Here is a 72,089-nt window from a genome sequence, read left to right on the forward strand (position 1 = left end):
AAATGCAAGAGATTGTATTCCCCTGTCTTACCCACATACTATAGACTGAGACCCACAGACACCATTTGCATAGGAAGGGTTAACACATGCAGGTCTATGCTAAAACAATTCATCTATTAAAAGGTGATTTGGTGGATGTGACAGGTCTCTACTGGCAGATTTATAAAGTGGTTCTCGGGGTAATTATTCAGCCGTCAATACAACCAGCACAGTGAGGTGGGATTCTTATAAATGGTGTTAGAATTACCTAGAACTTCAACTCCAGGGAGTTTGTCGGATGAGGGGTTTGTGTGCTGAGTGCTGGGGGGTTGTGTCCTTGCGGAGGGGGGGGGGGGGGGGTTGTGTCCTTGCGGAGGGGGGGGGGGGGTTACATTTGGTCTAGATTCATGATGGTGCTATATGGAAATCTGCTGGGATGGCAGGGGGGACAATAGGTAGGGGGGCTGGCTGAGGGGGTCTACTTGCAAATGTTGAGGTCTAAATGTGAGCATGGTAGTTGGGAATCTGGATGATGCTATGAAGTTTCTATGGCTCAGGGGCTGTTTCTAAACCGTATTTTACCGTTCAGAACTGAGAGAGATGGACAGCTCCTAAAAAAAACAATGATAATATTAATTTTAGATATTGAAGGAAAGATGACTGGAAGATTGGGGACGTGGGTGATTCTTGTGTTAGGCTTTCCGTACATTTATTTTGTTTTCACTCTTTGTTCAAATCTGTTTATTCATTTTTACTAAAATGTTTATTTATCTCAGTTTCTGCTCTCTCATTGTTCTGTGTCCCAGATATCTTCCTTTAGCCAATCTCATTCCTATCTCTTATCCTCTCTAATTCCATATCCTTAATTATCAACACAATAAATCTTTAATAATGGTTTGTAATTTGCTTGTATTGGTCTATAACCAAATGGCTTAAACTTGTCCCTCTCTCCAATCTGTCTCTCGTTTTCTTTTCTTTTTTTTTTTGGCTCTGCTGTTCCTGTTTTTATTAATTCTACGTTTTCTTCTCTTTTTATTCCTCACTTGGTCTATAATTATTTATTTATATAGAAGCTAATTTAATTTAAATCCCCTCTCTAACAATATCTGACCGCTATAAATATCCCTCATTGTGCTCCATCCATACATTTTCTTCCTTCCTTCTTTTCTTTCTTTCTTTTTCTTTCTTTCTTTCTTTCTTTCTTTCTTTCTTTCTTTCTTTCTTTCTTTTCTTTCTTTCTTTTTCTTTCTTTCTTTCTTTCTTTCTTCCTTCCTTTGTCTCTCTTTTTCCTTATCTCTTTCTTTCCTTCTCTCTCTCTTTCTTTCTTTGTCTCTTTCTTTCAATTCCTTCCTTTCTTTCATTTCTTTCTCGTCTTTCTTTGATTTTCTCTCTCACACACACACACACTCACACACACACACACACTCACACACACACACACACTCACACACACACACACACTCACACACAAATACTCACACACACACTCTTACACACACTCACACACACACACACACTCACACACACACTCTCTAACAAACACTTACTCACACACACACACTCACTCACACACACTTACTCACACACACACACACTCTCTCACACTTACACACACACTCTTACACGCACACACTCACACACTTACTAACACACACACTCTCTCACACTTACACACACACTCTTACACACACACACTCACACACTTACTCACACACACACTCTCTCACACTTACACACACACTCTTACACACACACACTCTCACACACACACTCTTACACACACACACTCTCACACACACACACACACACACTCTCACACACACACTCACACACACACTCTCACACACACACACTTACTCACACACACTCTCACAAACACTTACTCACACACACATACTCTCTCACACACACACACTCACATACTCACTCACACACTCTTACACACACACACTCACTCACACACACTCCCTCCCACACACTCTCTCTCTCTCTCTCTCTCACACACACACACACTCTCTCTCACACACAAACACTCTCTCACACTTACACACACACTCTTACACACACTCACACACTTACTCACACACACACTCTCTCACACTTACACACACACTCTTACACACACACACTCTCACACACACACTCTTACACACACACACTCTCACACACACACACTCTCACACACACACACACACTCACACACACACTCTCACACACACACACTTACTCACACACACTCTCACAAACACTTACTCACACACACAAACTCTCTCTCACACACACACACACTCACACACTCACTCACACACTCTTACACACACACACACACTCACTCACACACACTCCCTCCCACACACACTCTCTCTCTCACACACACACACTTACTCACACACACTCTCACAAACACTTACTCACACACACACACATACTCTCTCTCACACACTCACACACACACTCACACACTCACTCACACAGTCTTACACACACACACTCACTCACACACATACTCTCTCACACACACACTCTCTCACACACACACACACACACACTCTCACACACACACACTTACTCACACACACTCTCACAAACACTTACTCACACACACATACTCTCTCACACACACACACACACACACTCCCTCTCACACATACTCTCTCACACACACACTCTCTCTCTCTCTCTCTCTCTCTCTCTCTCACACACACACACTATTACACACACATATACACCCCTTTGTTGTGGATATTATTTTAGCCCCCCCAGCTACTACATCATTTCAATTTCCTCCTCTATTCTTGTTTCTTCCTTCCCCTTTTCTTTTCCGTCGCCTCTTTTCTTATTTTGTTTTATATATATTTAATTTTCTTTCTGTACAAATGGCACAAAGTAAAAAAGACAGCCTAGCTGATTTAAAGAGACAGAGCCCAGTGCCCTAGTGTATAAGTCGGTTTATTCTGATAAAGTTACAGATGGAGAAGCAGTCACACAAACTGAGAAATAATTTTCTTATGTAAAAAATGAATTTTCTCTGCATGTTCCAAACATTTTCATCGCCTCTGAAAATCAACAGTTCTTCAGAATATCAAGCGAAGAGATTTATTGATCCCTTATTAGATTTTTGTGAGGTGGAACCGTTTTATGTCGGTCTTCAAAGACTTTTGGCAAAATATTGAGTTTTTAGACACTTTGCTCCTCACTGCATTTTAATCAACATGAAATAAATCGCTTCGTGGGAAGGATTTTATGCTAACCATTTCATTGCCAGGTACTGTAATGAATATCTATTGAGTTAACCCTTTAGTGACTGTTGATCAATCGGTCGATCGATCAGGTGAATGGATGAATAGGACAACAATTCTTCAAATAAACTATTTTTTCTTAGTATTTGAGAAGTTAAAATACCACACACAATACTAATATATATAATCAATGTGAGCAAATGCGGCTGGTACGCAGAAATATTAAATAAATGCTGGATCTAAATGTGAAACACTTCTTAATGCATTTGTATCCCTAACATATGTACAAACATTTCATTGGATAAACAGCACACATGTATAAGTGTGTGTGTATGTGTTGTGTATGTGTAGGGTGTGTGTGTATGTATGTCTGACTGTGTGTGTTGTGTATGTGTAGGGTTTGTATGTATTAGTGTGTGTGTTGTGTATGTGTAGGGTGTGTGTGTATGTATGTCTGACTGTGTGTGTTGTGTATATGTAGGGTTTGTATGTATTAGTGTGTGTGTTGTGTATGTGTAGGGTGTGTGTGTATGTATGTCTGTGACTGTGTGTGTTGTGTATGTGTAGGGTTTGTATGTATAAGTGTGTGTGTTGTGTATGTGTAGGGTGTGTATGTATGTGAGTGTGTTGTGAATGTGTATGGTGTGTATGTATGTATGTGTGTGTGTGTTGTGTATTTGTAGGGTGTGAATGTATGTGTGTGTTGTGTATGTGTAGGTTATTTATGTATAAGTGTGTGTGTGTGTTGAGTATGTGTGTGTGTATGTATGTGTGTGTGTGTTGTGTATGTGTAGGGTGTTTATGTGTGTGTTGTGTATGTATAGGATGTGTATGTGTGTGTGTTGTGTATGTGTATGTGTGTGGTGTGTATGTGTAGGGTGTGTATGTATAAGTGTGTGTTGTGTATGTGTAGGGTGTGTATGTATAAGTGTGTGTGTTGTGTATGTGTAGGGTGTGTATGTGTGTGGTGTGTATGTGTAGGGTGTGTATGTATAAGTGTGTGTTGTGTAAGTGTAGGGTGTGTATGTATAAGTGTGTGTTGTGTATGTGTAGGGTGTGTATGTATACGTGTGTGTGTGTGTGTATGTATACGTGTGTGTGTATGTATATGTGTGTGTGTGTGTTGTGTATGTGTAGGGTGTGTATGTATGTGTGTGTGTGTTGTGTATGTGTAGGGTCAGGTGTTTATGTGTGTGTGTTGTGTATGTGTGGGGTGTGTATGTGTGTGTATGTATGTATGTATGTATGTATATGTGTGTGTGTGCGTGTGTGCTATGTATGTGTGGGGTGTGTATGTGTGTGTATGTATGTATATATGTGTGTGTGTGTGTGTGTGTGCGTGTGTGCTATGTATGTGTAGGGTGTGTATATGGGTATGTGTCTTAGTTTCATATATTTATCAATCATATCTATCATCTACCTATCTATTTATCTATCACTCTATCATTTCTCTTTTATTGAAAAAAGGGACACATTCCTGAGCATGAGAAACAAAAGCAACTATTTGTAGATGCCACTTTCACAAGCAAAGTGTTGTTAATGAGCATTTAGTAGATCTCACACCGGCCTTCTCATCATCCTCTCCCTCTTTATCTGACATTCTGTAGGAGATTTGATCTCGGATTTGGGATGAAAGGACTCTCAGTGACTGTTAGCTGAGATCTGTCATTGATCCCCATTGATTAAGCTGGCTTTACCCTAACATACTGGGGGGAAAGTGAAGCTGGGGGCTGTTGAACAGAGTGAGTATCTGTGGATTTGTAACTCTTGCCTTGGGTTATAAAACAATGAGGTTACTTGTTAGAAAAAAACACTTCCCTTCTTTCAACTCTCCCAAATGCTGCCCTCGGATATATAAATCGATAATTAATGACAATGAATAATTTAAAATATCGATTTCCCCAGTAACATATCTTTTCACGTTAAATATAAACATATATGTACAAAGTGAATAATGAAAGTTTGGACACAATAAAGCTAGAAGAGATCTTTCAAGAGCAAAATGCCTGTTAGTTTCTTGTGTTGGTTTTGTGTGTGTTTGTTCTTAGTGTGTACTCTGTTTAAATAAATGCAAAGAAGGGGAGGGGGAGGTGTTGGATTGGAGGGGTGTGGAGGGAATTCCCTGAGCTGCTTGTTATAACATTTCTCCAGGAGATTTAAGCAAGTTGAAAGCTCTTGTAACTAAAATCAAAACTAACAAGGAAATGATTGGTGTCTCTCATCTGGGCAGAGCGTCCTGGGGGCCCGAGAGGGGATCTCAAGCATCTTCTTTGATTTCTAAAAAATGCATTACCTCCGATATCAAACGGAAAATTACTTAGAAGAGAAAGAGAAGTGTAAGAAAAAAAGAAGGGGGTGCTTTCTTAGTAGATAGTGAGAGAGAAGAACGAGAAACTCTATGGAAAGAACAAAATGAGTTAGTAAAGTTTAGGGGAACTGGTGCAAGGTAAAGTTTGTGATCTGGGCTGCTTTTTTGGGGAACACTTATTTAAAGCCTTATACAAATAAAAGTTGTGGTTTTTCCCCTTCTTCTTGTGTTCTGAAAGGAGGTGCCAGATATTCTGTATCCTAGACTGATCTGGACCCTTCTTGGAATTGATTCTACTGAGAATTACTGTCTGAAGCAGTGTGGTTCTGCAGAAAAGAGAGGATTAGCACTAAATTAAACTACTCTTATTTTAGTAAATGTCCATGATGCAGCCAGAATCGAATTCTCTGAATACATTTGGCGAATCTTCCTAAGCCTATACACCTGTTAATGAGTCTTCCTATCATAGAAATGACTGGCACTGTACACATTGTCATCCTTTCGGAAACGTTTCCATTGCAGATATTGGGATCTGAAGTTTGGTATTAATATCTTTGATATTTACTTATGCAGAAATAGATGCAATATTGGTATTAAAGGGATACTAAAGCATTTTTTTTCTTTCGTAATCCGGATAGAGAATGCAATTTTAAGCATCTTATTAATATTAAATTGTCTTTGTTCTCTTGTTCTCTTTATTAAAATAGCAATAATATAAACTTAGGAGCCGGTCCAATTTAGGTTCATCGTCTGGGTAGGCTTGCTGATTGGTAGCCGCCAATCAGCAAGCGATGTCCAGTGTTCTGAAACAAAAATGCACCGGCTCCTAAGCTGTACGACCTCAAAGAGGGTGGCAGCAACAAACAGCGACGTTTTATAAAAAAAACTATATTGTATTGCTGCCATTCTCATTGATGTCGTACTCCTTGCTATAGAGGCTCATGAGTGGTAACCCCTGAGTGGCTTGCAAATTCTTGTGTGCTGGACTAAATCGCCTTTTCAAATAAAGATACCTTGAGAACGAAGAAAAAATCATAATAGGAATTAATTAAAAAGTTTCCTAAGAATTGCATGTTCTATCTGAATTATAAAAGAAAACAAATTGGGTTCAGTGTCCCTTTAAATGTATAAAGTCCACAATTTATAGCACATCATATTTGAGCAGCAGTTTACTCCCAATTCTAGACTTATTTCCTTTCAGCTGAGTCCTCTGTACAACGACTCTATAATTGTTTATTCTTATGTAGAACTAGACTACAAAAAATACGTCTTTTTTATATGGTCTGTTTTGTGTTCGAGGCTGATTTAATCCATTCCCTCTCTACTCTTAATATAAATAAATGGTCTATGTTTTCTTTCAATAGTTATTCAGTATAAGGGTGTAAACAATTAGCTTCAACATCCTGCATTCTTTAAGGCTGTGAAATCATTTAAGAAAATGGTAAACCTGTTCACTAAAACATGATATATATATATATATATATATATATATATATATATATATATATATATATATATATATATATATATATATATATATATATATATATATATATATGTGTGTGTGTGTGTGTGTGTGTGTATGTATATATATATATATATATATATATATATTCTCAATTGTAATTGCCTGTCTTCTCAAATATATCCATACCGTTCAGTCTTCACCTGCTATGTGATCTGTCCAAGGTGCTGAAATGAAACTTGTCAACTGAATTCATAGGAAGGCGATAGTGATCTCTGCCTGGGTCCAGCAGTCTGTCACAGGGGTATCACCTGTTGCTGTGTATTGTGTACCTGCTGTTAGTATAAATGCTAGGAAGTTTGTCATTGTATGTTGCAGTGTGTTTGAGGTACAATGTATGTGACTTGTAGAATATCTGTGTGATATTAATATGAACCTGCGATTGCTCTTAAAAACTTGAGTTGCTTGCTTCTCATACAAGTTATAGGATGTCAGGGTAATATTGTGTTCGCTGGATGTCTGACCTCTATTTAAATAAAATATAGATAGAGAAACAGGTGAGAATATCCAGTATCTCCAATTTCCTTTATTGTATACAAGTTTTATTCATTTGTATGACAACCTTATGCATATCATAAGTATTCTTATCAACGCTACTGTATTTGTCAAGACCTCCTCTACTGAAAAGCTTATGTCATGAAGTAGTCATCCCTTCTGTAAAGAATTGCTTGCGACAGAATTACTCCTGAACACTCCAGAGACCATTGCCTTTGTTTGTGTTAATGCTATAGAAACACTACCTGTAGACTCATCTATAGAGTTGATTTAATGTGTCTGAAAGTGTGTGTATTATTTTAGTCTTGGGATGTCTGTATAGTGTCTGTAGTTTACAGTTTGTCTGTGTATGGTTCCATACGAAACTCCCTTCCTATAAAATACTGAAAATGAGCACAACAAAGCAAACCATAAGTACCACATTACAGCACAATGACAACTGGAGTGAGAAATGTCTCCTCTTCTGGATTATGAGTTTACTTTCTTGCACTCTCTCCAGGAATTCTGTCTCACTTCTCTCTCCCACCTGTTTCTGTAGCACTCAGATACCATTTCCTATCTCCAGCCTTCCCTCTGTATCCTTATGTTTCTCCTTTTCCTTGTAATATGCCCCTATCTCTCTTTATCTCTCTTTATCTCTCTTCCTGCACCGGGCTATCTATTTTCTTTGTGCTTTTCCCATTTATCTGCCTTTGCTTACCCTGTCCCTGCAGTTTCCCTTCTTCTTGTGTCGCTACTAGAAAATTGGAACTGGGAGGGGAGAATAAAGAAAGAAACAAACAGCCCACTTAATGAAGATAAACCGACTGCCTGAGCACATTGGGACTGTGGTACAGAGTCCGCTGAATTAACTCCAAATCCAGCGCACCTCTAACAGCTCAGAGAAATTAGAGAGCAAGAGACAGAATAACATATAGGTTAGGGAGATATAGGTGGAGGGAAGCATAGGAGGGAGATAAAGAGAGATAGTGTGTGTGTGAGAGAATGATAGAGAAAGAGAGAGTGAGAGAGAGGAAAGAGTGAGACAGGAAAGAGAGTGTGAGAGAGAGTGTGTTTTATATATATATATATATATATATATATATATATATATATATATATATACACATATATATACATATATATATATATATATATATATATATATATATATATATATATATATATACAGAGAGAGAGAGAGAGAGAGAGAGAAATAGTGAGTGATAGTGAAAGTGAGAGTGTGTGTGTGAGAGGAAGAGAGAGTGTGAGAAAGAGAGAGTGTGAGAGTGAGAGAAATAGTAAGTGAAAGTGAGAGTGACAGAGTGTGTGTGAGAGGAAGAGAGAGAGAGTGTGAGAGAGTATGAGAGAGAGTCTGTGAGAGTATTAGAGGATTGATAAGTTAAGTGACCAAGAGGTATTGAGAGACCAGCTGAGTAGGGGATGATTGAAGAGAGTGAAATATAGGGATCGTGAGGTGGAATGAGTGAGTTGAGTAGAGTTATAGAGGCAAAGTCAGACGTAGAGACTTTACTAAGAGAAGGAGACCGAGATTCAGAAAGGGAGAAGAGAGAATTTTTTTTAAATGTGGTGGAATGTCAAAAAGTGGTAGAGGGATTCAGACTAATAGAGAGAAGATATATAGCGATTAGTGACAGATACAAAACCTAGTGTGACAATTGTATTAGTGTTCTTCCAATAACATTGTACATTCATTCTCTGTATTCTTGTTACTGATAAAAAATAAGGAGCTTATACAGGCTCCCGTAACCCCCCTCCCCAACACACACACAATACACCCCCAACCATCATGTCACACAGGAGGCGTGAAAACAACAAAAACTCTGCCTAGGGCCCCACTTTTCCGCTACACCCCATCTGCTGTTCGGTTGATCATTATCTGGCTTTGGCTTGTCTTAGACAGCCAGGGGCTGGCGGGGAGGGGGAGAGGAGCACATAAGACTTGGTGAATAAAGATCAAGCGCAGGAGGAGTGGGGGCTTATTCTTGCTGGCTGCTCGGAGAGCAGGATACTTTACTTCCCCATCATATTATTAGGTTATTTGCACAATGAATTGTTGGATATTCACATGATGCATATCCCAAGGTCACTCATCCCCTGCGGTGCTGTGATCCTGAGAGGTCTCTGTGCTACAGCATTTTACTAAAGGGAATATCAAATAATAAAACTCTTTTTGTATTCAAGTTATGGTTCATAACAATTTATTGTCAGATAAGAAGCGTAAACAAAGCCCAAATGCTATTAGATAATAAATGAGCTTATTTACCTTTTCTAAAGACGTCTGTGTTTATCTAGATTGTGTTTATTAAAAACATTTCGTTTGTAATTCATACACATAGAAAAAAGCTAAACTGTAAGGCTAAACCTGCTACACATGTACCTGATACACAGGTTCGCTAGACAGGCGAGTTGTGTCTGAACCTTGGTCTAAGCTCTAAATTAAAACCTGTAACTTATTAGTACCTATAGTTTTGGCGTTTGTCTGCTTATTTGCCTGTTTGGTTTCTCAAGTCCTCTCCAGATAATCTCTTTTCTTTATATTTATCAATGTATCTGTTTTATGACTGCGGTGTCCATCTCTTCTTCCTCACCCAATCCCCATTTCTAATTTAATGTGGTCGTCTGCCCTCACCTTCTTCTACTCTTCACCTGCTGAGCTCACTCCTCTTCTCCTTGCACTCCATACTCGAATCTTTTCTCTCGCCTTCTCTATTTAATCCTTTAGTAGACCCTCTTTTTAGCACCTCACCTACTCATCTCCTCTCTGGATTTTAGTTTGTACTCTCCTCCATTACACGTACTGCTCTGCTAACTATGTCTGTATTTCCCCTTCCTCCTTCAGGCTCAGACATGGACTGTAGCTGTGTGTCTGATATTTTGCTCACTCCCTCGGTTCCAGCTCTCTGGACTCCAGGTAATTTCCACCAAAATATAAATTTCACTTTCAGGTGCTCATGTCTAGAAGTTTAAAACGATTTGGTACAGAATAAATAAATAAATATCAAAAAGGAGAAAGCAGAGAACATTCGTTTAAAGGGACACTGAACACAATTTTTTTCTTTCGTGATTCAGATACAGCATGACATTTTAAGCAACTTTCTAATTTACTCTTATTATCAAATTTTCTTCATTCTCTTGGTATCTTTATTTGAAATGCAAGAATATAAGTTTAGATGCTGGCCCATTTTTGGTGAACAACCTGGGTTGTTCTTGCTGATTGGTGGATAAATTCATCCACCAATAAAAAAGTGCTGTCCAGAGTCCTGAAACAAAAAAAAAGCTTAGATGCCTTTTTTTCAAATAAAGATAGCAAGTGAACGAAGAAAATTTGATAATATGAGTAAATTAGAAAGTTGCTTAAAATTGCCTGCTCTATCTGAATCATGAAAGAAAAAATTTGGGTTCAGTGTCCCTTTAACTATCAAAACTAATTGTTTCATTTTCACATTTTTTTCACCTAAAACAAACGGTTTAAACTAAGGAGTGTGAACGAAGAAGGACATTTTTTGGTCTGAAAGGCTTCGTCACATTTGTGTTGTAATCCTCCCAGGCAACCAAAGGTATAATCAGAGGTTATCCTAAACAGTGAACTTTTACTTATTAGCTCACTCTATTATAGTGATCACAAATTAGGTTTCATACTCAGCAGTGACAAATTGATCCTACATCATCCTACAGTTCATCCCAACCCAGGTCATTGCTTCTCCTACCTAACAGTTTGCAGTTTTTAGCCATCTCTAAAATTAGAGCGTAACCTTGGAACAGGTGTAATGCGCTAATTGTGAAAAAGAAAATCTCCGGGTGTGATTCCCAAAGTATATTTAATATCTTTCCAAGTGACAAAATATCCTTAGAAACAATAGAACTTAAATTTGCTTTTTTTTTGTCTTTGTTGGTGATAATAGGTGCAAACTTCGGAGTTCCCAATAATGTCAGTTCCAGGGATACCTTACTGTAGCTAAAAGCAGTATGGGTTGCTGCTCCCCAAATAAGCCCAATTTTAAAATGATAGCCTCATAAATAAACGGTGAGAATAGCAAAGACCCCATACATCACCAAAAAGAACATCACAGCTACAAATTACACATAGTGAGGAAATCTAATTCCCTAATTTGTTCTCTGTGATAACCTCACCTCAGTGCGTCCTGTAATGTGCAATAAGAACTCCATACTCAGGAATATCCTCATCCAGCCTTGTGCCCCTATTAAACCGCTTAGGTGAACTATTGTCAATGACAATTTGAGAGTTTCCCCCCAGTCTCCAGTGATCTGCATTGAGAACACCTGAGTACCCAGTGATGCCACATACAACAGCCCCAAAGATAACCCGGAACCCTAAGAGTTTCAGTTATCAACAATGAGAACGCCATAACATTCAGTGACCCTACTAGAGAATAAAGATGATATATAACGAAATATCACCCAAATATTCTTAACGAGAACACAATGGACCCAAGCGATTCCCAACGATGCCATTAAACAAAAATTAACATCATCACCGGAATAATTTATTAGATTAATCATTAACATATGTCACCCAATATTAACATCTGACTCCCCAGTTATTAACTATAAGAGCATTTTGACTCCCAGCCCCACGTTACAAACGAACATATATAATGTGTCCCACACATTTACTAGGTACAGTCTGCTCTCTGACAAAATATATTCTAATAAATGTTAGACTAAGACACACTTTATTGATATTTCTAATAATATGAATTAATGTATTGGATTATTACGCAGATTTGCAGGAGTTAAATAATGAGGCTAATTCCAAGCAATAATGACAGATATCTAATCTCAGCTGAGTTGTATGTTAAACAAAACCTGAAAACTTCAAGTAAAAAAAACTGTGTACCCTAAATGGATTACAATATTCATGTTAGAAATTATACATAACTATTTTTTAATGTGCATCAAATGATATATGATTTGTGTGTGAGTGAAAGAGAGAATAATAAAAAAAGAAGATAACTAGGGAATATTTCATCTGCAGAATAAAAAAAAATTGACACATAATAATTGAATTTTTAAAAGATATGACAATTATAGAAGTTGAATTATCTGGATGAAAGGGTAAAAGAAAATATATTAAAATAAAATCGGAGTATAAAGGAAAAACAGTTTCCTTAAAACTGACAAACATGATAAAATATTTGAGTGACAGTAAGGGACGAATATAAAGGGACAAAACCACAAACATCCTGTAGGGAAAGAGAATAAATAAAATGAAGAATATATCAGAAGGGATTACCATCCAACCCTTTCAAGCATTAGTTTAACCTCACACGAACAGCGGATACAATGTATTTTTTATTTGTATTAATAATAATAATTATATCATTTTTTTATATTTTACCCTTTACCTGGAAAGAAATGTACAAAACTATTGCATTTTGCACACCTATATTTTGAGATTTCTTCAGTTAATTTAGCAATTACACGTTTGCTTTATTTTGATTTATAGTTTCTGATTCGGACACAACATATTTTATGTAAAAAAATTAATTAGAAAGAAAAGTAAGACGCTTTGTATTATTTATATTGAAACAATATGAATTTTGGATACAATCTGGTGCAGGGGATATAAATCACTCATGCACACACACACATCTATTATAACTCTCAATACAGGATAAGATAATTAAATATTAAAATAATCTATTAATGTTGATATTAATAGTTTTGTAAAAATGAAGAGATCTAGAGGACTTGGTCAATCCTAAAATCTTATGCTATTGGGAAGGTGATCTTAGTATTTCTCTATGAAGCCATTATATTAATATTGTGCACACAAAATGTTCTAACAAAATATCCTTTGTTTTTAAACGATAACTCTCTCCAAATTTCCTATTTTACTTAACTCACCCTAAATTCACAAACTGTTTAGACAATTTCACACCTGCTTTTGATTAGGGATGGAACGATTTGTAATTATCTGCCAGTTATTTTACTACAAATTACTTTAATTTACATGACAAGCATTTCACAAAATTACAGTCGAGAAGGAGATTCGGATCTGTTCTTAAAAGTCACAATCACTTTCTCTTTCACTGGAGGAGGCAAAAACATTTTCAAAATTCAATTAATCTAAAAATATACTTTTGCTTGAAAACTCTTCAGATAAGAAGACAAAGTTACTTTGGAATCTCCCATCATGAATGAGCTAATCATAGACATAAGTCAAATGAGTTTCATGTAAATCATATGACTGGGCACTTTGTGATAAAGATGGAACAGACCACCATGTGGTTCACATTATCAGGTCCACAAATAAATATTATTGTGTGTGTTGTCAAAGGTCTTTCTTTCCAACCTACAGTTATTTTTATATATATAAGATCTGTTTCATAAAGGCTGTCACCTTGTCACCCTATCCACAAACAGTAAGGACAATTACACGGTGATTTAGAATTAACTATGGAACTTGACTCTGCTTTGCTGAGTCAACCAACATGAAATTGACTTTATTCGAAAATATTTTTACTGCTTCAATCCAATTCCAACTTTTTAAACTGGCTTACTAGCCATTTGAGTTTGATCACTGTAATTGCCCCCTCTATCCAAACTGCCCTGATATCAAGCAGCCTGCATTGGTTTGCTGTTAAAGGGGTAGAAAAGTCATAATTAAACTTGCAAGAATCAGACAGAGCACGTCATTTTAAGACACTTTTAAAATCACTTCTATTTTGAAATGTGCTTTGTTCTCTTGGTAGCCATGGTTGAAAATGAATAGCACATATCTTACGCCAATGGTAGCTAGCTGGTGATTGGTGCCTGCACACATTTGTCTCTTGTGATTGGCTAACTAGATGTGTTCAGCTAGCTGCCATTAGTGTGATGCTGTTCCTTCAGTAAACAATAACAAGATAATTAAAGGGACACTGAACCCAAATTTTTTCTTTTGTAATTCAGAAAGAGCATGCAATTTTAAGCAACTTTCTATTTTACCCCTATTATCAATTTTTCTTCGTTCTCTTGCTATCATTATTTGAAAAAAAAGGCATCTAAGCTTTTTTTTTTGGTTTCAGTACTCTGGACATCACTTTTTTATTGGTGGATGAATTTATCCACCTATCAGCAAGGACAACCCAGGTTGTTCACCAAAAATGGGCCGGCATCTAAACTTACATTCTTGCATTTCAAATAAAGATACAGTACCAAGAGAATGAAGAAAATTTGATAATAGGAGTAAATTAGAAAGTTGCTTAAAATTTCATGCTCAATCTGAATCACGAAAGAAATTTTTTGGGTACAGTGTCCCTTTAAGCATATTTGATAATAAAAGTAAATTTGAAAGTTGTTTGTAATTGTATGTTCTACCCGAATAGTGAATTACATATTGGGGGTTTCCTGTCCTTTTAACTTAAGTCAACCTTGTTGTAGTTATGAACTTGATGCCTTAATTGCAAGTTGATACACTAAGTGGAGGTGGCTTAAAATTGCCAACTTGAGATATAAAGTTGGATGGAATTCCCAAATTGTCTATCCACAAAGCTCCTACTTCAGAACAGTTTGCCTTACTTTTCCTAGTAATTTGTCTGCTGTTTTTATATTTATTGAGCAGCTTACTTGAAGATTTTTCTCTAAGTTGCTATTTCACTCAACTATATAGAATCCAATACAAATCTGTCTTGTGTCACCACACCCAAGATGTAGGCTGCATAATTCTATTAGTTGCTTGGCTAAAGTTACTCCTTACATTTTATGTGATGCCCATATATTAGATCATTTTAATTTGTGATGCATTGTGCTTAAATGGCCATAATACCCAAATGTTTAAACACTTGAAAGTGATGCAGCATAGCTGTAAAAAGCTGACTAGAAAATATCACCTGCACATCCTAATGTAAAAAAGAAAGATATTTTACCTCAAAAGTTCCTAAGTAGCCACATCCCATTGTAAAGGATTTCTAAATAGCATATTAGTATGTCTGTCCCGGGACAGCTGAAAGGATGAGCCTCGTGCACTCTCATGTTATTTCCCTATTCAGTGTAACAATGAAATCTCATGAGATCACAGTAAAAGCGCCCATGACCTCAGCACTGCTGATGCTGATTGGCTGCTGTTCATTTCTTAATTTTTTTTTATTTTTTTTTAACCGAGTATAACTTTTTACACAGAATTTACTCTGCTGAGCTGAGGAGATTGTGAGGTAAAATATCCTCCTTTTTTACATAGAGATGCTCAGGTGATATTTTCCTGTCAGCTTTTAACAGTTATACTGCATCAGTTTCAAGTGATTTAGCATATGAGTAGTATGTCCCTTTAAAGTACTACTAAATACAGTAGAATCACATAATCAACAAATGCATAATACAAATACAGTGCAATATCACAGTTTGAATTTCATATGAGCAGTAGAGAATTTTCAAAGTTAGTTTAAAGGGATAGTCTAGTCAAAATTAAACTTTCCTGATTCAGATAGAGCATGACATGTTAATAAACTATCTAATTTTCTCCTATTATCAATTTTTCTTCATTGTCTTAGTATCTTTATTTGAAAAAGCAAGAATGTAACTTTAAGAGCCGGCCCATTTTTGGTTCAGCACCTGCGTAGAGCTTGCTGATTGGTGGCTACATTTAAACACCAATCAGCAAGCGCTACGCAGTTGGATTTTTTTTCCAAATTTTTTACTTCTATGGGGGAATACATGACATGCACGGAATATTCTGTTTGGCTTTTTGCACTTGTTGGGTTAGCGTGCGAGGGAACAGTTTACTTTCAACTCATAATACGAGAGCACAGTTAACGATCGAGCAGAAGCGTTAAATAATGCTCCACTCGTAATCGAGCCTTATATGTTCTACAATTAACAAAATAATTTCAGGCCACCAAATAATTAAAACCTACTATACAGTTCCACAGAGACTAAAAGCTATATATACAGTATATAAAATCTACATTGCTTTTAAATGGGAATATAATTTTGAGTTTAGAGTCCGGTATGATTATATATATTTTGTGAATGTTTGAGATTAATCATATCAGCCTTTCCCCTTCTATAACTTTTTCTATGGCACATAAGGTATATTCTCTTTCTTTCAGGGTTTGCCTTTCCTGACTGGGCCTATAAACCGGAGTCAAGCCCCGGTTCACGACAAATCCAGTTGTGGCACTTTATTCTGGAGCTGCTACAGAAGGAAGAATACCATGATTTTATCGCCTGGCAAGGAGACTATGGAGAGTTTGTTATCAAAGACCCTGATGAGGTGGCACGGCTGTGGGGTATCCGCAAATGCAAACCTCACATGAATTATGACAAATTAAGCCGCGCACTCAGGTAAAAGACAATCATAGACACTAAAAATTGTGGGATTAATCACTATGGGAACCTATAAGGTGTCAGCACCAATGTCTCCTCTAAAGTGCAAACAGATATTAACAGGGACATGAAACACGAGAATGTACCAAAATGTTTGAAGTGACAGTCAAGTCCAAAAAACCCCAATCATGATTTAAATAGGGCATGTAATTTTAAACAACTTCCCAATTTACTTTTATCACCAATTTTGCTTTGTTCTTTTGGTATTCTTAGTTGAAAGCTAAACCTAGGAGGTTCATATGCTAATTTCTTAGACCTTGAAGACAGCCTCTTATCTGAATGCATTTTGACTACTAGAGGGCATTAGTTCATGTGTTTCATATAGATAACATTGAGCTCATGCACGTGAAGTGACCTAGTAGTGAGCACTGATTGGCTAAAATGCAAGTCTGTCGAAAGAAATAAAATAAGGGGGCAGTCAGCAGAAGCTTAGATAAAAGGTACTGTCTCTTAAATTATCAGTAGCAGACAGAAAAGTTAACAATATACTTTCATTATTTATTTTGTCTCCTTTTCATGTAATTTAACTTTGAAAATGATGGGTTTTCTAATTCTGAGAACTGGAAATGCACACAACAGACTCATTTTTATTAAAGGGACATTCCAGCCAAAATTGGAATCAATATGGATACATTTCATTTTTGAATAGAAGCATTTTTGTAATATACATGTATTAGCAAAAATGTTTCTAATAAAAGCTATAGCTGCTTTTAATGTGTATTTATGTACTATATGCAATGTGCACCAGCATTTTAAACACATGCTGGTGTACTGAGAGTATATAGCTATGCTTCACATGCATGGGCAGAGAAAAATGTTTTCTAATTTACTCCTATTATCAATGTTTCTTCCATCTCTTGCTATCTTTATTTGAAAAACATAATTTATGTAAGAACTTACCTGATAAATTCATTTCTTTCATATTGGCAAGAGTCCATGAGCTAGTGACGTATGGGATATACAATCCTACCAGGAGGGGCAAAGTTTCCCAAACCTCAAAATGCCTATAAATACACCCCTCACCACACCCACAATTCAGTTTAACGAATAGCCAAGCAGTGGGGTGATAAAGAAAGGAGTAGAAAGCCTAAACAAAAGAAATTTGGAAATAATTGTGCTTTATACAAAAAATCATAACCACCATATAAAGGGTGGGCCTCATGGACTCTTGCCAATATGAAAGAAATGAATTTATCAGGTAAGTTCTTACATAAATTATGTTTTCTTTCATGTAATTGGCAAGAGTCCATGAGCTAGTGACGTATGGGATAGCAATACCCAAGATGTGGATCTCCACTCAAGAGTCACTAGAGATGGAGGGAATAAAATAAAAACAGCCATTTTCCGCTGAAAAGATTAATCCACAACCCAAAAAAATACGTTTATTTTCATAATTGAAAGAAAAAAACTTAAATCAAAAGCAGAGGAATCAAACTGAAACAGCTGCCTGAAGAACTTTTCTACCAAAAACTGCTTCCGAAGAAGCAAATACATGAAAACGGTAGAATTTAGTAAATGTATGCAAAGAAGACCAAGTTGCTGCTTTGCAAATCTGATCAACTGAAGCTTCATTCTTAAAAGCCCACGAAGTGGAGACTGATCTAGTAGAATGAGTTGCAATTCTCTGAGGCGGGGCCTGACCCGACTCCAAATAAGCTTGATGAATCAAAAGTTTCAACCAAGAAGCCAAGGAAATAGCAGAAGCCTTCTGACCTTTCCTAGGACCAGAAAATAAAACAAATAGACTGGAAGTCTTCCTGAAATCTTTAGTAGCTTCCACACAATATTTCAAAGCTCTTACCACATCCAAAGAATGCAAGGATCTTTCCAAAGAATTCTTAGGATTAGGACATAAGGAAGGGACAACAATTTCTCTATTAATGTTGTTAGAATTCACAACCTTAGGTAAAAATTGAAAAGAAGTCCGCAAAACTGCCTTATCCTGATGAAAAATCAGAAAAGGAGACTCCCAAGAAAGAGCAGATAGCTCAGAAACTCTTCTAGCAGAAGAGATGGCCAAAAGGAACAACACTTTCCAAGAAAGTAGTTTAATGTCCAAAGAATGCATAGGTTCAAATGGAGGAGCCTGTAAGGCCTTCCGAACCAAATTAAGACTCCAAGGAGGAGAAATTGATTTAATGACAGGCTTAATACGAACTAAAGCCTGTACAAAACAGTGTATATCAGGAAGTATAGCAATCTTTCTGTGAAATAAAACAGAAAGAGCAGAGATTTGTCCTTTCAAGGAACTTGCAGACAAACCTTTATCCAAACCATCCTGAAGAAACTGTAAAATTCTAGGAATTGTAAAAGAATGCCAGGAGAATTTATGAGAAGAACACCATGAAATGTAAGTCTTCCAAACGCTATAATAAATCTTTCTAGAGACAGATTTACAAGCTTGTAACATAGTATTAATCACTGAGTCAGAGAAACCTCTATGACTTAGAACTAAGCGTTCAATTTCCATACCTTCAAATTTAATGATTTGAGATCCTGATGGAAAAACGGACCTTGAGATAGTAGGTCTGGTCGTAATGGAAGTGGCCAAGGCGGGCAACTGGACATCCGAACCAGATTCGCATACCAAAACCTGTGTGGCCATGCTGGAGCCACCAGCAGCACAAATGATTGTTCCATGATGATTTTGGAGATCACTCTTGGAAGGAGAACTAGAGGCGGAAAAATGTAAGCAGGATGATAACACCAAGGAAGTGTCAGCGCATCCACTGCTTCCGCCTGTACATCCCTGGACCTGGACAGGTATCTGGGAAGTTTCTTGTTTAGATGAGAGGCCATGAGATCTATCTCTGGAAGACCCCACATCTGAACAATCTGAGAAAATACATCTGGATGGAGAGACCACTCCCCTGGATGTAAAATCTGGCGGCTGAGATAATCTGCCTCCCAATTGTCTACACCTAGGATATGTACCGCAGAGATTAGACAGGAGCTGGATTCCGCCCAAGCAAGTATCCAAGATACTTCTTTCATAGCTTGGGAACTGTGAGTCCCATCCTAATGATTGACATATGCCACCGTTGTGATATTGTCTGTCTGAAAACAAATGAACGGTTCTCTCTTTAACAGAGGCCAAAACTGAAGAGCTCTGAGAATTGCACGGAGTTCTAAAATATTTATTGGTAATCTCGCCTCTTGAGATTTCCAAACCCCTTGTGCTGTCAGAGATCCCCAAACAGCTCCCCAACCTGAAAGACTCGCATCTGTTGTGATCACAGTCTAGGTTGGCCGAACAAAAGACGCCCCTTGAACTAAACGATGGTGATCTATCCACCACATCAGAGAGTGTCGTACATTGGGATTTAAGGATATTAATTGTGATATCTTTGTATAATCCCTGCACCATTGGTTCAGCATACAAAGCTGTAGAGGTCTCATGTGAAAACGAGCAAAGGGGATCGCGTCTGATGCTGCAGTCATGAGACCTAAAACTTCCATGCACATAGCCACTGAAGGGAATGACTGAGACTGAAGGTGCCGACAGGCTGCAACCAATTTTAAACGTCTCTTGTCTGAGACACTGAATCACAGTCATGGACACTGAATCTATCTGGAAGCCTAAAAAGGTGACCCTTGTCTGAGGAATCAAGAAATTTTTTGGTAAATTGATCCTTCAACCATGTTTCTGAAGAAACAACACTAGTTGATTTGTGTGAGATTCTGCAGTATGTAAAGACTGAGCTAGTACCAAGATATCGTTCAAATAAGGAAACACCGCAATACCCTGTTCTCTTATTACAGAGAGTAGGGCACCCAGAACCTTTGAAAAGATTCTTGGAGCTGTTGCAATGCCAAATGGAAGAGCAACAAATTGGTAATGCTTGTTTAGAAAAGAGAATCTCAGAAACTGATAATGTTCTGGATGAATCGGAATATGAAGGTATGCATCCTGCAAGTCTATTGTGGACATATAATGTCCTCGCTGAACAAAAGGCAGAATAGTCCTTATAGTCACCATCTTGAAAGTTGGTACTCTTACGTAACGATTCAAAATTTTCAGATCCAGAACTGGTCTGAATACATTTTCTTTCTTTGGGACAATGAATAGATTTGAATAAAACCCCAAACCTTGTTCCTGAAGAGGAACTGGCATGATTACCCCTGAAGACTCCAGGTCTGAAACACACTTCAGGAAAGCCTGAGCTTTTACTGGATTTGCTGGGATACGTGAGAGAAAAAATCTTCTCACAGGAGGTCTTACTCTGAACCCTATTCGATACCCTTGAGAGACAATGCTCTGAATCCATTGATTTTGGACAGATCTTATCCAAATATCCTTGAAAAACCTTAATCTGCCCCCTACCAGCTGAGCTGGAATGAGGGCCGCACCTTCATGCAGACTTAGGGGCTAACTTTGGTTTCCTAAATGGCTTGGATTTATTCCAATTTGAGGAAGTCTTCCAATTGGAAGCAGATTCCTTGGGGGGAGGATTGAGTTTTTGTTCCTTATTCTGACAAAAGGAATGAAAACGGTTAGAAGCCTTAGATTTACCCTTAGGTTTTTTATCCTGAGGCAGAAAAACTCCCTTTCCCCCAGTGACAGTTGAAATAATAGAATCCAACTGAGAACCAAATAAATTATTACCTTGGAAAGAAAGAGATAGTAATCTAGATTTAAATGTCATATCAGCATTCCAAGATTTAAGCCACAAAGCTCTTCTAGCTTATATAGCTAAAGACATGGATCTAACATCAATTTTGATAATATCAAAAATAGCATCACAAATAAAATGATTAGCATATTGCAGTAAGCGAACAATGCTAGATAAGTCAGAATCCAATTCCTGTTGCGCTTAATTTTCCAACCAGAAAGTTGATGCAGCAGCAACATCAGCCAAAGAAATTGCAGGTCTGAGAAGATGACCTGAATATAAATAGGCCTTCCTTAGATAAGATTCAAGCTTCCTATCTAATGGATCCTTAAAGGAAGTACTATCTTCCATAGGAATAGTGGTACGTTTAGCAAGAGTAGAAATAGCCCCATCAACTTTGGGGATTTTTTCCCAAAACTCTATTGATTTTGCTGGTAAAGAATAAAAAAATTTAAACCTTGAAGAAGGAATAAAAGAAGTACCTGGCTTATTCCATTCCTTAGAAATCATAACAGAAATAGCCTCAGGAATAGGAAAAACCCATGGAGAAACCACAGGAGGTTTAAAAACAGCATTTAAACGTTTATTAGACTGAACGTCAAGAGGACTGGTTACCTCAACATCCAAAGTAATTAACACTTCTTTTAATAAAGAACGCATATACTCTATTTTAAATAAATAAGTAGATTTGTCAGTGTCAATGTCTGAGGAAGGATCTTCTGTATCAGATAGATCCTCATCAGAAGAGGATAAATTATTATGTTGTTGGTCATTTGAAATTTCATCATCTAAATTAGAAGTTTTAAAAGACCTTTTACGTTTATTAGAAGGGGGAAATGCAGACAAAGCCTTCAGGATATAATCAGAAACAGGTATATCATGCACATTAGAAGTTGAAGGAACTGCAACTGGCAATATACTATTACTGATGGATACACTATCTGCATGTAAAAGTTTATCATGACAACTATTACAAATGACATTCGGCAAAATAATTTCTACAATTTTACAGCAAATGCACTTAGCTTTGGTAGAACCGATGTCAGGCAGCAATGTTCCAGCAGAAACTTCTGAGGCAGGATCAGATTGAGACATCTTGCAAAATGTAAGAGAAAAAACAACATATAAAGCAAAATTATCTATTTCCTTATATGACAGTTTCAGGAATGGGAAAAAATGCAAATAGCATAGCCCTCTGATAGAGAAAAAGCAAGAGGCAAACATCAATGGGGTATTGAAATAATGAAAAAGTTTGGCGCCAAGTATGACGCACAACGTAATTTAAACTTTTTTGGCGCCAAAAATAACCTGAAATGACACACTCGCGTCACTATTGACGCAACCGTGTGAAAGGTCTCGGCGTCAAGTATGATGCCGGAAATGACGAAATTGCGTCATAGACGTATTTTTTCGCGCCAAAAATGACGCAATAAAGTTTAGCATTTGACGCACCCGCAGGCCTAATACCGCCCGCAATTTGCAAGAAGTAGTCAATTGAAAAAAAGACTAAACCCCAGGTAATAAATAAATTCTTAAAAAAATGTTTATGTTCCCCAAATATGAAACTGACAGTCTGCAGAAGGAAATACATGAACCTGACTCATGGCAAATATAAGTACAATACATATATTTAGAACTTTATATAAATGCATAAAGTGCCAAACCATAGCTGAGGTGTCTTAAGTAATAAAAAACATACTTACCCAAAGACACCCATCCACATATAGCAGATAGCCAAACCAGTACTAAAACAGTTATCAGTAGAGGTAATGGTAAATTGAGAGTATATCGTCGATCTGAAAAGGGTGGTAGGAGATGAATCTCTACGACCGATAACAGAGAACCTATGAAATAGACCCCCGTTAGGGAAATCATCGTATTCAATAAGTGATACTCCCTTCACGTCCCTCTGACATTCGCTGTACTCTGAGAGGAATCGGGCTTCAACAATGCTGAAAAGCGCATATCAACGTAGAAATCTTAGCACAAACTTACTTCACCACCTCCATAGGAGGCAAAGTTTGTAATACTGAATTGTGGGTGTGGTGAGGGGTGTATTTATAGGCATTTTGAGGTTTGGGAAACTTTGGCCCTCCTGGTAGGATTGTATATCCCATACGTCACTAGCTCATGGACTCTTGCCAATTACACGAAAGAAAAGAAGGCGTCTAAGCTTTTTTTGGTTCAGACTCTGGACAGCAGTTTTTGATTGGTGGATGAATTTATCCACCAATCAGCAAGGACAACCTAGGTTGCTCACCAAAAATGGGCCGGCATCTTAACTTACATTCTTGCATTTCAAATAAAGATACCAAGAGAATAAAGAAAAATTGATAATAGGAGTAAATTAGAAAGTTGCTTAAAATGTCATGCTCTATCTGAATCACGAAAGAAAAAATTTGGGTTCAGTGTCCCTTTAAACATTAATAACTTTTACTAGAAGCATTTTTGACAATGCATGTATATTGCAAATATGTTTCTATTCAAAGATGTCATTCATCCATGTGCATTTACATTTTGACTGGAATGTCCCTTTAATAGAGTTATTACTACATGTAATGTTCTAATACTACACTTTAAATTCTGTTTTCTTAATGCTGCATAGATAAAGACATGACTCTTCGTTTTGCTAACGTCATGTTTGGTCCTTGTATATGTGACTATGTAATAATATATTCAGTTTTTCTGCTTTCCTGTATATGTTGTTCTTTTCATATACCAGTACCTCACTCTTTCACTCACTGGTTTATGTTCAATATACTGAGGACTTGGGTACTGGGCAACTAATGGAGCGTTCATTCTGTTCAAGTCAGTAGACTGTAATCTATAACTATGTTAATCTTTTTATTAAAGGGGTTTTGCATGGCATCTGGTGCATTACTATAGATGCCAAATACATAATGATAGATAGGAGAGGTCTTACAAGAAAATGAATGTTATGATCAAAGCACTATAATATGTAAAATTGTGATCACAAGGAACAAGCTAGAGACACAAGCCCCTTTAATAAACAGATTAACATATAGTTATTGATTACAGTCTACTGAACAGAATGAATACACTCAGTATATTGAACATAAACCAGTGAGTGAAAGAGTGAGGTTGATGTATATGAAACGAATCAAAAGGAAAGCAGAAAACAGAATATATTATTACATAGTCACATATCTAAGAACCAAATAGGACATGTTAGCAAAACGAAGAGCATGAACCTCACTACGTATGTGAAGCAGTTGTATGAGGTTCAAGCCCAGACAGTCCCCTTGGGGCCTGTGGGCAAATAGAAAGCAGGGTCTCTTATTCCTTTGACGTAAAATCACTTTTGACATTTAATTTCAAAAATCTTCTCTTGCCTAACACATAGGTGATATGTTTGTTCTGGAATACAGGAACGACTCTCTAGAGAGGATGTTAATGGAGACATTTCTATTTTCCTTTATTTACACTATATATATATATATATATATATATATATATATATATATATATATATATATATATATATATCTCAATGGAGATTCTTTGTTTGTATATGTATATATTTATTCACTATAATGCTGTATGATATTTATATAATTTTTCCAACTCTCTCCATAAATCTATCCTTTTAGAACCTTATATTGTTCTATATATTACTTTTTTGTAACTTTTATATTGCTATTTGCATTTTATAAGTGTGCTTTAATTTGGGGTTTACTTCTAAACAGGAATTTTGGCAGGTGTCTAAGAATGCATTTTCTGTGTGATAACATCTTACATTTAAAACCATATTATGATGATTGATAGGTTCTGTACAATTAAATGTCCAGAACAGCCAATAAGAAGCTATATTTGTTGATATGTAATCTCTTCTTTACTAGATATTTGTGGCCTTAAACATGTAACATTACAAACCATATGTGGGTACTAAATTATTGAGTACTTCGTTAATCTGTGCCTATAGGTCTACCTGTACTATAGCACCCCATAAATATATCCCCTCTCTTTTATTCTTCCTATTGCTTATTATAACTGTTCCCTATAACATATCCTATTGTACACAGAAATTCTTTCTATAGCTAGTTCCCATCTTTCTGAGCAGAAAAACATTTTTATAGCATTTTTTTTCCCTATTACATTCAAATTGTGTTGTGCTAAATGTGAAAATAAGTCCAAATGGAAACTGCATGAACTTAATAAACAAATTTCATTTTCTCTCACTCAAATACATTGCTCTAAGTCAGTGTATAAAAATCTCAATTCCTCCTGTATTCCTAAAAGGCCAGATTTTAATGTTATCCTAACTAGAGAACAGGTGAACTAATCGGCTTATGGGTGAGAGCAGGTTAGTAACCATTGTTACTGATGAGCAATTTGTTTCCACCTGCACTCTATTTAAGATATCATGAATATCTTGCCTGTTATGGGTGCTTGAGAACTGGAGTTAAGAAACACTGTTCTAAGTCTCACCTTAACGTTCTCCATACGACTCTCTATCCCCCATGTCAAATTTCTATATTGAAATTGCTTTCTCTTACCCCTGGTCTCAGCTTTATCCCTTTCTTCAGTTCTGTCTCAGGCTATTGGAAGCTCACCAAGGAAGAGTGTTGCAGCTGTTTACGTGTAGCATTTATCATTAAACACCATGTATCAGGGCCTGCTTAAGAAAAATGTCATCTCTAAGGGCCTGATATTGAAAACCTCTCCGGCATGGAGAGAAATCACACAAAATCTTTGGGATTTTTTTAGACCCTGTATTGTAATGTAGGAGTCTCTGTTTCACTACATAGAAACATAAACATGCGTTACGTTAAAATTTGTCCTTCTAAAAAAAATTGAAGGGCCTTGCTGTACGGACGAGACTTAGAATATCTCGATTGAACGGCGAGGTTTTGAATATCAATCCCTAAATGTTAAACCCAGGAGGGCAGATCTCCTAACAAGATCCCTTTTCATTTTACAGATATTACTACAACAAGAGGATTTTGCACAAGACAAAAGGAAAACGCTTCACGTATAAATTTAACTTCAGTAAAGTTGTGCTGGTTAATTACCCCCTACTGGATATGGCCAACTCCTCCCTTCTACTGGGGCAAAACCCCTTCCCTGGAGCCCACCCACACGATCCCTTTACCCCAGAGGTGAGAAGAAGTATCCTCAGTAAAATGTGTGTGATTATATTAAAAGGGACACTCTAGTCAAAATTAAAAGGACAAGAAACCCATATTTTTTCTTTCATGATTTAGATAGAGAATACAATTTTAAACAACATTCCAATGTACTTCTATTATCTAATTTGTTTAATTCTTTAGACATGGGTGAGCCAATCACACAAGGCATCTATGTGCAGCTACCAATCAGCAGCTACATAGACTATTTAGACATGCTTTTCTACAAAGGATATCAAGTGAATGGAGCAAATTAGATAATTGAAGTAAATTGTAAAGTTGTTTAAAATTGCACACTCTTTCTCATGAAAGAAAAAAACATGTGTTTCATTTACCTTTAAACTTTCCTGAATCAGGTAGGGCATGCAATTTTGAACAACTTTCCAATTTACTTTTATCATCAAATTTGCTTTTTGCATGCTTTGTTGAAAGTTAAACCTAGGTAGGGTCATATGCTAATTTCTAAGTCCTTTAAAGGCCACCTCTTATCTCAGTGCATTTTGACAGTGTTTTTTTTACAGCTAGAACATGCTAGTTCATGTGTGCCATATAGATAACATTGTGCTCATGCACATGGAGTTACCTCGGAGTCAGCACTGATTGGCTAAAATGCAAGTCTGTCAAAAGAATGGAAATAAGGGGTAAGTCTGAAGAGGCTTAGATAGAAGGAAATGACAGAGGTAAAAAGTATATTAATATAACAGTGTTGGTTATGCAAAACAGGCCAATGGGTAATAAAGGAATTATCTATATTTATAAACAATAACAATTCTGGAGTGGATTATCCCTTTAAGCAGATCAGGATATTTTGCTGTATGTAGGTACACTATGAAGAAAGTGTAATATATTATATATGTACTAGGCAGCATACAGGTGCAAGTGCTCTAAAGGGAAGCTTGAATATAATTTAATTCCTGCTAAATATTGTTTCTTTTGAAGTGATCACGGCTTCTAGCAGTTTCCACTGATGTCAAATTGTGTTTTCTCATGAATTACTGTTGTATTGGGTCTGGACTGGCAGTCAGCATGGCTGTTGTATCAGCTCAGGATTGGTTGTGAAGTTACCTGCTGTTCATACATAGCCAATAAAGGAGTAATGGGGGGGGGGGGAATTGGAGAGCAGTAGAAAGTGCAGGAAACAGCAGCGTCTTTTGAGGTTTTAGAATTTGTCCCAAGTTGGGTGTATAATTTCAAGGTTAAAATGAATGCAGTTTAAAATTAATATTTGACAGCAACTTCCATGTCCCTTTTATGCATTGGGTATGAATAGAGTGTACCTTATTCATTTGATTGTGTGAAGTTGAGCCTTACTAATTACTATCATGTATACAGACATTGGATAATAATAGGTTTCAATTGCAAGAGGTGGCAACTTTTAGATGTATAATGTGTTGCTGTTATAGTGTTAACATGAATTGTATGATTTTACCCAACTTTTTTAGAATTCCTGCTGTAGTAAAAAGTTAACATAAAGCATATGGCAATACACAATTCATACATAGGACCTGTTGATCTAAAGGTCTCTGGGCTGGTGAGATTCTATAAGAATGCTCGTTAGTACTTCTATTTCCCTGGTGGAATTATCCAAAGCCACTTATACCCTGAAAACAGGGAGTCTCACTAAGGGGCGTATACTGCATTTTTGTGTGGGAAGGAGATGCGTACATTACAAAAGTGCATAATGAAAATCGTAACTTTAAAAATCAGACAAAACGAATAATTGAACCATTCACACATAAATATGCAGGAAAAAGTTATATTGTTAAGGTGCATCAAAAACATAACACCAAAAATAGTATTTTATCAGAAACGTAAAATTTGTATGTAAATTACACAGGAATACATCATATTAAAGGGACAGTCTACTTGAAAATTGTTTTTGTTTAAAAAGATAGATAATCCATTTATTACCCATTCCCCAGCTTTGCATAACTAACACTGTTATATTAATATACTTTTTACCTCTAGGATTACCTGTATCAAAGCCACTGCAGACTGCCCTTTACAATCCTGCATTTTAGCCAATCAGTGCTGGTTCTCCACAGGAGTGAGCACAATGTTATCTATGGCACGCATGAACTAGCACTGTCTAGCTGTTGTGCAAGATTTTAAAAGCACTGTAATAAGGGGCGGCCTGCTGGGGCTTAGAAACATGCAAACTTAGAGGTTATAAAGGATATTAATATAACAATGTTGGTTATGCAGAGCTGGAAAATAAGTAGCAAAGGTGTTATCTATATTTTTAAACTATAAAAAAAAATCAAGTAGACTGTCCCTTTACATATAAATCGTAATGTAAGTGCACTAGATGTGCAAAAACATAAAAATTTATATTTATAAGTAGAAAATACAAAGTGTAATTGTTTTTTTATCGTAAAATGAGATGAACATGGGCGTTCCATGGGTGTGTATGAATTGTCTCTCAAATCCAAATGAAATTATCTAAACATTTCCGAAATAAAGATATCACTGTTTTTTCTCGCAAATTAAAAGGTGGTGAGCTTTAATCAAAATGCTCAAAACACTAAATTACTCTGAAAAGAAAACCTATACACACAAAAATAACCGATTTAAAGGTACAGTGCACTGCAAGCAGCGTATTTTTGATTTGTATTAGGTGCAATATTAAAGTTTAAACATACGCTGGACTCTCCCTGTGTACTTCGTCCTCCATTGCAAACTTTTACATAGCAGAGAGCTCTCATTTCTATGGGAGACATCTCAGCACTCACAGGGACAGCCCATTTTCTTTGATAATTGCACCAAGACTGTCCCTGCGAGGCTATATATGTTTTTGACACTTTTGCTTGTGAAGTTTTGATCATTGGACCAATAATGATAAGCAATGATAACTTACTAATGCAGAAACACTATTAGGTCATTTATTTTTAAGAAGAGCAATGTATGCTGTGGATACTTGTTAGCGCTCTACACATAACCGATAAAAATAATAATAATACGCATGATTGATATGCTTTTACCTGTCTAGATAGAATACAAACGAATGGCCATTATTTCTATATGTGATTACATAGAGTGTATGAGCAGAGATCACAATGAATGTATATACTTGTGTTATGTACAGAGACACAGTACACAGGGCCTGATTGTATAAAGAGAAGGCCAAAACAAATATATCACATCCTGACGCACTTGCTGCTGTACAACGCTATATGATATACACTTTCTTTGCAGGCTCTGCAGTCACTCTTTTCACCAACCAGCCGGGCTCCTCTCCTAGAACGTCCTCTCTCTGTCCCTGATGCAGACAAACTTCGCTTGGAATCAGGATTCCCATTTCTTGGTTCTGGTAAGGATTTATCTAAATAAAACTGTAAATACTGATTCAGATTCTTATGTCTAAAAAAAAGATCTGCTTGTCAGAGGAGCATCTAGACAATCTTTGCAGTACATATGTAACATCACTGCTTCTCTCAGTAAGCTCCAGGGCATTGATGCTTACCTCAGTTTAAGACAGCATAGGGTTATGGAGCACATGGTAAGCTCTAGCAGCTAGAGAAACCAGTCTACCAAACAATCTACATTAGGCCCTTGCACAGGTTAAACAAGTCAGAAGCTTGTGTTGACATAGGGGATTGTAGTAGAGTCCATTCAGGCACAGTAGAGGTGCAATTATAGACTCCAGTTCTCTAGGATATCAAAAAGGTCTAGATTTTAAGCATATCTATAGTTGAGCAAAAAAGGTTAGTCTATTTACTTCCCCACTGAGTTAACTATTAATGTGGCTTACTTGCCATATTTCTGCACTAAAGTGAAGAATCTCTGGCCAACCACAGGGTGAATGATTGTGAAAGGTAGATGACTTTCACATGACTTCTGTCACTTTGTAGGGAGCAAGAACACAAAAACCAATAGGAAAAGAGTATTAAGACAATTAAATTATTTAAAAATGTCAAGATCAGTTATATGCTGCCCTGTCCCCAACTGGCCGCTGGTCTTCCTCAGGATATTTTCTTTTTCTTTAAGATATCCAATTCATTATTGTATACTGAATGTTAGAGATACTGGATTGTGTCTTATTCATATTTGTTTAGCTATCTGCTCTGCATTGTTCCAAAGTGTAATGGTTAGAATGTTCAGTATATGCACTGTGTGTCTAACCAACTGCACACTGGTACAAGTATGCAGAATATGTATAGGATTGCCACCTGGCTTGTTTTGTACTGTGGTTGGTAATGTTAAGGTTCAGTCAGTGTAGATAATAAAGACGATATTTAAAATAAAATACAGTCTTATGGTAAAACATCTTCTGTGTGTGTGAGAATTGAATTTGATCATTTATAAGTAGTCCTGTTAACTTTAGTTTGTGTTATGCTAATTATTTTAGGATTTTTTAATGTAAATTAGCAAGGAAGGCATTTTTTTTAATGAAAGGTGGCAATCCTATGCCTGTACTTGTTTGTATATTACTAGTTAGGATGTGTACACTAATATGTAGAATGGCTTGGTCTGTGTATTACACATTGAACAATGGTCATTTTATCTGACTTTTTTCCACTTTTAGTTACATCAGCCTCCGGATACACAAAACCACCAACTTTGCTGCCATCCTACAACCGCAACTCCCACTTTCCTGACTACTCATGGGGGTTTAACCCCTACCTTTCTGGCACTTTTCCTCTCCCTGGTTCTAAGCTGCCTGCTTCACTTTACCCACCACAATTCTATCCAAGCTCCCTTTCCCAACTGCCCCCTCCAGTTTCCTTACTCCAAGGAGATTCTATGGACAGGTCCAACATGCTGCTTCAGGGTTTACCCCAACGGCTCTGCACCAGCCTGAATTCTCACACCTTGGTTCCCCGTGCAAATGGGGACCTGGGAAGCACAGGGGCAACAAGAAGAGAAAGAGAGCAACCTGAGGGAAAGCAGGAGCCAGAATCCGATTCAGACCTGGAAATTACGGACGTGAGCGACTGCAGTTCAGAGGCAGAAGGATGTGGATTTAGTCCCCCCTGCCCAGCATCCTCAGTGGGGAGAAGCCAATTAGAGAAAGAGAAATCCAAAGCAGAGGGCAAACCGTCTTCAGAAAAGGCAGCTGCTAACTCCAGTTAGAACTAGGGATAAACAGAATCTATATATAGATGTACAAAATATAGATGTATATATATTTATCTGGTATAAATATTGCTTTTCATTAAACTCTTCATCCTGAGAGACACTTTGTGGGCTTGGCCAGGATAAACTGCTCTGCTACTGAAGAGGAAAACAAAATGCATTACTAATAATATTATACATATATATATATATATATATATATATATATATATATATATATATATATATATATATATATATACATACATATATATATATATATATATATATACATATATATATATATATATATATATATATATATATATATATATACATACACATATATATACATATACATACATACACATACATATACATACATATACATACATACACATACATACATACACACATACATACACATACATACACATACATACATACACATATTTTTTTGAAGATTAGCTTGGCTTCAGTGTAGGCATAAGGCAATCGTAGCCAAAAGGCAGCTTGTGGGACTCATGTAACTAACTGTCAGTGGCTTCCTTTGCAGTACCCAGCTTTTATAGTCTGGAGGAGGAAAGAATGTTAAATTTTTAACCGCAGAACATGCAGAGCCTCCATTTTACCCTGCAAAATACCTGCACTCTATCTACTTCAATTTCTCCCATGACTTTAGTATCCTTGAACCATAACAAAAAACAAATACATCTAAACATTTTGCTGTCAACCTAAGTTCATTTTTTATCTTACATCTATGAGGAAAGAAGGGGTCTAGATATTATTGTACATGGAGTGCAACTAACCCAAGCTGAGCTATTGAATTGGTTACAGCAGCATAAAACCTAACAGGACTGGTTAGCATTCCTGTACTGCAAACACAAAACCAAGAGGAGATCTTTAGATTTTCAGTAACTACATTTTTTTTACAGGAATTCTACTTTATGTATTTATTTTATTTATAAACTGTGTGTAACCGATGCACAACAAAAGTCAAAATACACAAACATGAAATAACATTTGCAGTTTGTTTTTTAAATCATTATGTTCCGAAAACACTAACAAAATTGTAAACCTTTTTTAAAGGGACATTTGGGTCAAAATTTAAAAGCACATAGGTGAATTACATCTTTGAATAGAAACATATTTGCAATATACATATAATGGCAAAAATGCTTCTAGTAAAAGTTATCACTGTTTTATTATTAACATTTTTCACTGCACGTGCTTGTGAAACATCGCTGGAAATTCTCAGTGCACCAGCATTTTAAATACTGCAGCTGCCCAGAGTGCCAGTGGGGCTTGTAGCATATCAGCAATTAACAAATTGAATCACTACCCGATGATACAACCACCATAGGCTCTGTGAACAAGTGTTGTGTTTAAAATACTGGTGCATGGAGCATACTTAAATACACTTATGAAACCGCTATAGATTTTACTAGAAGCATTTTGCTAATACAGGTATATTGCAAAATGCTTCTATTCAAAACTAAAATGAACTTATGTGCAGTCCAGTTTTAGCTGGAATGGCCTTTTTAAAAAAACAATGCATTTGCTTTGCTTTACAGAGCAGTGGTTAAAATACCACAGATAACCTGTGCCAAATATCTCCAGGATGAAGGAGTTAGCTTCTTTCCTGTTTGAGACACAACTGAACTCCAATACTCTGACAGGAAAGTGGTTAATATAAGGCTGCCCCATATTTATTTTTCTATCAAGGCCCTGCAAGTCTGTTGAAGGGTTCATGTCATTATTTTACTTTTTTTAATTTTTTTTAAAAACACTGTGATTGTAAATGCGAGTTGTACAGGTTATTATTTTATTTCACTCCAATTAAGTTAAATATTGATAGTAATAAGTTTCCATGCAGAGGAAAACAAAGTATTAAAATTATGGAAAAAAAACAGAAGAGCCAGTGCCATCTAGAGGCAGCAAATAGGAAGTGCAATAAAAAAGAACCAGTTTGTTGATAAAAAAGAGCCCATGACCTAAGAGCTTGCAATCTTAACTACTGAACGTCAGATTAGGTTCAGATGCATGCTATTGTAAATATATTTATACAATGAAATTAAGACTGTGGGCCAACATAAAGCCAGTTTTTCACAACAGAATGGAGTCACCACTGAGCTTACTCATTTTTATGAATTTCAAATGAACATATTAAATGCGCTCCAGCAGCAACATAAAACATAGCGCCTTAGGAGCTTGCAGTGAGCAACAGCACAGATTCAGTAAGTAAGGAAAATAAACGTAATTACATGCACAGTCCATTAACAGGCAGCTTCTATTTGAGGGGCATCTACACTCACAGCAGGTATTTCACTGTTACTACAGTTTAGAGACTAGGGGTTGCGGCTAAGGTACGTGAGAGCGGTTTGTCTTAGAGGTTGGGCCAACTAACCAAGCAATGTAAGGGAAGCAGATTCAAAAGTTTTTTTAAAGGCACATCCGATCATGTTTGGTAAGTGTTTATCATACACAAAAACATTGTTATACCGTAAGACACAAGATGGGCGCAATATAATCAGCATAACCACTTTATGGATCAGAGATCTGTAAATAAGGCTCAAACTAACCCATGCAAACATAAAGCCCTAACTGTGTACGCAAACTGTCCAGTTTCTTGTGTGTGTAAGCGTCTAGCACTGCGACTCTACACCCAGCCCTTGTTATGTCATAATGTCTGTGGTCTTTTTTGAGGGCAAAGGGTGGGTGAGGAAAAAAAATGTGAAAAATACAGGTGCTTTTTTGTTGTATCTGTGGGTTCTGATAATCAGGGACAAAATGTCCCCAAAGCAATAAAGAAAACCAGAATAAAACTGTGTCCTTTACTAAAAAAAATGAGCACTGCACCACAGCCAATAATAGAGAGAAGGCACAAGCCATGACAGGGTGGAAAGTTGAGTAAATATCTGCAGCACGTTAAACATATGTGTATAACTGACAGGCAAGAACGTACATCTGGCTATTATTGTGCAGAGGACATGACGACAGCACACAATATTTAGTTTGACCTGAGCACTGTAGTACAACAAATTATCCATAATAATAATAATAAACACACTTGTTGCAGAAGACACTTTATTTTTTGGTGGTTTTTGAGGTTAGACCTTCTCTTGGTCTTTGGCATACACTGAGAAAAATGTGAATTAAAATAATATAAATTCCCCAGGCAGAAGATCTTACACCCAGCTCTTCTCTTCCCCCATCAAAATATAAAAACAAAGATATATATCTATATCATAATATTATAAATATAGGCGTTTTATATATATATATATATATATATATATATATATATATATATATATATATATATATATATATATATATAAAATGTTTAAATAACCAAAACAAAGCCAAAACTGGAAAACTAAAAATGCACATATACTGTATATCCATATATTACACCCTTATGCCTGCTGCTCTGTAACAGCTAATATGCTTACATGAATATGGATGCTAGGTCTGCACCCAATACTACATTACATCTGCCCAAGTAGTAAAGTTACTTTGCAGAGTAGAAATGATTCCGTTGCACTAAAGTGCTTGACATGAACTCATCAAAACGGATTTTCATAGTGCAAGACTGGATCAGATGGGGTCTAAAGTCGGTCTCAATACTGGATATTCTTTCTTTCCATCTTTACTGAGGTTTTGCTTTACAAAATTATTCCACAGCTAAAACACATACCTATTGCCCTTTACATCACTTTACTAGAACATACAGTAATAGAATATATTGAAGTTACAAACAATATTACCTTGTAGTTGCAATAAAAGTCCAGAGATTATAAGAAGACTTTTGTTGATCCTATCAGGTAGTAGAGTGCACTAACAACACGATCTAGGCCATAACCTTCATATACTTGGAGAAAAGGGGGTAAAAAAAAACCTTTGAGTACTAAACACAATACTAAGGCATGGATGGCATATACATCTCTCATACTTCAGGACACATACCTGTAGAGTTTTTCAGCTCTAGTCAGATGCAATGTCAGATTTTTCAGGATACACATGAGATAACTGCAATTCTGATTCCATTCATGCTAAAACAATCAGAACACCACAACTCACACTATATTAAAATAAAAAACAGAAGTAAATTCACCTCTCCTAATCCTAACACACATACGTCAAGACACACACCAGGTCTCTCTAATAAACTGGTTAATTTAAGGAAGTTGGCAGCCCAGACTTTCAGTCCTACACTTCCTCTTGCATGTCCCACCTTCAGAAAGGCTACTAAAGCGATTGGTTCTCATCACCCAGGAGCCTTAACTCTACTGCTGCACCACCTAGGACCACTGTCATTCACCAATTAAAACATGTTTCTCAGTTGAGAATATGAAATGTTGGAAGGCACAGACACCTACAAAAATACAGCCACCTTCTTTATAAATAAAAACCTCAGAACAACCCTTTCCCAAACCTAATACAATCGTAAGAAACCATATTATTTACCCTAGTAAACAAACACCTGGGCACACAATATTTACCATATCCTAATACACAATCATCACTTCTCAATAAACAGAACACACACACTTCACTAATCTCACCCATGCTTTATTAACAAACATCACACTTTCATACTGTCCAAATACACAGATATCACATCTTATGCCATCCTAATACACAGCTCTCACCCCTTCCTCTCAATAACTGCATTCCAATTTCAATTTATAAAGGTACCCAACCCAAGTACATCCTCTTTATCTAACTAGTCGCATTAAACTCCATATCCAGAACACAGAAACTAAACGCAAGGTTTAGCTAATCTGATCCAGTCTGCACATCTAAGACTAACCACCACCCAAAAGGTACAAGCAAGAGGCAATAAACTGTATCCTAACCTTTACCTAAGGCACTGCAGGGTTTGTGGTGTCCTTCCTTGCCTGTATCTTTAACTTGTCTGTATACCTTTTTGTTGCCCTCAGTGGATCACACTCTCTTCACTGAAGAAGCTTCTGCAATTATCTGTTGGCTCCAAACGAAGCACTTTAAGAATCCAAGTGACCCTCATATCTTTATCATAACATGCAGACATGATTATCTTACTGTACAACTATGATAATAATCTATATATCTGATACATATATATATATATATACTAAAAACAGATTACAGAATATATAGAAAATCCTGCATCCCCAAACCCTCATATGGTCCCTGAAAATATAAAAACAAAAAGGCACTTCTGTGGCATCATACATTTAGGTCAAAGGTTTGAAGGCAATTTCTCTTCAGAGCCAAAAAATATCAGTCAATTTGGAGCTGTATTGATTTCCTTCTTCCCCACTCAACAAGAACGTAGTCCAAACATACAAAAAGCCTGGTATCCTGTATGGGCGAGGGAAGCGTATGGCAGCTTCATTATATGGAGACGTCTAGCACCTGCAAGTGAGATAAATAAATGCACAGCATATGTTATTGCCCCAAGTACACAACATGGACTTCCTTACAGTCACACAGGAGGATTTACACTAAAGTGATTCAGGTGTCCTTAAAAAAACAAAGACAAGTATTATGATATATTAGCTCTGCGAGCTACAAGCTAGCAAACCTCTCAGACGTTTTGTCATTAAAGGGACACTAAAATCACAAATAAATGTTCATGATTCACATAAAGAATGCAATTTTATTAAACAACTTTCCGATCTACTTCTGTTATCTAATTTACCTAATTATCTTGGTAACCTTTGTTGAAAAGCATACCTAGGTAGGCTCATGAGCAGCAATCCACTATTGGGAGATAGCTGCTGATTGGTGGCTACACATATGCCTTTTGTCATTAACTCACCCAATGTGGCCAGCTAACTCCCATTAGTGCATTGCTGCTAATGTGCCGGCCAAGGTATGTTTTTCAACAAAGAATTCTAAAAGAATGAAGTAATTCTGATAACAAAAGTCAATTGGAAAGTTGTTTAAAATTGTAAGTTGTATCGGAATCATGGAAATAAAAAAATAAAAATGGTGTTTTATGTCCCTTTAACTTTGCCTTAAAAAGGGTATTGGACCTGGACATTTCAGAAATCTGTGAGTTGCTTCATTTTGCATGAGGCAGCATCTGGTGCTGAAATAAACTCTATTTAAAGTGATTTCAAACGGAATAGCAATGTTTATAATGCATTTGCTTTTAGTTTTGAATTAGTAATTAAAAACAAAAATCAGTTTAGTAAGAATGTTTTGCAGCTTGCGGCTGTTGAGATAAATTAGTGAGACCTATCCTCTAGAATGCCCCTTTCCAGCCTACTCGCTAGAACTGCAGGAAAATACAGAAATCTGATGTGTATAAATGTTGTTTTAGGCACACAGCTATACACAGAAATAAAGCCGGCATTTAATTTGCATATTATATTGTACTACATTTTCACATGGTAGGATGAACTTGTGAGGAACCTTATATTACTACTGGACCTTTTTCAATAATCCAAGTGGCAAGTTTTTAGTTTCAATTTGTAACTCATTTTCTCTCACTAGTGACCAATGTGACAGATTCTTTTACAGACATTCTATGGCCTGTGGTCGTGACTCAGGCTTATCTTACTTACGAGGCACAACGAATCCCTCTCCCACCAAAGAACACTAAATCATACACTGACTTTAGCTCACACCCACAAAGCCAAGATTTCACCCAGGGCTGATGATCTATAGCTCTCTAGTCTGGCGAGATTCTCTAATACGTCTCTTCAGTACTGCAAGGTCCCTCAAATCATTATATATACTGGGAGATGTTTATCTCACTATCGCCAGTGTGATTTGTACTCTCACCCAGGATTGCCGGTGTGATTTGTACTCTCTCCCAGGATCGCCGGTGTGATTTGTACTCTCACCCAGGATCGCCGGTGTGATTTGTACTCTCACCCAGGATCGCCAGTGTGATTTGTACTCTCACCCAGGATCGTCGGTGTGATTTGTACTCTCACCCAGGATCGCATTTGTGATTTATACTCTCACCCAGGATCGCCGGTGTGATTTGTACTCTCACCCAAGATCGCCGGTGTGATTTGTACTCTCACCCAGGATCACAGGTGTTATTTGTACTCTCACCCAGGATCACAGGTGTTATTTGTACTCTCACCCAGGATCACAGGTGTTATTTGTACTCTCACCCAGGATCGCCGGTGTTATTTGTACTCTCACCCAGGATCGCCGGTGTGATTTGTACTCTCACCCAAGATCGCCGGTGTGATTTGTACTCTCACCCAGGATCACAGGTGTTATTTGTACTCTCACCCAGGATCACAGGTGTTATTTGTACTCTCACCCAGGATCACAGGTGTTATTTGTACTCTCACCCAGGATCACAGGTGTTATTTGTACTCTCACCCAGGATCACAGGTGTTATTTGTACTCTCACCCAGGATCACAGGTGTTATTTGTACTCTCACCCAGGATCACAGGTGTTATTTGTACTCTCACCCAGGATCACAGGTGTTATTTGTACTCTCACCCAGGATCACAGGTGTGATTTGTACTCTCACCCAGGATCGCCGGTGTGATTTATACTCTCACCCAGGATCGCCGGTGTGATTTGTACTCTCACCCAAGATCGCCGGTGTGATTTGTACTCTCACCCAGGATCACAGGTGTTATTTGTACTCTCACCCAGGATCACAGGTGTTATTTGTACTCTCACCCAGGATCACAGGTGTTATTTGTACTCTCTCACCCAGGTTCGCCGGTGTCATTTGTACTCTCACCCAGGATCACAGGTGTTATTTGTACTCTCACCCAGGATCACAGGTGTTATTTGTACTCTCACCCAGGATCACAGGTGTTATTTGTACTCTCACCCAGGATCACAGGTGTTATTTGTACTCTCACCCAGGATCACAGGTGTTATTTGTACTCTCACCCAGGATCACAGGTGTCATTTGTACTCTCACCCAGGATCACAGGTGTCATTTGTACTCTCACCCAGGATCACAGGTGTCATTTGTACTCTCACCCAGGATCACAGGTGTGATTTGTACTCTCACCCAGGATCACAGGTGTTATTTGTACTCTCACCCAGGATCACAGGTGTCATTTGTACTCTCACCCAGGATCACAGGTGTTATTTGTACTCTCACCCAGGATCACAGGTGTCATTTGTACTCTCACCCAGGATCACAGGTGTCATTTGTACTCTCACCCAGGATCACAGGTGTTATTTGTACTCTCACCCAGGATCACAGGTGTCATTTGTACTCTCACCCAGGATCACAGGTGTTATTTGTACTCTCACCCAGGATCACAGGTGTTATTTGTACTCTCACCCAGGATCACAGGTGTGATTTGTACTCTCACCCAGGATCACAGGTGTGATTTGTACTCTCACCCAGGATCACAGGTGTGATTTGTACTCTCACCCAGGATCACAGGTGTGATTTGTACTCTCACCCAGGATCACAGGTGTGATTTGTACTCTCACCCAGGATCACAGGTGTTATTTGTACTCTCACCCAGGATCACAGGTGTGATTTGTACTCTCACCCAGGATCGCCGGTGTGATTTGTACTCTCACCCAGGATCGCATTTGTGATTTATACTCTCACCCAGGATCGCCGGTGTGATTTGTACTCTCACCCAAGATCGCCGGTGTGATTTGTACTCTCACCCAGGATCGCCGGTGTGATTTGTACTCTCACCCAGGATCACAGGTGTTATTTGTACTCTCACCCAGGATCACAGGTGTTATTTGTACTCTCACCCAGGATCACAGGTGTTATTTGTACTCTCACCCAGGATCACAGGTGTTATTTGTACTCTCACCCAGGATCACAGGTGTGATTTGTACTCTCACCCAGGATCGCCGGTGTGATTTGTACTCTCACCCAAGATCACAGGTGTTATTTGTACTCTCACCCAGGATCACAGGTGTTATTTGTACTCTCACCCAGGATCACAGGTGTCATTTGTACTCTCACCCAGGATCACAGGTGTTATTTGTACTCTCACCCAAGATCACAGGTGTTATTTGTACTCTCACCCAGGATCACAGGTGTCATTTGTACTCTCACCCAGGATCACAGGTGTTATTTGTATTCTCTCACCCAGGTTCGCCAGTGTTATTTGTATTCTCTCACCCAGGATCACAGGTGTTATTTGTACTCTCACCCAGGATCACAGGTGTTATTTGTATTCTCTCACCCAGGATCACAGGTGTGATTTGCACTCTCACCCAGGATCACAGGTGTCATTTGTACTCTCACCCAGGATCACAGGTGTTATTTGTACTCTCTCACCCAGGATAGCTGGTGTGATTTGCACTCTCACTAAAGTGTACTTTATAAAACTCTTATTGTCATTCAGGCAACCCAATGCTCATGCAACCATACAGTGTGTAGCAACATTCACTTCCCATGTACACACAGGGACACACAACAAACAGCGCTAGCTTCCCATACTGAATACCTGTCTCATGTGAAATTGCTTTGAGATACAGTAAATTGTGCAACTGTTCTTTGCAGGTGGTTGTATTCCTCTTCAATCAGCTGCAGAAAGGAAGGCAACAAGATGAGGATGAAGGAAAAATGTACCATAGAAACCTAATAGCGATAGGTAAACATAAAGGGCAGAAAACAAATGAGGGAGAAGAGGGAAACAATGTATTGGGGAGCGGAGAATGGGGGAGGCAGAAGTAATACTTTTAATCCTCTAAAATGTACAGACCTGTGCTTAGTACTCATTTAACACACTACATGGGTTCTCTTACTTACCTTGAGTTGCTGTACTCGTTGCTCCAGTACTAGGATATGTTTCCTGACTTCTTCTGATTGTTCCGGAGAAAGAACAATGGGGGCACAAAGTGACTCCCCAGCATCATGAGACCCCACATTACTCTTCTCTTCTATATTAAACACAAACATACTGTATTAATAATCACACACTTAATACCAATCTAAGTCAATAGATAACCAAATCACCATGTACTGGTTACAGCAAGTAATATTGTTACCTATTTGTCACAAAATGATAACTGTAGACACCAAGCACTCCCTCTAGTGGGCAAAAATGAATAGTTCTACTTACAGGACACAAGCAATAGCGCCACCTACTTGATGGAAAACAAAATCCCTTACATGGCACAAGCGTATACACCACAGAATTCATACACATCTAAGCGTCACTTATTAAACACAATTCCCCAACTGCCCATATAACCATAGATCCACTTACTGTATATAAGTTATAAATCAACTGAGGCACAGAAATAAGGCTAAAAGTATTGTACGCATGTTATTTATTTATAAAATGAGCACACAACTATAGCATCATTTGCTAAACAAACAATATCTCCACCTACCTGGCACAAGAATATGTTTTCACTAAGTGGACAAACTATACCATTGATATCTGGGCACAGAACTATAGCTCTGTTTATTGGGCACAAGCTTTAGCACTACTTACTAGTAACAAAAGCACAGCTCTGCTCATTACACACTGTAATTAATGGGCACAAATATACAGCTCCACTCAAAGCTATAGCTCTAACTACTGGACAAAATAATATCTGAAGACATACACAAAATATTAGCCTCCATCACAATCTTTCAGATAGCCTCTCCCGATAACTTGCTTTTGGCCGATAAGGAAGGCATATGTTTTTGGGTGATCACAATATAGAATGGAACGATTTATCAATAGAAAAGTTCACAAAAATATGTTTTTGGTTGTTAAATACTTGTTATGAAGATCAAAACCATGAATCGAACCAAAACGAACATATATAATGGCCCTTTCACATCTCTTAATGCTACATTACAGTTCTTTAGTACAGAGTGCAAGAGAAATACTAATTTACATGTTTGAGATTAACATATTGTCCATCCTAATGACTGGTAAACAACATGAAAGCCATTTGTATAGAAGTATGATCAGTATTTCCAATTACTTGAAAAAGTAACTGTTTCCAAGTTTGTTGAGATATACATCTGAAATAAAGAACACTACACGATTATATCATCTTAATAGTTCTCACACTCTAAACTGTGAAACTGCTCTATTGCAATTGTGTATCCACAAAAATGTAGTGAAAATGGGTTTGTGCCTTGGTGACCAGGGTTTCAAACGAGATTTCAATAATGTAGTCACAAGCACTAGAAACCACACTGTTGTGAACGGGTCACGGAGGCACAATCCCGTTGCATGTTTATAAAGACGCCTGTACTAAAAGTAATAATCACAACAATAAAAGTGTGAATTTGATCTGTACGGGATATCACATATTAAATACATATGCATTTGTAAGTTTGAGTCCTGTCCACTGCAGATGGCCTATCGGTCCAATAGCAATGAATAGAGCTTTAACCCCCTAACGTTAAGGAATTGTCTGCATATAATAGAGCAAATTTTGCCTCGAGCAGGAAGAGCGCGCTATTAGACCCGCCCTTCCTCCTGCAGTCACCCTCATAGAAAGACCAGCAACATAAAGGGTACGTCACAGGTCGTTAAGGGATTAATGAATTTAGACCATGTATACAAATGCAACACTAAAATGTTGTCTGTCGCCATTTCAGAGTAACTTGCACATGTGAAACATAGTAGAGTTATTCCAAATTGTCTTAGGGTACAGTTTGCGACATTATCAAGTGCCTCTGAGTAAACTGGAGACAAAACGTGTTGAAAAGTAAAGAGAAAGCTGATTGTGATCGCTGAGAATTTTTTGCTACATGTTAAAAAACATAATTTATGCTTACCTGATAAATTCCTTTCTCCTGTAGTGTAGTCAGTCCACGGGTCATCCATTACTTATGGGATTATATCTCCTCCCTAACAGGAAGTGCAAGAGGATCACCCAAGCAGAGCTGCTATATAGCTCCTCCCCTCTACGTCATACCCAGTCATTCGACCAAAACCAAACGAGAAAGGAGAAACTATAGGGTGCAGTGGTGACTGGAGTTTAATTTCAAATTTAGACCTGCCGTATAAACAGGGCGGGCCGTGGACTGACTACACTACAGGAGAAAGGAATTTATCAGGTAAGCATAAATTATGTTTTCTCCTGTTAAGTGTAGTCAGTCCACGGGTCATCCATTACTTATGGGATACCAATACCAAAGCTAAAAGTACACGGATGACGGGAGGGACAGGCAGGACCTTTACACGGAAGGAACCACTGCCTGAAGAACCTTTCTCCCAAAAACAGCCTCCGAAGAAGCAAAAGTGTCAAATTTGTAAAATTTTGAAAAGGTGTGAAGTGAAGACCAAGTTGCAGCCTTGCAAATCTGTTCAACAGAGGCCTCATTTTTAAAGGCCCAAGTGGAAGCCACAGCTCTGGTAGAATGAGCTGTAATTCTTTCAGGAGGCTGCTGTCCAGCAGTCTCATAGGCTAAACGTATTATGCTACGAAGCCAGAAGGAGAGAGAGGTAGCCGAAGCCTTTTGACCTCTCCTCTGTCCCGAATAAACGACAAACAGGGAAGAAGTTTGTCGAAAATCTTTAGTTGCCTGTAAATAGAATTTCAGGGCCCGGACAACGTCCAGATTGTGCAGAAGTCGTTCCTTCTTTGAGGAAGGATTAGGGCACAATGAAGGAACAACAATCTCTTGATTGATATTCTTGTTAGTAACTACCTTAGGTAAGAACCCAGGTTTAGTACGCAGAACTACCTTGTCTGAATGAAAAATCAGATATGGGGAATCACAATGTAAGGCTGATAACTCAGAGACTCTTCGAGCCGAGGAAATAGCCATTAGGAACAGAACTTTCCAAGATAACAGCTTGATATCAATGGAATGAAGGGGTTCAAACGGAACACCCTGTAAAACATTAAGAACTAAGTTTAAGCTCCATGGCTGAGCAACAGTTTTAAACACAGGCTTAATCCTGGCCAAAGCCTGACAAAAAGCCTGAACGTCTGGAACTTCTGACAGACGCTTGTGCAAAAGAATGGACAGAGCTGAGATCTGTCCCTTTAACGAACTAGCAGATAAACCCTTTTCTAAGCCTTCTTGTAGAAAAGACAATATCCTAGGAATCCTAACCTTACTCCATGAGTAACTCTTGGATTCGCACCAATGTAAGTATTTACGCCATATTTTATGGTAAATTTTCCTGGTAACAGGTTTCCTAGCCTGTATTAAGGTATCAATCACTGACTCCGAGAATCCACGCTTTGATAGAATCAAGCGTTCAATCTCCATGCAGTCAGCCTCAGAGAAATTAGATTTGGATGTTTGAAAGGACCCTGAACCAGAAGGTCCTGTCTCAGAGGCAGAGACCATGGTGGACAGGACGACATGTCCACTAGATCTGCATACCAGGTCCTGCGTGGCCACGCAGGCGCTATTAGAATCACTGATGCTCTCTCCTGCTTGATCCTGGCAATCAGACAAGGAAGTATCGGGAAGGGTGGAAACACATAAGCCATGTTGAAGACCCAAGGTGCTGTCAGAGCATCTATCAGAACCGCTTCCGGGTCCCTGGATCTTGATCCGTAACAAGGAAGCTTGGCGTTCTGGCGAGACGCCATGAGATCCAGATCTTTTTTGCCCCAACGCCGAAGCAGTTGTGCAAATACCTCCGGGTGAAGTTCCCACTCCCCCGGATGAAAAGTCTGGCGACTTAGGAAATCCGCCTCCCAGTTCTCCACGCCTGGGATGTGGATCGCTGACAGGTGGCAAGAGCGAGACTCTGCCCAGCGAATTATCTTTGAGACTTCCATCATCGCTAGGGAACTCCTTGTCCCTCCCTGATGGTTGATGTAAGCCACAGTCGTGATGTTGTCCGACTGGAACCTGATGAACCTCAGAGTTGCTAGCTGAGGCCAAGCCAGAAGAGCATTGAGAACTGCTCTCAATTCCAGAATGTTTATTGGAAGGAGACTCTCCTCCTGAGTCCATGATCCCTGAGCCTTCAGGGAATTCCAGACAGCGCCCCAACCTAGTAGGCTGGCGTCTGTTGTTACAATTGTCCAGTCTGGCCTGCTGAAGGGCATCCCCCTGGACAGATGTGGCCGAGAAAGCCACCATAGAAGAGAATCTCTGGTCTCTTGATCCAGATTCAGCACAGGGGACAAATCTGAGTAATCCCCATTCCACTGACTTAGCATGCACAATTGTAGTGGTCTGAGATGCAGGCGTGCAAAAGGTACTATGTCCATTGCCACTACCATTAAGCCGATTACCTCCATGCATTGAGCCACTGACGGGTGTTGAATGGAATGAAGGACACGGCAAGCATTTAGAAGTTTTGTTAACCTGTCTTCTGTCAGGTAAATTTTCATTTCTACAGAATCTATAAGAGTCCCCAAGAAAGGAACTCTTGTGAGTGGCCTTAGAGAACTCTTTTCTACGTTCACCTTCCACCCATGCGACCTTAGAAATGCCAGAACCAACTCTGTATGAGACTTGGCAGTCTGGAAACTTGACGCTTGTATCAGAATGTCGTCTAGGTACGGAGCTACCGAAATTCCTCGCTGTCTTAATACCGCCAGAAGAGAGCCCAGAACCTTTGTAAAGATTCTTGGAGCCGTGGCTAACCCGAAGGGAAGAGCTACAAACTGGTAATGCCTGTCTAGGAAGGCAAACCTTAGGTACCGATAATGATCCTTGTGAATCGGTATGTGGAGGTAGGCATCCTTTAAATCCACTGTGGTCATGTATTGACCCCTTTGGATCATAGGTAAGATTGTCCGAATAGTCTCCATTTTGAACGATGGAACTCTTAGGAATTTGTTTAGGATCTTTAAGTCCAAAATTGGTCTGAAGGTTCCCTCTTTTTTGGGAACCACAAACAGATTTGAGTAAAACCCTTGTCCGTGTTCCGACCGCGGAACTGGATGGATCACTCCCATTAGTAAAAGGTCTTGTACACAGCGTAGAAACGCTTCTCTCTTTAGCTGGTTTGCTGACAGCCTTGAAAGATGAAATCTCCCTTTTGGAGGAGAAGCTTTGAAGTCCAGAAGATATCCCTGAGATATGATCTCTAAAGCCCAGGGATCCTGGACATCTCTTGCCCAAGCCTGGGCAAAGAGAGAAAGTCTGCCCCCCACTAGATCCGTTTCCGGATCGGGGGCCCTCACTTCATGCTGTCTTAGGGGCAGCAGCAGGTTTTCTGGCCTGCTTGCCCTTGTTCCAGGACTGGTTAGGTTTCCAGCCCTGTCTGTAGCGAGCAACAGCTCCTTCCTGCTTTGGAGCTGAGGAAGTTGATGCTGCTCCTGCCTTGAAGTTACGAAAGGCACGAAAATTAGACTGTCTAGCCCTAGGTTTGGCTCTGTCTTGAGGCAGGGCATGACCCTTACCTCCAGTAATGTCAGCGATAATTTCTTTCAAATCGGGCCCGAATAATGTCTGCCCTTTGAAAGGTATGTTAAGCAATTTAGATTTAGAGGTTACATCGGCTGACCAAGATTTAAGCCACAGCGCTCTGCGCGCTTGAATGGCGAATCCTGAATTCTTAGCCGTAAGTTTAATTAAGTGTACTACGGCATCGGAAATAAATGAATTGGCTAGCTTAAGTACTCTAAGCTTGTCTGTAATTTCATCCAATGTAACTGAGTTAATGGTCTCTTCCAGAGACTCAAACCAGAATGCCGCCGCAGCCGTGACAGGCGCAATGCATGCAAGGGGTTGTAATATAAAACCTTGCTGAACAAACATTTTCTTAAGGTAACCCTCTAACTTTTTATCCATTGGATCTGAAAAAGCACAGCTATCCTCCACCGGGATAGTGGTGCGCTTAGCCAGAGTAGAAACTGCTCCCTCCACCTTAGGGACCGTCTGCCATAAGTCCCGTGTGGTGGCGTCTATTGGAAACATTTTTCTAAATATAGGAGGGGGTGAAAAAGGCACACCGGGTCTATCCCACTCCTTGTTAATAATTTCTGTAAGCCTCTTAGGTATAGGAAAAACATCAGTACACACCGGTACCGCATAGTATCTATCCAGCCTACACATTTTCTCTGGAATTGCAACCGTGTTACAATCATTCAGAGCCGCTAATACCTCCCCTAGCAATACACGGAGGTTCTCAAGCTTAAATTTAAAATTTGAAATGTCTGAGTCCAGTTTACTTGGATCAGATCCGTCACCCACAGAATGAAGCTCTCCGTCCTCATGTTCTGCATATTGTGACGCAGTATCAGACATGGATCTAATATTATCAACGCACTCTGTTCTCACCCCAGAGTGGTCGCGTTTACCCCTAATTTCTGGCAATTTAGATAATACTTCAGTCATAACATTAGCCATGTCTTGCAAAGTGATTTGGATGGGCCGCCCTGATGTACTTGGCGCCACAATATCACGCACCTCCCGAGCGGGAGACGCAGGTACTGACACGTGAGGAGAGTTAGTCGGCATAACTTCCCCCTCGTTGTCTGGTGAAATTTTCTTTACATGTACACTTTTACTTAAAGTAGCATCAATGCAATTAGTACACAAATTTCTATTGGGCTCCACATTGGCCTTTAAACATATTGCACAAAGAGTTTCCTCTGTGTCAGACATGTTTAACAGACTAGCAATGAAACTAGCAAGCTTGGAAAAAACTTTTGAAATAAATTTACAAGCAATATAAAAAACGTTACTGTGCCTTTAAGAAACACTAATAAATAAATAAATAAACTGTCACAGTTGAATTACAATGAACCAAATTTGTTATAGCAATAAGTTAGCAAAGGATTGCACCCACCAGCAAATGGATGATTAACCCCTTAATACCCAAAAAACGGATAACAGAATATAAAAAACGTTTTATCACAGTCAAAAGCACAGTCTCACAGGTCTGCTGTGAGTGATTACCTCCCTCAAAACTAGTTTTGGAGACCCCTGGGCTCTGTAGAGACGTCCTGGATCATGGAGGAAGGAATAGGAAGACTGTGAGTGAATTCTTACTGCGCAAGAAAGCGCCAAAATAGGCCCCTCCCACTCATATTATAACAGTGGGGAGCTCAGCAAACTGAATTTATTCATAAATAAACGACAGCCATGTGGAAAAATAATGCCCAACATTTTTTATCACCAAGTACCTCAGAGAAAAACGATTAACATGCCAGTAAAACGTTTTAAAATAAAATTATGAAATGATATTAATAAGCCTGCTGCTAGTCGCTTACACTGCAGTGGTTAAATGTACACAGTATTTTCTTAGTGAAGTTCCATTCCCCAGAAATACCTCAGTGTAACATACATACATATCAGCCTGATACCAGTCGCTACTACTGCATTTAAGGCTGCACTTACATTATATGGGTATTAGCAGTATTTTCTCAGTCAATTCCATTCCTTAGAAAATAATATACTGCAACATACCTCCTTGCAGGTGAACCCTGCCCGCTGTCCCCTGATCTGAAGTTACCTCACTCCTCAGAATGGCCGAGAACAGCAAATGGATCTTAGTTACGACCGCTAAGATCATACATAAACTCAGGTAGATTCTTCTTCTAATGCTGCCTGAGAAAAAACAACACACTCCGGTGCTGTTTAAAATAACAAACTTTTGATTGAAGATATAAAAACTAATTTTAATAACCACAGTCCTCTCACACGTCCTATCTATTAGTTTGGTGCAAGAGAATGACTGGGTATGACGTAGAGGGGAGGAGCTATATAGCAGCTCTGCTTGGGTGATCCTCTTGCACTTCCTGTTAGGGAGGAGATATAATCCCATAAGTAATGGATGACCCGTGGACTGACTACACTTAACAGGAGAAATAGGGCTTTTTTTCTGTGAGACAAAAATGCATTCTTGGCTCAGAGAAACTCGCTATTGACATCATGTCAAAATAAAAGGGTCCTTTTCTGACTGAAAACAAATCAGACAGGTTATTACAATTTTTAAGACAATAACCTACTAATGGCAAGGGTATGATACCCATCACCGGAAAGACGTGGTACTCCTCTTTTTTTAAACTTGGGTAATAATGCGTGTGTGGCTTTCAGGGTTGATAGGGGTTCGAGGAGTTCGCTCCCTACCCCTTTAAAAACACTCTGCACAGCATGATGATATCACGTTAGATCACCACCAGGAATGAAAGACCTCCCCATCCTTCCTCATTCTTCCACAATACTAACAAGGATTTGGGGAGGTATTTAAAGCATGCCATGTAGCAAAGGGTTAATGTTTACAATCATTCAGGTTTTTGGACAATTATTAATGACCAAGGTAAGACTCAGTTAATGAAAAAGGGGTTAAAAGCTTACTGTGTTAGAAATGTATTTTTCCCCATTTACAACTTTCATCTATAGAAAAACATTACCCTAAAATGCGGAAAGAAGACCACTTAATTTGAGTAAAGTAAATGCCAGTAAAATATGGTTAAAGAGCTTGTGTATTTCATGGTTTAAAAGAAAATAACTCAGACATTCCTTGCTTTGCTTTTTGTTGCCTTCCTTTTCATTGGCATTATAGCCATACTTATTAAAGGGCAGTTTTCTCACCTTTCTCACTAGTCTCGCTTCCTGTTTCTTTCATGTGATCCTCTCCTTCGCGGTTACCATTTGTTGTACCTTCCGCCTGTGCAGGTTCCTCATCTCCTGTTTCCCACTGAGGGGCTCCTGTCCAGCTATCAAGGTTTGAGATTGAGTCCACATCCATACTTAAGCGGATATTACGCACTAGTAACCGTTTGAGCACCAATACTAAGAGAAGGAAAACAATATATTATTTGATGCATTCTTCAACATGAACATTCTACTTAAAGATTTTCAAGGAAGTTCAAACAATCATGACTTCAATACATCGCATTCCCTTATTCTGTCTCATCACCTTCTTCTAGGGCTTCACTGGCAACTTTTCCTTCAGAAGTTAATTCCCCCTGATTCATCTTGTACAATGGAATATTGTTGGCCAGTAGATGCTCCATTATACTCGAGGAATCCCCAACTTTTTTGTGCCCTTCATCCACGGGGTCCTCTTTTTCTTTTTCTATGGGTGAGAGCAAAATTGCATATTTGAATTACTTGAAATATCTTTATTTATATTGACAGTGGCTCACATACAGCTAAAATTATTACTGATAATTTCACAGGTTAAGCTTAAAAAAAAAGCCCAATGCTTTTAGTGAACAATACCCTTAACCACCACACCTCTATGTAGTTTAATTTTCAGGCATAGTCAAGTTTACAAATGGTAATTTGCTGTATTTTGTATTATTCTGTTATTCCATACACAAGAAGGAACACAGCAACGCATGAAAGACTGAAGATGGCAAAATGCACCAAGGAACGTCTTTCCAGGTGCATTTGAAGCAAACATCTTACACTAGTGAAGCTTTGTAAAAATATCTAAGACAAACATGAAGTTGTTTTACACGGGTCCAGCATTGTCTCCATTACTTGTCTATGATGACTCCACAGAACGTACCCAAAATCTCAAAAGAAAGAAATGTATTTTAAGAACTCCTGATCTTACTACCATCTCTGAAAGGGGATATTAGGAAGGGAACTTAAGGAGTCTTATGATCTACGCCTTTAGTACTTTTTCACCAATGACCACACCCAAAATATTAAGTAAACTAATACTCTAATGAGAGGGCGCTAGAGCTAAAGTAACTTGACACACCTAATCTTAATAAATAATACATACAATGTAGACAGAAAATGTTCAATTTTACTCAGTATATAAAAAGGTTTCAGGGACGTCTCCCTAATAAAGATACATTGCTCAACACAAATAAAAAACAATTAAAATAACAATATTACAATTATCTTAAAGGAATACCACCCTGGTAAAAAATATTGCGCAAAAAATATCAAAAATTATTAAAAATTATATAAAAAATACGGGTTGTGGGTCAGATCACAACATATAAATCTTATGGTGAATCTTCAACTTATAATGTCCCTTTTTTCAGAGTTAGTCCAAATAGAACTTTCTGGTAATATAACAGGTGTCAGTCCGATAGACCTTTGCTGGTAATTTTATAAGTGTAACTTTCACTCTATAGCTGTGATATGTAACAATGTTCCACTTGATATATGCATATAACAGTATCTGTTTTAGTACACCAGAATGTATTGTTTTATGTACTTTGTATCCGTATATCACCTCTGAATGTGGACAGTTGTAACAGTGACTCACGTAATGTTGCAGCAGCTCCGATCAAATTGCTGCTGGTGTCGGTCTGATTACCTTTAGCATGCCGCTCTTTGCGTGTGTGAGGCTTGTCAACCTTAAGCTTTCGTCCGCTGTAAAAAGACTCACCGCTCCTTGCGTGTGGAAGTCCTGCTGAATCCCGGCTAACAGCCCCTGGGATGTGAGACACGCCGTTTCCTGCGTGTGAATGATCCGCTGTGTCCCGGTTCAGATAAAGTAGATGATTTGAGCAAACAAGATCTTGAAAAAGCCCAGATATACGGGTGAAACGCGTAGAAGGAGGAAGTTGCTCGCCTGCCAAGAACCCATCTCACTAGGTACCTAGTATTGGCCCGCGCGTGTAATACGCTAAGAGCGGGTGTTTGCTCAAATCATCTACTTTATCTGAACCGGGACACAGCGGAGCATTCACACGCAGGAAGCGGCGTGTCTCACATCCCAGGGGCTGTTAGCCGGGATTCAGCAGGACTTCCACACGCAAGGAGCGGTGAGTCTTTTTACAGCGGACGAAAGCTTAAGGTTGACAAGCCTCACACACGCAAAGAGCGGCGTGCTAAAGGTAATCAGACCGACACCAGCAGCAATTTGATCGGAGCTGCTGCAACATTACGTGAGTCACTGTTACAACTGTCCACATTCAGAGGTGATATACGGATACAAAGTACATAAAACAATACATTCTGGTGTACTAAAACAGATACTGTTATATGCATATATCAAGTGGAACATTGTTACATATCACAGCTATAGAGTGAAAGTTACACTTATAAAATTACCAGCAAAGGTCTATCGGACTGACACCTGTTATATTACCAGAAAGTTCTATTTGGACTAACTCTGAAAAAAGGGACATTATAAGTTGAAGATTCACCATAAGATTTATATGTTGTGATCTGACCCACAACCCGTATTTTTTATATAATTTTTAATAATTTTTGATATTTTTTGCGCAATATTTTTTACCAGGGTGGTATTCCTTTAAGATAATTGTAATATTGTTATTTTAATTGTTTTTTATTTGTGTTGAGCAATGTATCTTTATTAGGGAGACGTCCCTGAAACCTTTTTATATACTGAGTAAAATTGAACATTTTCTGTCTACATTGTATGTATTATTTATTAAGATTAGGTGTGTCAAGTTACTTTAGCTCTAGCGCCCTCTCATTAGAGTATTAGTTTGGTTATATTATCTATTCGGGGGAGATAGTTGGAGAGTGGCATAGGTATCTTCTTGGATTATAGCGCTGTATATTTTGTGTTTTTTCTTTTTTCCAAAATATTAAGTAGTCTTATCTTGGAAATGGGCAATGGATTTAGATAATCTAAATGCATAGTTGAAGCATAATAAAACCTTTTAATGAATAAACTGGGCAGCAGGTAGCGGTGTGCGCAAGGTTCTGTAAGAGGAAGTCTGGTAGGCCCTCCTGCTACAGAACAGGACAAGTAGTAAGTGCAGTGAGAACATTCTTACCATCTTTAGTAATGGATTCTTTCATTGATGCTCCATTCTCCGATGATGTATCAGTTAAGCTGCAAAATAAAGGAAGAGAAAAACATACAGCAAATCAGAAAACAGGACTATTGTGGCTGTAGTTTGAAGAGTTTTGCAGGGGAAATATATTTAAAAGCTAGTAAGAAAACATATTGTATTATTACAAGTAGTTATGATTGCAGCACATTAGACATGCGCATTTGTTATTCGTTTAGACAAATGAATGCTAATCTTGCAGCAGATAACTGCATTCTGCTCTTTTCGGATCCAGATTTATTTAGGTAAAAGTGCCACTTTCACACAAATAAATCAGGCTCTGAAAAGAGCCGAATGCCACTATCCACTATCATTTGTTGGTCTAAATGAATGACAAATGCGCATGTCTAGAGTACATATAGTTTAGACAGCACTCCTTATAGCAGCTAAGTAGTTACTACAATCACTTACAGTAAGTGGCTAAATAAAGAGGTTTAAAATGTATCACTTATGCAAGCTCCCAGAGTATGTATAGGCAGTACAAAGGACTTACTAATGACAGCAACGGTACAGAAAAACAACTTTAATGGATATGAAACCCAATTTGTTTTCTCTTATGATTCAGATAGAGCATATAATTTTAAATAACTTTCCAATTTACTTCTATTATCAAATGTTCTTAAATCTCTTAAGATCCTTTGTTGAAAGAGCAGCAATGCACTACTGGGAGCTTGCTAAACACATCAGATGAGCCAATAACAAGAGGCATATATGTGCAGCCACCAATCAGCAGCTATCTCCCAGCAATGCACTTTTGCTTCTTGGCCTACCTAGGTTTGCTTTTTAACAAAAGATACCAAGTGAATGAAGCAAATTTGACGATAAAAGTAAATTGTAAAATTGTTTAAAATTGGATGCTTTTTCCCGAATCATGAAAGAATTTTTTTTGGGTTTCATAGCCCTTTAAAAGGAGTTGTTTGTACCGCTTTAAAGAGCATTAGTCAGACCTCACCTAAAATAACTTACAGTTTTGGCTTTTGTATGTAAATAAATAAAACTTTATAAAGAAGACTACTAAAACTGTGTATGGTTTAAAGAAGGAAATTCTTTATAGACTTGTTATGTTTTGCCATATACACACTATATGATACAGTTTTTTAAATGGAAATTAATAGGTTCAGAAAAACATTGAAAGAAAGAAAAAAAAGGTCATAGTTAGTATAGTACAAAGTAGTTGGGGAGTGAAAACCTATTTCTCATGAGTGAAGGAAGTGGAATGAGCATATTGCAGATACTTATTACTTACAAAGAGGGGCTTGGTGGTAACAAGCTTCCAGGAGTCACAGGTCTGAGTTTTGAGGCTTTTGAAGTGGAAGTGTCTAAAGACACAATAGTCTCACTGATCAGATGAAACCAGCTACAGAAAGAAAAAGCAATCAGTCCAAGAGAGGAACAGCAGATGGTGCTCCAACCACACAAAAGTCAGTTCTCTTTGATAACATTCTTAGATTAGTTTTGCAAGATTCTAGGTAGCACCAACCACCCAAACATTTGGCCATTTGTCTCTATCTACTAAATTTTGCTGTGATTTTGACCCTTTCACCCAGAGTCTTTCCTTATCCCCAATGGTCTTACTTTTTCTTATCAGACACGGTAGGGGCAACCAGCTCATAGATCTGTGCTCTGTCCTCCCAGTAAAATATCACAAAGAAGGCTTTGTTGTCTGCAAAAGAATTCAATATTATTAGATGATTCTGACATGAGTCACCAGCTCGCCCGCCCTGTAGAATACTATGCGTAGATGTGGTGTACATCAAATAATGTAACTCAGAGGCGGGCTATAAAGTATGTAACTAGGTTTTGTAAATGTTATGTTAAATCTACAGTCAAATTGCTGTTGAATACTTTGGGTCATGATGATGATAATAATGTCTTTTCATTTGAATATATACTAACAAAAAAAAACACAAACACACTTAAACAATAAATACCATATAATCCCAGAGTCTACCAAAATGGAAACAAAATAACACTACAACAAACTTTTACAGAGAGGCCCTTGTGCAATTGCAACCAATTAAGTGACATGTTTACCTGTAGCCACCTCCCGAGCTATGGCTGTATTTAGCTTGATGATTGGACTTAGCATAAGTTTCCCTTCAGGAGTAGGAGTGAGTGTCCGACTCTGACACTTAAGCACTAGACGCTCATCCTGTTTTTGTAGCAGCAGCAAGAGATCTTCCAACAGGAGCACATGCACATCTAATTGATAGAAATCAAGATATGGACAGAATTATGAATAAAAAAAATCCTAAATAAAAAAATTAAACGAAAACAAAGACATGCCGTTAAAGGGACACTCAATCAAAATTAAACTTTCATTATTCAGATAGAGCATGCCATTTTAAACAACTTTCCAATTTACTTCCATTAACAAAATGTGCACAGTCTTTTTATATTTAAACTTTTCGAGTCACCAGCTCCTACTGAGCATGTGCAAGAATAAGCGTGTATGCATTTGTGAATGGCTGATGGCTGTCACATGGTATGTGTATGCATTTGTGATTGGCTGATGGCTGTCACATGGTACAGGGGGAGTGGAAAAAGACATAAGTTTTAAAATTGTCAGGAAAAAAACATAATTTATGTAAGAACTTACCTGATAAATTCATTTCTTTCATATTAGCAAGAGTCCATGAGCTAGTGACGTATGGGATATACATTCCTACCAGGAGGGGCAAAGTTTCCCAAACCTCAAAATGCCTATAAATACACCCCTCACCACACCCACAATTCAGTTTAACGAATAGCCAAGAAGTGGGGTGATAAAAAAGTGCGAAAGCATATAAAATAAGGAATTGGAATAATTGTGCTTTATACAAAATCATAACCACCATACAAAAGGGCGGGCCTCATGGACTCTTGCTAATATGAAAGAAATGAATTTATCAGGTAAGTTCTTACATAAATTATGTTTTCTTTCATGTAATTAGCAAGAGTCCATGAGCTAGTGACGTATGGGATAATGACTACCCAAGATGTGGATCTTTCCACACAAGAGTCACTAGAGAGGGAGGGATAAAATAAAGACAGCCAATTCCTGCTGAAAATAATCCACACCCAAAATAAAGTTTAACGAAAAACATAAGCAGAAGATTCAAACTGAAACCGCTGCCTGAAGTACTTTTCTACCAAAAACTGCTTCAGAAGAAGAAAATACATCAAAATGGTAGAATTTAGTAAAAGTATGCAAAGAGGACCAAGTTGCTGCTTTGCAGATCTGGTCAACCGAAGCTTCATTCCTAAACGCCCAGGAAGTAGAAACTGACCTAGTAGAATGAGCTGTAATTCTCTGAGGCGGAGTTTTACCCGACTCAACATAGGCAAGATGAATTAAAGATTTCAACCAAGATGCCAAAGAAATGGCAGAAGCTTTCTGGCCTTTTCTAGAACCGGAAAAGATAACAAATAGACTAGAAGTCTTACGAAAGATTTCGTAGCTTCAACATAATATTTCAAAGCTCTAACAACATCCAAAGAATGCAACGATTTCTCCTTAGAATTCTTAGGATTAGGACATAATGAAGGAACCACAATTTCTCTACTAATGTTGTTGGAATTCACAACTTTAGGTAAAAATTCAAAAGAAGTTCGCAACACCGCCTTATCCTGATGAAAAATCAGAAAAGGAGACTCACAAGAAAGAGCAGATAATTCAGAAACTCTTCTGGCAGAAGAGATGGCCAAAAGGAACAAAACTTTCCAAGAAAGTAATTTAATGTCCAATGAATGCATAGGTTCAAACGGAGGAGCTTGAAGAGCTCCCAGAACCAAATTCAAACTCCAAGGAGGAGAAATTGACTTAATGACAGGTTTTATACGAACCAAAGCTTGTACAAAACAATGAATATCAGGAAGAATAGCAATCTTTCTGTGAAAAAGAACAGAAAGAGCAGAGATTTGTCCTTTCAAAGAACTTGCGGACAAACCCTTATCTAAACCATCCTGAAGAAACTGTAAAATTCTCGGTATTCTAAAAGAATGCCAGGAAAAATGATGAGAAAGACACCAAGAAATATACGTCTTCCAGACTCTATAATATATCTCTCGAGATACAGATTTACGAGCCTGTAACATAGTATTAATCACAGAGTCAGAGAAACCTCTTTGACCAAGAATCAAGCGTTCAATCTCCATACCTTTAAATTTAAGGATTTCAGATCCTGATGGAAAAAAGGACCTTGTGACAGAAGGTCTGGTCTTAACGGAAGAGTCCACGGTTGGCAAGAGGCCATCCGGACAAGATCCGCATACCAAAACCTGTGAGGCCATGCCGGAGCTACCAGCAGAACAAACGAGCATTCCTTCAGAATCTTGGAGATTACTCTTGGAAGAAGAACTAGAGGCGGAAAGATATAGGCAGGATGATACTTCCAAGGAAGTGATAATGCATCCACTGCCTCCGCCTGAGGATCCCGGGATCTGGACAGATACCTGGGAAGTTTCTTGTTTAGATGGGACGCCATCAGATCTATTTCTGGAAGTTCCCACATTTGAACAATCTGAAGAAATACCTCTGGGTGAAGAGACCATTCGCCCGGATGCAACGTTTGGCGACTGAGATAATCCGCTTCCCAATTGTCTACACCTGGGATATGAACCGCAGAGATTAGACAGGAGCTGGATTCCGCCCAAACCAAAATTCGAGATACTTCTTTCATAGCCAGAGGACTGTGAGTCCCTCCTTGATGATTGATGTATGCCACAGTTGTGACATTGTCTGTCTGAAAACAAATGAACGATTCTCTCTTCAGAAGAGGCCAAAACTGAAGAGCTCTGAAAATTGCACGGAGTTCCAAAATATTGATCGGTAATCTCACCTCCTGAGATTCCCAAACTCCTTGTGCCGTCAGAGATCCCCACACAGCTCCCCAACCTGTGAGACTTGCATCTGTTGAAATTACAGTCCAAGTCGGAAGCACAAAAGAAGCCCCCTGAATTAAACGATGGTGATCTGTCCACCATGTTAGAGAGTGTCGAACAATCGGTTTTAAAGATATTAATTGAGATATCTTCGTGTAATCCTTGCACCATTGCTTCAGCATACAGAGCTGAAGAGGTCGCATGTGAAAACGAGCAAAGGGGATCGCGTCCGATGCAGCAGTCATAAGACCTAGAATTTCCATGCATAAGGCTACCGAAGGGAATGATTGTGACTGAAGGTTTCGACAAGCTGCAATCAACTTTAGACGTCTCTTGTCTGTTAAAGACAGAGTCATGGACACTGAATCCATCTGGAAACCCAGAAAGGTTACCCTTGTCTGAGGAATCAAAGAACTTTTTGGTAAATTGATCCTCCAACCATGATCTTGAAGAAACAACACAAGTCGATTCGTATGAGATTCTGCTAAATGTAAAGACTGAGCAAGTACCAAGATATCGTCCAAATAAGGAAATACCACAATACCCTGTTCTCTGATTACAGACAGCAGGGCACCGAGAACCTTTGTAAAAATTCTTGGAGCTGTAGCTAGGCCAAACGGCAGAGCCACAAACTGGTAATGCTTGTCCAGAAACGAGAATCTCAGGAACTGATAATGATCTGGATGAATCGGAATATGCAGATATGCATCCTGTAAATCTATTGTGGACATATAATTCCCTTGCTGAACAAAAGGTAAGATAGTCCTTACAGTTACCATCTTGAACGTTGGTATCCTTACATAATGATTCAATATTTTTAGATCCAGAACTGGTCTGAAGAATTCTCCTTCTTTGGTACAATGAAGAGATTTGAATAAAACCCCATCCCCTGTTCCAGAACTGGAACTGGCATAATTACTCCAGTCAACTCTAGATCTGAAACACAATTCAGAAATGCTTGAGCTTTTACTGGATTTACTGGGACATGGGAAAGAAAAAATCTCTTTGCAGGAGGTCTCAACTTGAAACCAATTCTGTACCCTTCTGAAACAATGCTCTGAATCCAAAGATTGTGAACAGAATTGATCCAAATTTCCTTTGAAAAAACGTAACCTGCCCCCTACCAGCTGAGCTGGAATGAGGGCCGCACCTTCATGTGGACTTAGAAGCAGGCTTTGCCTTTCTAGCTGGCTTGGATTTATTCCAGACTGGAGATGGTCTCCAAACTGAAACTGCTCCTGAGGATGAAGGATCAGGCTTTTGTTCTTTGTTGAAACGAAAGGAACGAAAACAATTATTAGCCCTGTTTTTACCTTTAGATTTTTTATCCTGTGGTAAAAAAGTTCCTTTCCCACCAGTAACAGTTGAAATAATGGAATCCAACTGAGAACCAAATAATTTGTTACCCTGGAAAGAAATGGAAAGTAGAGTTGATTTAGAAGCCATATCAGCATTCCAAGTTTTAAGCCATAAAGCTCTTCTAGCTAAAATAGCTAGAGACATAAACCTGACATCAACTCTGATAATATCAAAAATGGCATCACAGATAAAATTATTAGCATGCTGAAGAAGAATAATAATATCATGAGAATCACGATGTGTTACTTGTTGCGCTAAAGTTTCCAACCAAAAAGTTGAAGCTGCAGCAACATCAGCCAAAGATATAGCAGGTCTAAGAAGATTACCTGAACACAGATAAGCTTTTCTTAGAAAGGATTCAATTTTCCTATCTAGATGATCCTTAAACGAAGTACCATCTGACGTAGGAATAGTAGTACGTTTAGCAAGGGTAGAAATAGCCCCATCAACTTTAGGGATCTTGTCCCAAAATTCTAATCTGTCAGACGGCACAGGATATAATTGCTTAAAACGTTTAGAAGGAGTACATGAATTACCCAAATTATCCCATTCTTTGGAAATTACTGCAGAAATAGCATTAGGAACAGGAAAAACTTCTGGAATAACCACAGGAGCTTTAAATACCTTATCTAAACGTTTAGAATTAGTATCAAGAGGACCAGAATCCTCTATTTCTAAAGCAATTAGTACTTCTTTAAGTAAAGAACAAATAAATTCCATTTTAAATAAATATGAAGATTTATCAGCATCAACCTCTGAGACAGAATCCTCTGAACCAGAAGAATCATCAGAATCAGAATGATGATGTTCAGTTAAAAATTCATCTGTAGGGAGAGAAGTTTTAAAAGATTTTTTACGTTTACTAGAAGGAGAAATAACAGACATAGCCTTCTTTATGGATTCAGAAACAAAATCTCTTATATTATCAGGAACATTCTGCACCTTAGATGTTGAAGGAACTGCAACAGGCAATGGTACTTTACTAAAGGAAATATTATCTGCTTTAACAAGTTTGTCATGACAATCAATACAAACAACAGCTGGAGGAATAGCTACCAAAAGTTTACAGCAGATACACTTAGCTTTGGTAGATCAGCACTTGACAGCGATTTTCCTGTAGTATCTTCTGACTCAGATGCAACGTGAGACATCTTGCAATATGTAAGAGAAAAAACAACATATATAAAGCAAAATTGATCAAATTCCTTAAATGACAGTTTCAGGAATGGGAAAAAATGCCAAAAGACAAGCTTCTAGCAACCAGAAGCAATAAAAAATGAGACTTAAATAATGTGGAGACAAAAGTGACGCCCATATTTTTTCGCGCCAAATAAGACGCCCACATTATTTGGCGCCTAAATGCTTTTTGGCGCCAAAAATGACGCCACATCCGGAACGGAACGCCGACATTTTTGGCGCAAAATAACGTCAAAAAATGACGCAACTTCCGGCGACACGTATGACGCCGGAAACGGAAAAGAATTTTTGCGCCAAAAAAGTCCGCGCCAAGAATGACGCAATAAAATGAAGCATTTTCAGCCCCCGCGAGCCTAACAGCCCACAGGGAAAAAAGTCAAATTTTTGAGGTAAGAAAAATATGATAATTCAATGCATAATCCCAAATATGAAACTGACTGTCTGAAAATAAGGAAAGTTGAACATTCTGAGTCAAGGCAAATAAATGTTTGAATACATATATTTAGAACTTTATAAATAAAGTGCCCAACCATAGCTTAGAGTGTCACAGAAAATAAGACTTACTTACCCCAGGACACTCATCTACATGTTTGTAGAAAGCCAAACCAGTACTGAAACGAGAATCAGTAGAGGAAATGGTAAATATAAGAGTATATCGTCGATCTGAAAAGGGAGGTAAGAGATGAATCTCTACGACCGATAACAGAGAACCTATGAAATAGACCCCGTAGAAGGAGATCACTGCATTCAAATAGGCAATACTCTCCTCACATCCCTCTGACATTCACTGCACGCTGAGAGGAAAACCGGGCTCCAACTTGCTGCGGAGCGCATATCAACGTAGAATCTAGCACAAACTTACTTCACCACCTCCATCGGAGGCAAAGTTTGTAAAACTGAATTGTGGGTGTGGTGAGGGGTGTATTTATAGGCATTTTGAGGTTTGGGAAACTTTGCCCCTCCTGGTAGGAATGTATATCCCATACGTCACTAGCTCATGGACTCTTGCTAATTACATGAAAGAAAATCTACTACTCATTTGAAGTTCAGACTAAGTGCTATTGCATTGTCTTGTTATCTTGCATTTGTTGATTATACAAAACTACTGTGTTGACTGGTCCTTTAAAGGTTTAGAGATTGCAGGGTGGAGATAAAAAAGGAAGAGGAAAGGATGAATGCATAAATAAAATAAGCTAGAGCATCTCTGAGGATTGGGTGCAATGTATGTACAGTATAATGATAACATAGGGGGGGTTAAACGAGGAAAGCCAGCTGCAAATACAGTGGGCAGAGTACAGAAAGCAAGTGCACACTCACCAACTGCCTTGTCTTTGCTCACTCTCCATGTCATAGAACCTTCATGTATAAGGTCCTTTCTGCTGATATCAATGTTCTGTAAATACATAAAGCATTAAAGGTTGTTCTGGCCTCACATATAAATGATCATTGAACATTATCCTGCTTTATAAGAAGGGTTATGATTTCCACACAAGAGAGTCAGAGAGGGGAATCATTTTTGAGGGCTTTACCTTGAACTCATTAAACAAAGGGTCATTGCTCTGTCTCAAGTTGGTGATGTCTAGACGTCTCTGATAATCAGCCAGTTTCTGTAAGGGACAAATAAATAAATAAAACAGGAGCAAAAACTATGGAGCTGTTGTCACCATTGGAGTGAAAACAAGATAACTAAAGCTACAAAAATAATAATAATCATTTCTACAGTCTATGTATAGCTCTACTCAATTAGTTGTAGACATACAATGAAAACAGTAGAGACATTATATAGATAAATCACTTTAAATACAGAACCTCTACCCTTATAGGGATATTTAAAAAAAATCTCCCATAAAACGATTAATCAAGCCTAGAAACAAATATTGCAGTGTACATGTAATAAGGCCTGATTTTCTGCAATTCATTTTGGCAAACTGATCTTCCCCTTGGCTTATTCGAATTTCACCTTTCCTATCCCAGAGGAACTTTAATCCTGGAATATATATTGAAGATTTGCTGAGAAGGTCTGGGAATACAACATGTCCCCTTCCCGTCTACGAGACTGCCAAATGCTTTGCATTAATTACATTTTATAACAAAGATGGTATTTATAACATTTATTACAAATATTGCCTATAGTTTATAATGAACTTTTGGCTTTCTGAGATCATTTAAACAAATATTTTTAGAAGTTTCAGAGGTTGGTGTTATACTTTGGATAGCTGATGGAACATGGAAAGATGCTTTAGATACTGGTACTAGTTGTTGCCTTTTCATACAGGTGAATTTGTATTCATAACATTAACAACATGTATCCTATATTACAAAGCACACTACATTTGCACTGTAGTTTCTACAAGTATACACCATTTTATTGAACCTTTATGACAACATAGAGCTTTAATGATCTATAAAGCTTTGCAAAAAGGAACATAAAAGGAACTATATTTTCTTTTAATCTAGAATGAGCAACCTTGAACCCTAAGTCTGCCATCCACCTGCAAAGTGCTATAAAAGCTGCAGCATCTGCTAAGCAGATGCTGTATAGGGGTGGCCATATTGGCAATAATCTAAAACCCTCCTGCAATCAGTATAGCACTAACTGTGGACTGAATATGACAGTAGCCCATTGATATTAGACCTACATGCTGAGTGCAAACAAAATGCCACCTTGGGCAAGTGTGCCAAGGTTTGCAACCCCTGGCCTAGCACTACCTCCTGTGCCTGACAGGTCACTCAGGAAACTGCCAGTACCACAGAAAAACAAGGAGTCTGCAAACTACGGCTAAATAATGCGCCTCAACTGAATGGCCTAACTAGCTCTGGTGGGCCATATGAACACGCTACCCTACTAGAATGCTTGGGGTATTCCTACTAACAGCAGGACAAGCTAAACAACACATTAGGATCTTTATAGTATTTTATTTCAGACAAACGTTTTTTGCTCCCTGTTTTGCAGCAGTTTTTTGTTTTTTTGTGGAGGTCCTTTTATAAGTGAAATACGTTCCATGAAATAAAATAAGCTGTAGAGAAAGCTCTATGTGAATATAGCACAGCATATCTAAATATGATTAAGAAACTGAAATACAAATGGAAGGCAAGCGCCTCTCAAACATGTACCACTCACCATCTTGTTTTCCATCTCCCGTACCTCCTGGTTGACATGATTCAGAATCTGTCGACAGCACTCTGCTGCCTTCTGTACTTTCTGCTTCTCCTCCTCTTCCTCTGAAAGAGAAAACAATCAGGGCATTTAGCCCCTTAAACTGATTTTTACAGCTATTCTTAAGATAACTGATGATTTTATCATTGTCTAGACTCGCCAGAAAATGCTCTTAGCTACATCTTTAAAAGGGATTGATCACAGTGAAGGTCAGCACCAGATATTAAATGTATCTGTTGAGCCATAGGACACTCTGCTGCTGCATGCCTGCTCATAGTTCTTTTACTTTATAGTAAAGCTCGTAGATGTGATCCCACAGCAATGATGTCCCCAGTCATTATAGTGATACAATTACATGTTCTAACTTTATCACTAGCAACACTGCAACACTACATGTTACACAGCTGGATTGTGCGACTAGAGCTGCCGATTGGGTCAGCAGCATTTTCACAGGACCAGCAGTGCTCAGTGGCTCCTGATCAGTAGTTTAACTGTGTTCAACCCCTTCGCGGGAGTTAAACACATAGCATTGCAGTGTCACTGATGATAACGGCACTTTAAAGGGACATGAAACCCCAAAATTGATTCCGATAGAGCATGCAATTTTAAATAATTTTCTAATTTACTTCTATAATAAAATTGTCTTTGTTCTTTTAGTATCTTTTTTTGAGAAACAGGGAAGGAAGCTCAGGAGTGTGCATATGTCCGAAGCACTTTATGCTATTCATTGGCAAGAGCAATAAATGACAGCATTATTTCCTGCCATGTAGTGCTTCAAACACCAACCTAGGTATTTCTTAAACAAAGAATACCATGGCAATGAAACACATTTGATAATACCTTTATCACAAAAGAAACGTTTTTGGGTTTCATGTCCCTTTAGCGTGTAAAATAAAACGTTTTTTTGTTTGTTTTGCTTTTTTTTTATAGACAATATCTGTCTATCTCTGTATACCAGACAGACAGGAAGGTTGATGTCTGAGATCAAACAAATAAAACTACTTCTAAAACAAAAATCTGTAAATCTGTAGCTTTACAGGGACTGCTGATGAGATATGGAGCTAGAACGGGGAACAAACTGCATCCCTTGTGATAGGTAGTATTGTCCAGTTATAGAGGAAAAAATAAGTCAATCATTATTTTAATATGTAGTGCCATAAGAGGAAAATAAAACTCATATTCTCCCTTCTCTGTAGCCCATTTAGAATGGCCATAGATATAGATATAACACCGTTTATACAAGTACCCCAAAAAATTATAACAATTTTGGTTTTATCTCTAATGTTAAGAGATTTTGATCATCATAAGATTTTTTTTAGACTATTTTTAGAATATATTTAGTAGAAATGTGCAATGTGTGGTTAGATAAGAAGACATCTCTTACCCATAGAGGTTTATATAAGGCTTTTGACAAACTACACTCAAGATTATTATTTATATTGCAAACAGAACTAAGGAAGTACAAATATACTTTACTAAAATGGGTGTCTAATTAGTTATCTTACCAAAACGTTAATTTTAATTTGAGAATGTTTATGGATTAGGTTATATTTGTAATGCAGTTCTTCTTAAAATAATCTGGTATCCGATTTTTAGTTTTATATGAGAAGAGAAATGGTTTACTAGCAGAACTGTATAACATTTTCTATGGGTTTTAAGGTTTATGATTTAATAGACCATAGTATATTAATTTAAACACTTATTTGTAATGGCACCTTCACAAATAGATATACTTTCATTTTGGGAAAATGAGTAACACCACCATAAGGAAATTTTGCAAGGCCTATTTAATGCCTTGAAAAGCCCGTTGTAGGGTGAAATGCATTGATATGTGGGCATTAAGATAACTTTTCCCTAACCAACTCTGCTGAGGGGATTGGGAACTGCATTTTGATGATCCTGCATTCAATTACTCGCACTATATTATGTTTGTTGCTTGCTCCACTATAATATTGCTGGATATAGAGCAACAGGCTGACTTATGGCAACATCTGTGTGTGGCAGAAAACTGTGGCAGATAGGTTCATATTTTGGTTTGAAACTAGCGAGTGATATTATTGGCTGACAGATGCCACATGTCTTTGTTTATTAAATCAGTTGACATTCAAGCTCAAATCCATACCTTTGACACAGAATTAGTGAGAGCTCTGCTGACACATCATGCCTGCCAGATCAGTATTATAAGTTGTGTGTATCGTTAGTAAAACTGCTCACCAGTGAGATTGGCAATGTTCTGTAGAAGTAGTGGGTACTTGGTCAATCGCTGCATTTCAAATGGGATGATGTCCTTTAACTGCAGCCGTCTACATTGCGGACTGCTCTCTGCTTCCTGCAAGAAAGGAAAAGCAGAGACTGAGAAAGAAAAATCAAACAGCAGGACATAAATGACAAAAAACGAAAATGACCAAAAAAACAAATTATGCTTACCTGATAATTTCATTTCCATTGTGGGGAGGAGAGCCCACAACTTCATTCATTACTTGTGGGAATTAAGAACCTGGCCATCAGGCTTAAATACCTCCCCCCCACTCCCCTCATCCCCCAGTCATTCAACCAAGAGAACAAGGAACAGCAGGAGAAATATCAGGGTATAAATGGTGCCAGAAGAACAAAACTAAATTTAGGTCCGTCCACTGGCGCAACGGGCGGGAGCCGTGGACTCTCCTCCCCACGATGGAAATGAAATTATCAGGTAAGCACAATTTATGTTTTCCATCTAAAGGGGAAGAGAGTCCACGGCTTCATTCATTACTTGTGGGCAGGACCATCTTTAACACAGGGCAAAAGGGGTTCATACCAGACTACTGATGTGACATGGGGAACACACACATTCAGTCCTAATACTGTAACAGTTCAAAGTACTCTGCTTATATTTTTTTTAAAAACTGTGCCAGACCGTGCCGGTGTCATGCCAAGCTAGTGCCATGTGCTGTTTTAGATGTGCACTGTGCAGCACTGAATGCAAAGCCCTAACTCGGCATCCAGCCATTTCCCACGGCTTCAGAAAAGGTCCTACTGGGGTTACCACTGTTACCAGGTAACTGCTCTGGTGGTGGGGATTGTTTCTGGGTAGGGCTGACTGTAGGCACATGCAGCAGAAAGCTGGAGTGGCAGGCACATGAGGATTTGAGCATCTGTGCAGCTGCATACACTGCTCTCTTCAGTCTTGAGGGTGTGTGACTCATCTCACACTGTATCCATGCAGCCTTGGAGAGACAGCATCCAGTCTACTGGTCCCCTTAGCCCTGCTCTTTCTGCTGTGGCCCTAAGATCAACTAACTGAAGTTTGTTAGGGGAATAGTGCTTTGTAGAAAGGTGTCAGTGGGAACAATTTGTGAGTGCACACACGCCCCTCCCCATGCAGCATTGTCTAGTTCAGGGTGAGAGGGCAAAGAAGCGACATGTGCTGGTGTGGCTGATGTATAGCGTCATGCTGATACTTCACACATTAATGTAAGGTTTATTTTTATAGTTTTTATTTTTTCTCTGTCTCAGATTTTACAGCTTCCCATAGTAGTTCTGCTGTTCCAGTTAGTAAACATCTATTTGTCTGCACCTCCATGCTTCCTCCTTTACCTTGCTTTGCTCCTGTTGGCTGCCCTAAATCTCTTTAACCAGCTAACCTCACACCAGAATCACATTCAAAAGAATATTAAATGAATCCACAGTGGAGGAATTTATATATTTATTTACTTATTAGTACTGCTTAGGTCCAGTTTCACATATTGCAATTCTTTTTTAATTTTTTTTTTAAAAATGATTAGCCCAGCAGTGGATGATCCACCGCTGGGCTAATAATAAAAAAAAAAAAATTGATTTAGTTGTTTTTTGGGATGTTGGGGTGGAGAGCGAAATTGCATGGGGTGGGGGGGCCCAATAAATTTTTTGCCCAGGGTCCAATCAATATTAAAGACGGCCCTGCTTGTGGGAAACAAATACCCAAGCTCTAGAGGACACAATGAAAAACGGGAGGGCAAAAGAGGCGGACCCTAGTCTGAGGGCACAATAGCCTGCATAACCTTTCTCTCAAAAGCTGCTTCCGCAGAAGCAAAAACTTGAAATTTGTAAAACTTTGTAAAAGTGTGTAAGGAGGACCAGGTAGCTGCCTTACAAATCTGCTCCAAAGAGGCCTCATTCAAGAAGGCCCAAGACAAAGCCACAGTTCTAGTTGAATGAGCCGAGATCCTCTGAGGAGGCTTATGTCCCGCTGTCTCATAGGCTAAGCGAATTATGCTCCTCAACCAAAAAGACAAAGAAGTTGAAGAGGCTTTCAGCCCCTTGAGCTTCCCTGAATACACCACAAAAAGAGATGTAGACTTTGTAGCCTGAAGATAAAATTTCAAGGCTTGAACCACATCCAGATTATGAAGTAACCTCTCCTTAGGAGAAGAAGGGTTAGGACACAAAGCTGTAACTACTATAACCTGATTGATGTTACGGTTCGACACAACCTTGGGAAGAAATCCCAAACCAGTGCGAAGAACAGCCTTATCAGCGTGAAAAACCAAATAAGGAGGCTCACATTGCAAGGCCGCCAACTCAGAGACTCTGTGAGCCGATGCAATAGCCAACAGGAAGAGAACCTTCCAGGAAAGAAACTTAATGTCAATAAAATGCATAGGTTCAAACGGAACCCTCTGCAACACCTCGAGAACCAAGTTTAAGCTCCAGGGAGGAGCGGACTGTCTAAAAACAGGCCTGATTCTAGACAGGGCCTGAACAAAAGACTGAACATCAGGAAGCTCAGCGAGCTTCTTATGCAACAAAATTCATAATGCCGAAAATCTGTCCCTTTAAGGAACTTGCGGCGAGCCCCTTCTCCAGCCCATCCTGAAGAAAGGACAAAATCTTGGCTACATTAACCTTGTGCCAAGGATAACCATGCTTCTCAAACCAGGACAAGTAGGCCCATCACACCTTATGGTAGCTGCGACGAGTGACTGGCTTCCTGGCCTGAATGAGAGTATCAAGTATCAAATTGACTGCGTTCAATCTCCACGCAGTCAGCCTCAGAGAATCTAGATTTTGATGTTGAAAGGGACCCTGTTCCAGCAGATCCCTGCGACAGGGTAACCTCCAAGGAGGAGATGAAATCCCCACCAGATCCGCAAACCACGTCCTCCGCGGCCACGACGGAGCAATCAGAATAACCAAAGCTTGCTCCAGCATGATGCGTGGCCACTACACAAGGTAGAAGTGGCAACGGTGGAAAAATGTAAACTAGTTTGAACACCCAAGGCACCGCTAAGGCATCAGCTCTGCCTGGGGATCCCTTGACCTCGACCCGTATCTGGGTAGCTTGCAATTGAGTCTGGACGCCGTGAGATCTATCTTCAGCATCTGTGACAAATCTAGTAAAACACCTCAGGGTGGAGAGACCATTCCCCTGGATGGAAGGATTGTCTGCTGAGAAAATCCGCTTCCCAGTTGTCAACACCCGGAATTTGGATTGCTGAGAGCGAACAGCTGTGGAACTCTGCCCATTCCAAAATCCGAGACACCTCCCTCATTGCTAGGGAGCTTCTCGTCCACCCCCTGATGGTTGATGTAAGCCACCAAGGTAATGTTGTCTGTCTGGAATCTGATGAAGCCAAACAACCCCAGAAGAGGCCACGCCTTCAGAGCATTGTAGATTGCTCGAAGTTCCAGAAGTCAAAATCTCCCAGGACGTTCTCAGGAAGGATCTCCCTTGTAACAGTTGTTCCGGACGGATCCACCAAGAGACGAACATCCACGGAAATCTGCTGTGATAGATCTGTATGATCGCCATTCCACTATCTCAACATGCACAACTGAAGATGTCTGAGATGGAACCTGGCGAATAGAATGACATCGATACAGGACACCATGAGCCCGATCACCTTCATACTCTGACCCACTGAGCCACTGAGGGACTGGAGGATGACTGCAGGGCCCAACAGGTGGACACAATCTTCCTGCGTCTCTGGTCTGTGAGAAATATCATCATGGATATAGAGTCTATTATCGTGCCCAGGAACTCCACCCTGTTGCTGGGAACCAGGGAACTCTGTCCCGAATTTATCTTCCAACCGTGAGATTGGAGCAAGAGAAGAAGAGCCCTTGAATGATCCTCTGCAGGACTGAACGACGGCGCCTGGACTAGGATGTCGTCCAGATAGGGCGCCACAGCAATGCCTCTGGATTTGGCAACTGCAAGTAGCGCCCCCAGAACCTTTGTGAAGACTCTCAGGGCCGTCGCCAGACCAAAGGGAAGGGCCACAAACTGGAAGTGTTGGTCCAGAAACACAAATCTCAGGAACCTGAAGTGATCCTTGTGGATTGGAACATTAAGGTAAGCATCCTTCAAGTCTTGATCCCTTTGATTGTCGTCATGAACTGTCCCTCCTAAACTAAGGGCAGAATAGATCTGACAGTTTCCATCAGAAATTTGTTTAAACATTTTAGGTCCAGAATCGGGCGGAACATGCCCTCCTTCTTTGGGACCACGAAAAGGTTTGAATAGTACCCTAGACCCCTTTCTGCTGGGGGTACTGGTACGATTACTCAGAGAGAAGAGAGATCCCTCATACATTCTAGAAAGGCGTCTCTCTTTTCTGGTCTGGAATACAGGTTTGACAGGAGGAATCTGCCCCTGGGCGGATAAGATCTGAACCCTATCCTGTTACCCGGGGGGCACTACCTCCAGAACCCACGGGTCCTGAACATCCTGCAACCAGGCTTCTGAGAAGAGAGATAATCTGCCCCCTACTTGGTCTGTTGATCGGCCGGGGGCCACCCCTTCATGCCGTTTTAGTCTTGGTTGGCTTCATGTACTGCTTGGACTTGTTCCAAGACTGAGCTGGCTTCCAAGTTCCCTTGGATTTAACCGCTTTTGCAGCGGGCTCCTGGTGTTGGGCCTTGTTCACATGAAAGGGATAAAAAGTAGATCCTTTAGGCTTAGCCTTTTTATCCTGCGGTAGGAAAGTGTCCTTGCCTTGCCTCCCGTAACCGTGGATATGATAGAGTCCAAACCTGGATTAAACAGGATCTTTTCCTGAAAAGAAAGGGACAACAGCCTCGACTTAGGAGGTCATGTCCGCAGACCACGACTTTAGCCGTACGAGCCCTGCGGGCTAGTACATAAAAACTTGATACCTTAGCATTCAGGCAAATAATCTGCATATTGGTGTCACAAAAGAATTAGCAACTCTCAAAGCCTTAATTCTCTCCTGTATCTCGTCGATAGGAGTCTCCTTCTCGACCATTTCACACAGAGATTAACACCAATATGTCGCAGCTCCGGAAACCATGGCTATTGCCGCTGCTGGTTGAAAAACAAACCCTGTGTGCTGAAACATTTTTCTTAACATGTTTTCTAACTTTTTATCCATGGGCTTGTTAAATGACAAACTATCCTCAAGGGGAATTGCCGTCCCCTTCGCGAGCGTAGAGATAGCACCATCCCCCTTAGGGACAGTCCCCCATAGCTCAAACTGACAGTCCGGAACGGGGACCAGTTTTATAAAAGAAGAAGGGGAAAAGGATGAACCTAATCTCTCCCATTCATTCTAAATAATATTAGCCATCTTAACAGGAACCGGGAAAGTCTGGGGCACCACCCTGTCCTCATATTTTATCAAGCTTAGGAATTGAGGGTTCCTCCGGTAGTTTTGGTTCTGGAACCTCCAGCGTAGCAAGCACTTGCTTCAGCATAAAGTGCAAATTTTCCATCCTAAACCAAAGTCAGGCTCCTCCGCAGCCGGAGGCCTAGATGACACGGATTCCGACCCAGAAGGGACTTCCTCCCAAGAGTCAGAGAGGTCCTCGTCAGCGGATAATGCCTCTGATATATCCATAGGCATAGACAACCCCTGGGCCGGGCCACCATGAAGCACCCAACGCTTGCACTTAGAAGAACGTGGTAATGCATTAATCACCTTCGACACCGCCGTTTGCAGTTGATCCGCAAAATCTGACGGCCAGCGAAGCTCTCCCGAAGGAGTAACGATTGGGCCCTGGGGCGCTGCATGTGCAATCGGAGATGAATGCAGGGAACGCATCTCACAGGACGGAGAACCCTCAGAGGTGGACGGCTCAGTAGTACTAGACATTCTCTTTTTTTCTAGACTTTATCAAGGCAAATGAAACATAGTTGAGAAGGCAGATATACCAGAACCTCCTCACAATAAACACAGGTATTTGACTTTTTTAAAGAGGGGGCACCCTCTAAAGCACCATAGACCTCCACAGCTTGCGCTTTATTACGGACTAGATCAAATTAATAAATTGGCACCTTTAT

The 72,089-nt window shown here is 38.8% G+C and overlaps 2 protein-coding genes across 5 annotated transcripts in view; one reads left to right on the forward strand and one right to left on the reverse strand.

Moving 5' to 3' along the window:
• The first annotated feature begins 10,396 nt into the window (after positions 1–10,396).
• On the forward strand, positions 10,397–31,709 carry ERFL (ETS repressor factor like). Its single transcript, XM_053689994.1, has 5 exons — positions 10,397–10,460; positions 16,600–16,834; positions 26,432–26,609; positions 29,832–29,946; positions 31,171–31,709. The coding sequence occupies exons 1-5, from the start codon at positions 10,397–10,399 to the stop codon at positions 31,707–31,709; spliced, it is 1,131 nt and encodes a 376-aa protein (XP_053545969.1).
• Positions 31,710–34,761: 3,052 nt separating this feature from the next.
• ARHGEF1 (Rho guanine nucleotide exchange factor 1) overlaps positions 34,762–72,089 on the reverse strand; it is a 241,256-nt gene continuing 203,928 nt past the window's right edge. For all 4 annotated transcript variants that reach the window (XM_053691062.1, XM_053691059.1, XM_053691061.1 and 1 more), the window contains 13 exons: positions 66,044–66,158; positions 63,794–63,894; positions 62,202–62,279; positions 61,990–62,065; positions 55,288–55,455; positions 54,829–54,916; positions 54,500–54,610; positions 53,197–53,255; positions 50,397–50,555; positions 50,069–50,269; positions 41,405–41,535; positions 41,100–41,179; positions 34,762–37,094 (listed from right to left, as the gene is read on the reverse strand). In XM_053691062.1, coding sequence (XP_053547037.1) covers positions 41,105–41,179; positions 41,405–41,535; positions 50,069–50,269; positions 50,397–50,555; positions 53,197–53,255; positions 54,500–54,610; positions 54,829–54,916; positions 55,288–55,455; positions 61,990–62,065; positions 62,202–62,279; positions 63,794–63,894; positions 66,044–66,158 — 1,362 coding nt within the window. In that variant the 3' untranslated portion in view covers positions 34,762–37,094; positions 41,100–41,104. The remainder of the gene's footprint in view (positions 37,095–41,099; positions 41,180–41,404; positions 41,536–50,068; positions 50,270–50,396; positions 50,556–53,196; positions 53,256–54,499; positions 54,611–54,828; positions 54,917–55,287; positions 55,456–61,989; positions 62,066–62,201; positions 62,280–63,793; positions 63,895–66,043; positions 66,159–72,089) is intronic.

The sequence above is a fragment of the Bombina bombina genome, chromosome 8 (genome assembly GCF_027579735.1).
Source record: "Bombina bombina isolate aBomBom1 chromosome 8, aBomBom1.pri, whole genome shotgun sequence".
NCBI classification, from domain to species: domain Eukaryota; kingdom Metazoa; phylum Chordata; class Amphibia; order Anura; family Bombinatoridae; genus Bombina; species Bombina bombina.

What these genes read in the sequence shown, in the direction of transcription:
- ERFL (XM_053689994.1), top strand. Translation starts at nt 10,397, where the DNA reads ATGGACTGTAGCTGTGTGTCTGATATTTTGCTCACTCCCTCGGTTCCA. An exon ending in ACGATCCCTTTACCCCAGAG is followed by an intron (nt 26,610 to 29,831) that starts GTGAGAAGAAGT and finishes CTTTCTTTGCAG; the next exon opens with GCTCTGCAGTCACTCTTTTC. An exon ending in ATTCCCATTTCTTGGTTCTG is followed by an intron (nt 29,947 to 31,170) that starts GTAAGGATTTAT and finishes TAGTTACATCAG; the next exon opens with CCTCCGGATACACAAAACCA.